This window comes from Dasypus novemcinctus, chromosome 20 (genome assembly GCF_030445035.2).
Source record: "Dasypus novemcinctus isolate mDasNov1 chromosome 20, mDasNov1.1.hap2, whole genome shotgun sequence".
Taxonomy (NCBI): Eukaryota; Metazoa; Chordata; class Mammalia; order Cingulata; family Dasypodidae; genus Dasypus; species Dasypus novemcinctus.
In genome coordinates, this window is record NC_080692.1 from 32,831,767 (window position 1) to 32,903,855 (window position 72,089).

The 72,089-nt window shown below is 40.1% G+C and overlaps 1 protein-coding gene, 1 long non-coding RNA gene and 1 pseudogene across 4 annotated transcripts in view; 1 reads left to right on the plus strand and 2 right to left on the minus strand.

The window, feature by feature from the left end:
• Window positions 1-1,265: 1,265 nt before the first annotated feature.
• Window positions 1,266-23,992, minus strand: YBX3 (Y-box binding protein 3). Of its 3 annotated transcripts, none has more exons than XM_058282800.2 (10): window positions 23,542-23,992; window positions 19,958-20,021; window positions 18,937-18,970; window positions 15,920-16,009; window positions 13,705-13,827; window positions 10,619-10,825; window positions 5,320-5,417; window positions 3,649-3,820; window positions 3,070-3,169; window positions 1,266-1,839 (listed from the first exon to the last, which is right to left on the minus strand). In XM_058282800.2, exons 1-9 carry the CDS (start codon window positions 23,792-23,794, stop codon window positions 3,104-3,106), a joined length of 1,107 nt encoding a protein of 368 aa, XP_058138783.1. In that variant the 5' UTR covers window positions 23,795-23,992; the 3' UTR covers window positions 1,266-1,839; window positions 3,070-3,103. The 3 variants fall into 3 exon arrangements, with proteins under 3 accessions (XP_058138783.1, XP_071066270.1, XP_058138784.1); XM_071210169.1 differs by lacking the exon at window positions 23,542-23,992 and adding an exon at window positions 22,608-22,698; XM_058282801.2 differs by lacking the exon at window positions 10,619-10,825 and having other exon boundaries at window positions 23,542-23,987.
• Window positions 23,993-54,680: 30,688 nt separating this feature from the next.
• On the plus strand, window positions 54,681-55,593 carry LOC101442844 (purine nucleoside phosphorylase pseudogene; annotated as a pseudogene).
• Window positions 55,594-70,822: 15,229 nt separating this feature from the next.
• LOC139437108 (uncharacterized) overlaps window positions 70,823-72,089 on the minus strand; it is a 1,295-nt gene continuing 28 nt past the window's right edge. The window contains exons 1-2 of the long non-coding RNA XR_011646699.1: window positions 71,606-72,089; window positions 70,823-71,199 (exon numbers count right to left, since the gene is read on the minus strand). The exon at window positions 71,606-72,089 is cut by the window's right edge and continues 28 nt beyond it. This is a non-coding gene — a long non-coding RNA (uncharacterized lncRNA). The remainder of the gene's footprint in view (window positions 71,200-71,605) is intronic.

Consider the following 72,089-nt stretch of genomic DNA (forward strand, 5'->3'; position numbering starts at 1 on the left):
TGGTACTGTGGTGGTACCAAGGCAATAGATTCTAGTCCCTCTTTTCACATGCCTCCTCTTTATATCCTTTTTAATGAAATACTTTCTAAATTACTGAGGTATAGGGAGAGGTTTGCAAGCTAAGCTCCCCGTGTCATACAACCAGTGTGGCTCTACTCCCAACACAACTCCCCTTCCCCATTCTGAAAATCTATGTGATTCTAGAGGTGACAGATCAGAAAAATGAAATGCTTTCACCTGCGGGGTGGGGGGCTGGGTGGACGCAAAGCTGATGAAGTCCTACCACTGCCATAGGCAAGTTCACCAGCTTTTCAGAGATTTACAGTATCAGCACCTGTTTCCTTTCTAGACGGTTTCCTATGAAATAAGACATATACGTGACTCACTCCTCTGATGTCAAGGGATTTTGTTTTCCTCTTTCCAACTAGTTTTACACCTAAAGCCAAGTGTTAGCTCCCAGGAACTTCAACTGGTGCCAGCTCTAAGATTTAAAATCTGTATTACTTCAAAATGTCAAATGAAATATGAATCTTTAAAAATACATTTATTCTCTCTGCTTAGAGAAAAAGCATAAAAACTGCATCCTTACAATAAACTCAAGTTCCCCTATTACACTGTTAAAAAAAACCTCCTGGGTTTGTTCCATCCTAGCCGCTAGAATAGTGCCTGGCACAAAGCAGCGTGTAAGACATATTTAAGGAGTGAATAAACTTGAAGGTGCAGTAGATGTGAAAAGCAAATATATAATGCTGACAAATACTGCAATGTTTTTCAATGTGGGGGCACCCTGTGGGAAGAAAGATATCTGTAGTAGAGTTGGAAAAAGTCTCTCTACCTCTTTTCTGCGAGACCCACATATATACACATACATACAAACAACACGGTAGTTGGTGTTGAAGTACTTGGGTTAGAAGTTCAAGGATATTCAAACCACTAACTCCTTCATTAATCTAAAGAAAATTAACATTAAGTCTGAAGTGGTTAACCTAATTGCCATCAAGTCACTTCAATTAAAATTATTCCAGAGATACAAAACCTGCCTACTACCCAACTCAAATAAATGAACTTGTTACTTCCCAGCTGTACATTCCAAAAGGGATCCCATTTTCTAGGATCTCCAGTTTATATCCCTACATTTATTCAATGGCACTAATCCACCTTTATATGTGAACTTGAATTTACTCTTCATTAACTCAAATGAATGAAGTGGGGGAAAAAAGATAAAACACATCCTAAGATAGGAAAGTATACTCGAGTTACACATCTTTTCCCTTGAAGGGTAAAAATTTTATTTTTGAGGAACGTCATTCATACTGCACATTTTCAAATAGTCACATAAGAAAGCAAAAATGTTATACTCCCCTCATTCTAGAAATAAATAGGAAGGGCATAAAATTTCTCTTTAAATCACGACACTTGAAAGTTTAGCACCAGCATCCAAAAAGAACAAAAAAGGAAAAAAAGCATTTGCTATATATATTTCAGATTTCTTTGGCTGGGGTTCCTCCCCACATGGTATTAATATTTCTTCTTTCAATTTCTTATTACCAAAACATAAAAACCAGGAGAAAAATATAAACCTAGTGGTTGCTGCAACTGGGGAGGTTGCTCTCTTGTCTTTTGTGCAGGCATTCCCGGGAACTCAGCTTGCTGGAAAAGTCACTGACATTTTCCTTTTGTAGTTGCTTGTTTCTTAAGGAATAATAATAAACATTCTAAATGTCCAAATGTTGGATCTTCTTCCACTTTATTGCTTGGATGTTTCTTTGGTGTTGGTAAAGTCGTGGTCTGCTGTTTGCTTTGCTTTAGTTTTGAATGGTCATTACTTCTTTAGGTCACCTAGAAAAAAGTAAAATCATAAAGTAAAGGTATGAAGAGTACCAAACAACAAAGAGGTACAGAATGAAAGGGCAAAAATGGCCTGTTTCACAAGTAATCCAAAAAACATTTCAAAAGTATTTACTTTAAGCTCTAAACAAAATCTACACATCTTACAGATTAGCAAACTAACATTAATTTAATGGAAACTCTTACTTTTTAATAATATACTTTTATAAATCAGGGAAGACCATACATAATAAGAGTAATAGACATAGATGGATAGACACACAGATGGACAGATACATAGAATGATATGGCAAATGTGGCAAAATGTTTAAAACTGGTAGATCTGAGTATCTGAAGGGGTAGGGTATTTGGAGTTCTCTCTGTGGGATTTGTATTATTTTTGTAACTGTCCTGTAAATTTGAATGTATTTCAAAAGAAAAAGAAAAAAACCCCATTAAATTCTCAGATAAGAGGGTCCCAATAAGTGGTAAGCCCAGAATGAAACCAACTATGGTTCATAAACTCTTTTAAGACCACCTTCATAACTGGTTCAGTCTCTCTAGCTATATTTCTACCTACATAAATAAAATTTCCAAGATCTTTAATAAAACAGAAAAAAATAGGAAACAATAACAAACTAACTTTTTTTCCAAGAGGTTATTTTTCCAAGTCCTGTTCTAAGCACTTTGCATGTATTATCTTATTTAACCCTTGCAACAACCCTACTAGGGAAGTATAGTTAGTATCCCCATTTAGCAGCAGCAGAGACTACTGAGGCCAAGGATATAATAAACTGCAAAAGCCACCCAGCAAGTAGGTGGTAGAGTCTGTACCAGAAACCAGGCAGTCTGATTATCAACACTTTATAACCCTGTCACTGCCTCAAAATAAATAATATCAGTCAAAGGGAAAACAGAAGGGAAAAACTAGTTTACACTGCAGAGTTTGTCTCCTGCTACCAAGATGATGCTTTCGTCAGGACCTTTAAAATGATCATATTGGCCACTGGGTGTCACTAAAGCAAAAACATCAGTTTTCTTAACAGTTGAAAACTGTCTAGAAAAGAGAATTTGAGGGTCAGCAACATGTCTGAATATTTATGCCCCCAGAGCCCAATGCAGACAAGAGGTTTTGCAAAGATGAATGGCAGAGCAGGTTTAGACTGATGAACATGACCGTTGAAAAATCAATGACATCTACAAGAAAATACCAAAGCAAGACTAGGCTGCCCAAGCTCTTGCCTGCGGATGGTGTAGGTGCCTAGCGAGCTGGGTGTTACTCAGCACCGCTCTGCTCGGTAGCTGGTGCAGGGTTCTCAGTTGGTGCTTCACCTGCCTTGGCCTAAAACAAAACAAAACCACAAATAAGGTGACCCGTGGAAAGATGACAGTGGCAAGTTCAAGACTAAAAGGTATCAAAAGCTTGAATTTTCCTGCCTATGAAGGTAAATCACAGTGCAAAACTTTAACTATACTTATGAGTTGGAAATTAATATCAGAGAAGAACAGCTTCCAAATGGCCATACACTATCCATTATCAGTCATGAAAAAGGCCATCAGAAATTGGTTTCAAGTCTCCCTCTGACTTTTATTCAGAGAGCCCTAAAACTATGGATAGTTCTTTCAGAGAATGTTTATTAACTGAATTCTAACATTTGCATTTGTGTTACATGCAGGGTATAGTCTACGTAGAGAATATGATACTCTACGTAAATTTCATTAAGTGTCAGGTTGTCGGATAATAAATCAACTTTTAGAATGCTTAAGTTTCACATGATTAAGGTTGACTTGGCAATAATGCCTCCAACTGGTTGGCTTTACCTCTTTGCCATCTTGGGAAGGAGCATTAGGAGGACGGGGCCGACGCCGATAGTTGTACGGACGTCGGTATCCACGGCGTGCAGGTGGCTGGTTTGGACCATTGGCTGCTTGTTGGTTCTCTTTATCTTCAGCCTCTCCAACCGCTGGGGCAGGTCGTGGGCGAGGAAGTCCCCTACGGCAGAGAACACACAACAAAAGAGAACGAGTGCCAAGAGACAGGGATCCTCAAGAACATAATGCTTTATTTATTGCTAGACAAGTGTCAGTACTCATTGCCACAAATTACAAGCTAGGGCATCAAACGAAACAAAGGTTTGGTAAAGTATCCTATTTCCCATCATTTCCTCCCCTCACTTGCATAAACATGTTTAGTGAACATACTCAACATATATTATGTTCTTGCCAGGCACTTTGATAGGAAGTAGGATCGGGAGAGAAAAATAAAAGGAAAGTGGTCTGGTATCTGCCCTCCATAAACATAGTGGCAACCACCAGAGTAAGGAAATTCACATGACTCACCACTGCCAGGCCTGTGCAAGGTTGGTTTTCACATTAAAAAGTTAATTTCAATGGTAACTCTCTGAGCTAGTTTTATAGGGAGGGTAAGAACTTGGTGGAACCATATGGAACTCTTGCTTTTATAGGTCAAATTGGTCAGCTATGGCTTTCCCAAGATCACATGCTAGGGACTGTCAAGAACGGGGATTCACATACAATACTGTCTTTTCTGTTTCCATGAGACATTTCTATGAAGGCGCTCTCATTTTGAAAGTTCTTAGTAACATCACTAGGAAGACAATGCTTAAAACTGCAATGAATGTTATGTGGGAAAGGACATAGGTAATACTGGTACAAAATTTTCCCAAAATATTACACTTACTTACAATAAGCAGATATCAGCAAATTTAAAGGCAGTATAAATGTCATTAAGGAAGGAAATTTTACTTCCCCCACTTACCTCAGGGATAAGGTAAAAGGACAGACAGGCTTATAATAATATACTTCTTCACTAATATTAACATCACTGATAGCAATATTATCTAATATTTATTGAAGGCTTACTATACCAAGTACCAAACCAATTATTTTAGATACATTAGTACATTTAATTCTATCAGCAACTGTAAGATCCACTTTACAGATCTGGTGATTAAGACTAGCATAGTCTAGAGATTTGCCCGAGGACAATCAGCTACTAAATTGCAGAGTGGGAATTTAAACACAGGCAATTTGATAAGAGTCTGATTTAACCGCTCAAGCTGTCTCAGTTATTAGAATATTTAATAACCCAAATATTCTCTGGCACTTAATTATTCCTCCATTTACACCACTACCATTGAATCCCCCAATTGATTTGTTTATTTCATTCAATTTAATAAAAATCAAGTATTAACTTCTACCATGTGAAAGTTATAGAATACAAATAATGCTTTCTTACATGGGTAACTAAAAATTCTAGTTGCTAAGCATGTGTGGGTGGGGGGAGGAGTTGCCACTCTGCCAACTAAAAACATACACTCAAAGGTATCCAAAAACTCTCGCATGCAGCAAAAGCATTCACATCTTCTAATTATACCGTAAATTCACAAAACAGACCCACAATACCCTGACCCATCTTATTGTCATTCAAGTTCTTCACCTGGCCGTTAGTTGGTAGAAAATGTTACATACCTACGGTACCTGGGGCGATAACCTGAATTTCGATGAACCGGACCCTGAAGTTGTGCTCCCTCTGGGGCTCCATCTTTCATCTCTCCAATCTCACCAGCCTAGAAAAAGGCAGTGAGAGCTGAATATGAGTATCATGCTACAGATTACAAAAGATAGAAGAAAAACTCAGTCCTACTAGAAGAGTCTTATGCCCTATCCCAGAGCATCTAAATTTATTTCACATTCCTAATTTAACATTTTGAAATTTGAAGGATTCCGTTCATCTCTTGAAAGAAAGCCTATTTTATAAAAGGAAATGGAGTGATATACTATACTTGAACCACAAGACCTTTTCAATCTTGGACCTTAGCCAGCACTCATGGTTTCTACATTCAAAGGCTCTCCCATATCTTTTCCTCACCTCTGATTTCTTCCTTTCACAATCTTTCCTTTTTGTCTGCCTGTGTCATTAAGTTTAACTTCTTAAAAATAAAATATTCCTCCTTGATAATAAATCTATTTTAAGCTGGAGGAATAAAATTAACTTATTGTTGAACTTCTGGAGGAAGAACAGCTAAAATCAAACTAAAAATACCCATCAGTAAACTCTGAAATTCTTTACAATACAGCCACATCCCATCTTTCTCTTTTATCAAAACTAACTACTACTCTTCCTCCTCCTAACAGGTGAATACCGCCCTTCCTACTTCACTAAGAAAACAGAAACACTGAGAAGAGATTCTACATGTTTTTCCTCTGTCAAACCTACCAACCTACCTGCATTTGCATCAATTTTCTTTTCTCTCCCAGTACAATGGACAAGCAGTCCGTGCTCATTGTCCAAGCCCAACCCCGCTTCTCCTTACCTACTAGAGAAATTTAATCATTTTTTCTTCTCTTCTTCTTCACTATAGTTTTTCCCCTTCTCTACTCAATCATTTCCCTGAAGAATACAAATGAGGAAATAGCATCTACCTTTTAAATTTTATTTTGAATTTTATTTTGAAGTAATCAAACTTACATAAAAATTGGAAGTATTGAATCTAATTCTCAGATCACATTAAAGTATTATTAGTTGCCCCAATCAAGTCCTTTACAGCAAAAAGAATCCAGTTTAAATCATGCATTACATTTAACTGGCTAATTCCCTTTTGTCTGGAATAGGTCTTCAAATCCACTTGGCTTTCATGACCTCAACCCTTTCATAAAGAAAGATTACAGGCCAGTTATTCTGTAGAACACCCCTTGAGTTGGGTTTGATGTTTCCTCAAGATGAGGCTCAGTTTATCTCTGGCAGGCAAGTCACAGAAGGGCACTGCATTCTTCTCATGGCATGCTGTCAGGTGGCACATGGTTTCAATTTGTACCACTACTAACAAAATGTTCACTTTGACAGGTGGTCAAGGTGGGGTCTGTTAGACCACTCTAAGTTTACGCTTTTCCCTGCTGTAACTAATGAGTATTTTGTGAGGAAGAACTTTCAGAAGTATGTAAATATCCCATTACTCATCAAAATTTCAATATATTCATTTATTTATTTATATCTACACAGACACATGGGTTTCTATTTTATTCAATGGGTTATAAGCTGTTACTATCATTAGTAGCCAATGGCAGCTCCTTCAAGCTGGCTCATATTCTTTTGATACGTCTCCAACATTCTTTGAGTACTTCCTTGCTTTCTGGCGCAACAACATGTTCCAGGCTTATATTGTACTTTCTCAGCCTCAGCTCTGGAATCAGCCATTTCTCCAAAGGACTTCGTTTTTACTGGAGAATGGTAGTTAGAAACCAAAAAATTGGGGTTAGATATGCTCAATGCTATTTTGGTACCACTGCTTTCAGACCCTTTAAGTAGACCGAACTAAGGCATACACACGGATACATATGCAAATAATTATATAACACACACATAATATACACATGTGTGCTTATCTACATGCAAAAGTACATATGTAGGGGTATATATACACATATAGAGATGGTATATATATATATATAAAATGAAACGTTCTCATCAATAACTTCAATTCTAATCCAGCAAGAGTCAGAGTTTTCCTTCTAAGTTTCCCCCCCTTCCATATTTGTATTCCTTCTCTGACAGTGAGAAACATGGTTCTCATTATCTTTAAGATAGTTACCTGTTTCTATGCAACCAATCGCCCATGTCCCTCCACATCCTTCCCCTATGCAGATACCTACCTTGAGTTGTCCTACTTAATGGCTTTAGGAGTAAGTTGCTGCTTAGGGAGAAGGGAGGGGGAAGTCACCCACTGTACAAACCAAACAAAAACCCTGCCTCCAACTCCTGCCCCATTTCTTTGATCTGCTTTAAGACATGCACACTAAAGAAAAACAACCATCACCACCTCCACCACAGCAACCCCCTCAAAGGGTTATATACCATCTCCTCTTCCTCACCTTTTGTTCTCTCTTGAAAATTCATCCTTAGCCTTCTGTCCGCAGCATGCCATGACCTCTACAACACCATAATCAATCCTCAGCCTGGCTTGTTCCACTTAACAGCATTTAACAACATTTTCTTTGTGATATATATTCTCCCTGACACCCCCTTCCCATTCTCCTTTGCCAGTCTTCCCAATCTTTAACGGTTCGTTTGCCCCAGAGCTCAGTTCTAGGATCATTTTTCCACCTCCACTCATTTTCTATGATTAATCTTGTTCTTCCTATGCCTTTAAATACCATGTTTTAGGACTCCAAAATGGTATCTATCCCTCACTTCTCCCCTTCAGTCTCCCTGTGGCCTTTGCACTTGTCATCCCCTTTACCATGCATGGCCTTTTCCAGACTCTTTAATGCTCCGTTCACTTCATTCGGGTCCCTTAAATATATCACTTAATGAGCCCTCAAGACTTTTTGCCAACCACTCTGTCTAAAAGTACACATTCCACCCTCCGGCTGCTTCCTATCTCTTTACTCCACTTTATTTTTCTGCCTAATTCACAACTCCACTTAGACATGAAATCAACTGTGGCAAAAAGCCCCCCAAATGATTTCCACCTCTCCCCAGACCCGATACTTCCTAGGTTTCCCTCATTTTGTTTAAACCCCAAACCACAGAAGTATCCTTTACGCTTCTCACACCACTCATCACACTGTCATCCAGTGCTGTCAGCTCTATGTTTAAAACATGTCCTGAGTCTTACCACTTTACACATCTACCACTGCAGCACTCCAACCCAAGCCACGAGCAGCTATCCTCTCTGGGAAACTGCAATAAATGCTCCCTTCTTTAATGCTCCCTGTGGTCCAGTCAGCATAAAATGGTCAGGATGATCTTTTATATATACATAAAATGTTCAGTTCCCTCGACTAGCTTCTCATCACATTTAGAATAGGTCAGACGTCCTTACTGTGGTCTACCAGGCTTTCCTATCTGCCCTAAGAGAGCACCCTAACTTCACCTCCTACCACTCTCCTTACTCACTCCAGCCCAACCACATGAGCCTCTCTTTAGCTCTGAACAAGTCAAGCCACTCCCTCCTCAGGAACTTTATTCATACACAAAAGACAAGGCTGACAGAAACAGCAATTAAATCAACATGTATGAAGCATAAGAATCTACTATCAAGTGTAGAATGGGAAGCACAGGGCCCTACAGACTGGGTTTAAATCAAGCCCTACTTCTGGTCCACATAACCTTAGGTAAGTTTCTTTTATGTTAAATACTCAAATCTCCTCAAGAACAAAAATATATAAAGCACCACCAACTTCACAAGGCTGTTGGGAGGACTGAATAAGAATTGATTTCAAACACTCCCATATGGTTGTTGCCAAACAATGTTGTGCTTGTACCTCCATCAATTCTTTTCCCAAAGGCTACAAGGAGTTGATATTAGCACATGGCCAATCCTACTTAATAAAGAATCACAACTTGCTACATAAAGGTAAATACTATCTTTTCTCCTGTAGTGCCGAGTAGATCCCAGTGTTGTATAAGATGGTCTATAATAAAAAGATTCTAAGGAAATACTGTTGAAGGGATCTAAGATGGCCAATGAGTAAAAACTAAATGCACTTAAGTTATAAAGAAGAGCACACATTTTCAAAATTAGTTTTCAACTGGTTTCTGCAAACGATTTTCTACATGACACTAAGGAATCACTGCTCTGAACCTTCAATTTCCTCAAGGGGAATATACCTCTATTTCAAAAGCTACGGAAAAGAACATGCCATCGTAAGCTCAGCAAAACGTGTATATGTATTTGTCATACATGTCTACGTATAGATGTAGATATGAAATACTAAAAATGATTAGTTCAGGAAGGCACTACTAACGCACTAAAAATAAAAGTGTATTACACTCTGACTCTTCCTGCCCTCATTTCCTAGAAGCCCAGCACACTGCCGTAAAGAAACCTACCATGTCACATGTACTCAATCCCTCCATATATGTAAGTCTACTCGTTATTTTTAGCACATTTGTCAGGGGCAGCTGCTGAAGAGTGAGAGGGGAAAACAAGCAGCAATGTAAAAAGAACACAGTCATGCATGACGGGATAGACGGGGAGCAAAGGACAGAACTGGACAAAATGTTCAGCCACAACACTTAGTGGAAAAAGAAAAAGAAAACGATCCAAGCACACTGAGGAAGAAAAACTCTGTAGCAAGTGGTAACGAAAATGACCTATCTATCCCTGGTTTTCCAAGATTCCTGGAACTGCAAAAGGTTGGTGTAACCTTTAAGAATCACAGATGAACAGCTGCACTAATGTTCTGCAGTAAAAGAAGATAATCGTAACAATAATCAACAGCCCCCATTCTATGATAAGATTTCTTAAACGCACTTCATAAATGTTATCAACGTTACAGGCATTTTGCTAAACCCTCTATATTTTAATTTAATCTTCCAACCCTATGGTTTAGAAACTATTATTCCCACTTAGCGGATGGACAAGTTAATGTTCCTGTAACTAAGTTTTCTAGAGACTCGACAGATAATAAGCAGCAGGGGCAGGATGCAAATCCTGCCTGTATGATTTCAAGCTCAAACCAACCATCTGCCTCTCTACCTGATTTCTTTTTTCCTTTTGCAAAGGAGAAAGCTTAATCCTTTCCCCACGGGCCCCCTCTTACGGGCACGGCTCATGTGGTTGTGTTTTTAGAGATACGTTCCTGGAAGGACTGCTCCGAAAAAGGTAGGCTACAGGCCTTGCCTCGGCTTTTGTAGCATCAGGAAGCCACAAGCAAGTTTATTTCCGGCAGCTGATGGTGGAGGAGGAGGAGGAGGAGGAAGAGGAGGCAGAGGAAGGACGGAGGGGTGAGGACTGCCGAAGAGAAGTCCCAGGTGCAATTTTACCTGCATTCTGTTGGGATGGGAAAAGACCCGTGAGCGACGGTCAAAGGTCTGTCCCACGTGGTAAGGCGGGAACCGCCGCTGCCGGTACTGAGGGCGGAACTGGGGGCGGCGCAGCTGAGTCCGGGCCCCAGAGAATTGCCCGTCAGCGGTAGGGGGATCAAATCCTTCACTGCTGCCGCTCCCTTCCTCCTCCTCCTCCCCAGCGTACTAGCGAAGCAAAGAAACAGAGATTCAGAAGAAGGTTCAGCAAGGAAAGAACCAAAGAATACCATTTAGGACCAATACCACCAAAAGGAAAAATCTCCCAAAAGGAATAATCCCCTCGGTTACATAGACAAAATGCATTTAGCCCAGAGTAATCGTGCAATCACCTGGGATAAACTACGCTAGGATGCAAGCAGGTCTGTGCAGATAAAATACCAAGAAGCGGAAAAGCAAGAGCAATCAATCCATCGTTAATTTAACAGCCATTTCATTAGAACCGAGATTAGGTGCAGGGCGTGTGGTATTCACCTCTGCCGAGGGCGCGTCTCCCAACATTTACCATCCACCGGGGCAAAGTCGGGGCAAAATATGTTTTGTGGTGTTACGAGCAGGTTTGTCCTGAGGTGCACTTACTGTAACGGTTCTCCAAGCGTGGAGGGGGCTCCTGCCAGAACCCTTTGAAGGGCATCAGCAGATCAAACTATTCTCACCACAAAGATAGGCTTTCCCTTTCCCCCTCCCGGGGTGTTGGCTGGGATCTTGCAGAGACTACAATGACATGTGCTTTCTCAACACACTGAATGCAGAAGCAGATACCAGAATCCAGTGTCTTCTATTAAAGCCGGCACTCAGATATGCAAAAATGTAAAGCAATATGGCTCTTCCTATTCAATTTTTAACATTCAGTTTTCTATAAAAAATGTCTTATATTAATATGTAATGTGTTTTATTTTTAAACCAATTAGAAATCTTAAATTTTTTTTTGTTTTAATCCCCAATACAATAAATATTAATAGACATGAATGCATATAAACAAAAGCTCTAAGAGGCTCAATAATTTTTTTTTAATTTTTATTTATTTATTTATTTTTGAGCCTCGATAATTTTTAAGCATATAAATGAGTTCTGACCAGTAAGGTTAGAACTTTGCATGTTTAGGGAAAAAAAATTTTTAATTGCTTTTTAGTAATAGGTACTAATACCTGAAGTTTCTAAACATAGACCTTATTAACAAAGGAAATTGACTCATTTAGAAATTTTTCCTATATTTAAACTACTATATCACATACAAATATTTTATATGTAAAAAAAAAGACTTACAGCCAAACATCCCTCAGTGTGATTTCAATCTTTCTTTAAAGATTAAAAAGGTAATCTTCGAAAGTAGCTATGTTTTTTTTAAAAAATGAATAAATGAAAACTTTACTCATTTTTAATTTATGAAAAAGGACCCATTTCTTTGGGGAAGGGATTATTTAAGCTTTAGACTTCCTGGAATAGACCCACAAAGGCAACTAAATTCCCAAAGAGGAAAAGCATTAACTATAGCAGTAACTAATCTAATTCCAGAAAAGTCAAGCCACTCCACTCTGCATATAGGCCATAGGAGATATGAACCCCAATTATGTGTAAGGATATATTTGCATTGAACATGTTCACCAAAATATTAAGTGGGAGATTATATAAACTGTTCTACCATTTTAGGCTTTTCTAATCTTCTGAGTTTTATACACTCAAAAAATTTAAAAAAACAACAATGGCAATACCATAACCAAACACGCTCCTGAGAGGTACCCAATATGCTGTCAGGACTTAAATACATTACACAGAAAACCTACATTTATTATGCTTTTGGAAGTTTGGTCATTTTACTTCTAAATATCTCTTATATGTAAGACTTCAGAATTTCCAGACATCTGAGAGAAAAAGTTTCACTCAAGATTTTTCTACCACTTTACTTCTGAATTAACCTAGGAATCAAAATATTCACTGCTAGAGTTCTCTGAATCAGACAAACTTGAAAGATTTAACATGATGCAGTAAATACTATCCTTATCAATCCAACCTACCACTTTTCTTTAAAATAAATAAGGCAAACAAGGGTAAGAAAAAGGTAAAAACAGAACCATGAGATATCCCAAGGAATCTGATATGTTTTTGGTAGAGCGCAAAGATGGCAAAATGTAGGGGAAAAGCAATTAGGAAAGCAGAAATATATAAATCTGTCAAAACAGCTATAAATCATTCTCAATTTGTAGATATTCTATTCAGGTGAGATCTTTCAAGTTTTTCTAAAGCATCCTGAGTTTTAGTCAATGGTGCCAACATCAGGTACTAATTCTAGAAACACCAAAACACCTGATTCAAATCTAATAGGGTCCTCATGACCACAGATGACCTGGGCTCATTTCTGGATGAGATCCTAAGAAAGCTCCAGCCAGATCTGCTTGTAAACCTCTCTCACCTAGATCAGGACCAATTTAAGGAACTAACATTCTAGAGACTTACTTACTGCTTCTTTCTTTGAGTGAGAAAATGCTGTGCTAAATAAAAGAACTACTCAATCAAGGAAGTTAATTTAATATTTTTGTGGCCAGTACTATTTATTGCCTACTTAAGATCTATTCCCCATTCTTCTGTGCTACTCAAATACTGATTTGCTTAGGTCAACGGTGCCAGCCTGGAGGAATGAATGAAAGTTTAAGCCGATCATGGAAATCTCATTCCCTTTGCCAGTGACAGCCACATGACAAGGCTGGGGCCAGGTAAGAGTCAAATGAAGAGAAAATGCCTTTTTTTTTTTTTTTACAACCTTGGCACCGCCTGCCTTAATTAGGCTCTTTGTACCAAGATAATTAAATTCCTGTTACTTACAGCCAAATACATCTTAACTGGTACAACTTCTGAATGGCCAGTTTCTGATGAGACCAGTGGCTATGGATGAATAATTCTGGGCACTGAAAATTTCCTCTTAAAAAACAAAACCAACAAAAAAGATCACTTATTGTGGCTCACTGAGAAGATCTTATCTCCTCCAAGTATATACTCAGTTTTCAATATGAAAATTTGCCAATCACTGATTCGTAACAGGGACAACATACATTACGGGGTAGTCCACGGCGCCTGCCATAGTAGCCACGTCTGTAACGGCGGCGATCAGCAGCGTACCGGCTCCCTTCTACAGGGACTCCATCAGGACCAGTCACATTGGCTGCTTCTGCACCCTGGGAAGGAAAGAAAATAAACAGGATTGATTTAAATGTATACAGCTTCTGGTTTGCTCACCCAGCCTTCCCATACAGCTGGGCTATAAGTTCAGGAGCACAATGCAGCTCTAAGAACATCAGCTGGTAAATACATATTTTTTAAAAAATTTATTCTCTGCCCCCCTTGCAGCTTGCTTGCTGTCTGCTCTCTGTATGATAGAGTAATTTTAAAAGCACAGTTAACACTAGACCGGAAAGAATATTCCTCAATGGAAAAGAACTGAAATATTGTTAGCTTCCAAGAAAACGCTGAAAGCTACGTTACTCTAAGAAGTATAGAAAACCCATGCATGGGGCTCACATAACAGCTCTACCCCACTGAATTATTGCAACCGTGACTTCTCCCATCTTGACAGTACTAAGTCCTTGGTTTCGTAACATAGAGCGTTTTCCACCCATCGAGTCACTCTTCAGCCCTTCCAAAAAGCCTTGTAACATGCATAATCCTTATTTTCATAGAGACAAATGGATAAAATACTACTACCAAAAATACAAAAATTTGAGACAAGGGAGATTCAAAGAATACACTTCCCACCATACATGAATGTGTAAAACCTCAAGTTCTGAAAATATACATACAGAGGGTAAAATTAACCCTCACACAAAATATTAAGATTTAGATGTGGTTTCAGAGATCAGAATGTGCCAGCCAATTCCTGGCAGGCGATTTAAAACTCCCAAGAGATTTGCAAGATACCCTGAGGATCCCATTGGTAAAGCCACCCTTTTAAATTTATCAAATTAAATTAATCAATCAACTCTTTTTCTTTTGAAAGAACAGACTGAGACCCTAAAATATGAAATATGGGGTGGCATAAATGTATATGTGCAAGGAGCACACTCATGGTGGTTAACTAGTTACTCAGTTCATCATTTAGCTGCTTGACTAGCTGCCATGGCCATTGTCCCATCTACAGTTTTAAAAGGTTTTCATTCTTGGCCTTTATTATTTTAGGTATATCTATAATAGGCTCTCAACAACAGAAAAAAAAAGGTCACTACTAATACTGAAATTAAATATATAATGGCATAAAAATAATTCTGTATATGCACTTTCAGATGATCAACCAGATCCTTGGGCTGAATTCATCTGATGAAAATTGTTATATTCATGAACTATTGTGGTTAATAATTGAGAAAATGTGGCATTGGTGTGGAAAAAGTGGCCATGGTGGCTTCTGGGTGTGGGGAATGGGAGGAAGAGATGAGATGTGGAGGCATTTTCAGGACTTGGAGTTGTCCTGGGTGGTGCTCCAGGGACAATTGCCGGACATTGTATGTCCTCCCATGGCCCACTGGATGGAACATGGGAGTGTGGGCTATGAAGTGGACCACAGGCCATGGGGTGCAGCGATGCCCAGAGATGTACTCACCAGGTGCAATGGATGTGTCATGATGATGGGGGAGAGTGTTACTGTGGGGGGAGTGGTGGGGTGGGGGCAGTGGGGGTGATTAGGGACCTCATATTTTTTTAATGTAATATTTTTTTAAAAATGAATAAATTGAGTAGAATTTGGAAGAAAAAAAAAAAGAAAGAAAATTATTATACAGTCTATTCAAAGATGGCTTCAGCTTTCCAAAATCTAAAAGGGAAAAAATACAGTGCTTATAGAAAATTTGAATCTTCTTTTACTGAGATTACTACATTCTTTCCTGTGTTGTTATTTGTGTAGGAAAAAAAAACTCTTTTGCCCCAAAGCTTTTAGCTACTTTAAATGCTAGAAAACATTTAAATTTTAATCTATACATTTGGTACCAAAATAAAATCCGTTATTTTAAAATTTGAGAAATTATGATTTTTCTTCCACAATTAAGTAGGATTCATTTATTGAGAAATTAAAATGTCTTTTATAATATAGTGAATCATGTTATATATGATTATATAATCTAAAATATTTTTGTTTAAAAATCACTTCCTATCATTAAAAAATCCAAAATAATGTGAATTCATAAGAGGCTGAGAGAGTATTTATTGTGCAAAAACCCTGTGCTAGCACACTTAGATACAAAACGGATGAAAAAAAAACACCCAACCACAATTTGCTCTCACCTTCTCTCCCTCGACCACATCAAACTCTACAGTTTCTCCATCTCCTACACTGCGCAGATATTTCCGTGGATTATTCTTTTTGATGGCAGTCTGTCAAGAGAAAATTCTAAATGACATATTTCAATATTTACTACATATTTCATCACTTTCAAGTTATGGAAACTGCTGATGATTGCTTTTTAAAATTCTCATTCTCCCACTAACCTGAATCCCCAAACAACAAAACAAAAACATTGTAAAACTATATTACACATTACTTTCTTGATTCATACTATTCTTAGAAACTCATCTAGGTAAACAGATTATACACAATGTGTATCCTGTGCAGTTTCATTATAATCTAGTCAAGATACTGCAGATACTAGTTACCTCAAACTATTAAGCTTCTGAGAGTCAGACTAGCTCTATCAGCAGGGGGAAAATGCCTTCACGAGATGTTACACACACACACACACACACACACACACAGAGTAGGTACAGGTTTCTGTAAGGCAAGAGAACTGCTAACCTCAAAAGGATCAAACCGAGTGTGAGGAATGAGGAATAGAGACAAGAATTTTTTTAAATGCCAAAAGGATAAATACTTCTGAAAGAATATACAAAGTTACCCTAAGAACCAAAACTTATTAGCGATTATCTAGCCTCCAAGCCACCTGCTCCTACTCTTCAATCTCATACATATAAACAATTAAGTGATTTATCTTAGGTCACAAATATAACAGCTATGAGAGAAAAAAAATTTTTATCGCTGTGCTGTACCTATACGACATTTAGTCAATCTTTTTTCTGCCACACTATTCTGTTAACTCATCCCTACGCATTCTCCGATAATACATTAAAAAGTTAACAAGTGAACAAGCCAGACATAAAAGGATAAATATTTTAATGATCTCACGTAAATGAAATATTTAAGCAAATGCAGAGTCAGAAACTAGAATATAGGTTACAGGGGCTAGGGTGAGGGCAGATAATAGGAGGTCAATGCTTAATTGGTACAGAATTTGCGCTGAAAGAAAAGTTTTGGTAATGGATGATGGTGATGATAGCTCACATTGTGAATGTAATTAACACCACTGAACTATGTACTTGGATGTGGCTAAAACTGGAAATTGTGATTTTATATGTTACCAGAATAAAAATAGAGTTGTACAATACAAAGAGTGAAACCAAATGTAAACTAATGACTAATAACGTAACCCTAATGTAACTAAGTTAATAGTGTTTAATTATAATATTGGTTCATCAATTAACAAAGGGTATCACACTAATGCAAAATGCATGGAAAACAGCTTTTTTTGGGGGGGTGGTATATGGGAACTGTACTTTCTGAATATTTTCCTGTGAATCTACAACTACTCTAACAAAAGGATAATGCAGTAAAATTAAAAACATAAAAATATTTTTCCATGTTAAAAATAACCCTCTAAACATCTGCTTATGAATATGCCTCTTGTTTTCAGTCAGAGGAAGTAAGAGTAAAGTTCTTGCAATGAATTTCCATTTCTTTGGTACCTCTAAACAGTTAAAGGGACTGTGAGTTTCAATGGAACTAGGTCAACCTTATTTTATAAGGCAATTAGGCATATGTAATCCCGCCTTTCCCCTACTCTGAGTAGGAGGGGGAGGAAGGAGAAAAAAAAAAGAGAGAGAGAGAGAGAGTGCCGATAGGCCAGAGACCTCGTCCACAAAGGAAAAAAGGCAGTTCAGGACAGGATATACGTGCAGGCAGCCTGAACATTCAGCCATTCCAGAAAGAGCCCCTCCCGGCCGGCTAGGCTAGTTCCCTTTTTCCTGTTAAACTGGGCAGGCCTCAACACTTGGAGGTGACTCACCACAGACTCAGGGGGCGGGAACCAGGTCAGACGCTGACAGGCTAATACAGCTGGCCACCACAATAGCAGCTGGGAGGTGCCTCACTCCAGCAGTCACCAGCCACAGCGCTCTCCCCCCAAAAGGGCTATCAACCACCAGGGATGCAAGCCGACCTTCCGCTCGGTCTGTCCTGACTTCAGAAGGCACCATGTCTGAACAAACTAGCAATGGCAAAAAGCGGCTCCAACTATTTAGGTACAACTGAAATATCCAGGCAAGCAGAAACAGAAACCACAAGAAACCACAACCAGAGAATTTATTATTCTTCGACATCACTGTCTCCAATCTCCCCACTGTAGTACACACACAAGCATAAACAGATGAAAACAAAAACAGAGGAAACCAGATGCTTGCGGAGCCACACAGGTAAATGTGCGGGCATTAGCATCGCTATTTACTTTCCTTGTTACAGGCCAGGGACTACACACCTACTTCAGACAGTTCATTGAAAACAAAGCATACAAAAGAAGAGTAATAATGGGTATTTTTTTTCTTTTTTGCCTGTTTTGTAAAACAAATCCAGGATAAATACTAGAATAAATAGCATCCTAGGCTAATTAAATAATGTAAAGAAAAACTGAGCTATCTATTGCAGACAAGTCCATGTTTTCCTTATCATACCCATTCACCTTTTTTCTAAATATTTCCTTCAAATCTGAAGGAATGTGGGCCTTTTGACCTGGACATGTGCTAACCATGCATCATTACAACAGGAATTGGAGTTTTCTCATGTCTCGGGGACACACACCCTAATCATCTGCTGCTCTGTGCTACTTACTTCAAGTTTCAGCTCTACCCCCTCCAAAAGCCAGATATGTTCAAGCCAAACAGTAAGAAGGCTTCAAAGTAAAGAGAATAGGATGCAAAGGTGGAAACGGACGGCTTTTTTACTGACTCAGAGGCCTTAAGAAATTAGAGAGCGGTCTATTACTTCATTCCACTGCAAACCTAAAACAGTTAATATGATGGGACAGAAGAGCTAATCTGCCCATCTTAAAACTGTAGAATTGAGCTCTCTTTCCAAAATAAAATCACAAAAAATTCAGAGTAATTATTTCTAGGACTTCACTTTGGGGAAGAGACAACAGCAGACTATAGACATGCCTCTCCACAAAGGAAAGGTTAACATTCATCATTCCTCTTACCTGATGTACAAATACATCTTCTTTGGTGTCATTTCTGTTAGAAGACAAAAAGCTCATGATTAAAGGTACTAGGTATGTGGGAAAACTGAAGAACAGATGTTGCATACATTTAGGTCACATGACCCCAAACACAACACAGACTTTTGTTTATTCTTCCCGCTGTTTTCAAAAACCTGGTATGAATCCTCATTAGAAACTTTGACCCCCCACATCCTGTACCATCACCAGAGTGCTTAGAGCCAACCTACTAGGTTCTGTATGCAGGTCTCTTTCTAAATCATGTGGTAGGTAATCAGAGCCCTCGATTTTCCTCCCAGCAAAAGCAAAGCAAGACAGTTAAAAGGACAGGGCACAGCTGCGAACTAGGTTCCCCTTACACTGAAACTTAAAACAGGCCCCACCACTGCCACCACCCCGCCCAGCCCCAGCACAGCCAAAATAGACAAGGAAGAAACTGGAGGGATTTTTTTTTTCAAAAGGTGGAAAAAAGCATAAAGAAAATGACAGTATCATCTAAAACTATTGTTAATACTCTCAAAAGTTTGCAGTTGTTCTCCTGATTCCTATAGGGTTAGAAGTTACCATGTTTAAAGAAAACACTACCGTTTCTACATAGGACTTGGATGAAACCTGGGTTACAGATCCAGCTCAATTACTCACTAGTTGTGTGACCTTAGGAAAGTTGTTTAACTAGTCTAAGATTCCATTTCTCCATCTGAGAAATAATGGACATGGATTCCATTATTTTAAGGACCTTCCCAATTCTGATTTTATTTCATACCCCCCCCCTTCTTCCCTTTTAATGACTAGATTTTATGAAATAAGTTGCCTATTAGTGTTCTGGAAATGTACTTTATTTATGAATACTTAATGATCAGTAGCTTAAAAACAGGAATATTTACAGTGCTTTTAAAAATCTTGAAAATTTACATAAGTCATGAGTAAAATACAGTAAGAGATTTATAACTGTTGGTGCCACAACATAAGTACACATTTAAAACATAGAGACACACACACCTACCGATTTATAAATCCATATCCATTTCTGACGTTGAACCATTTGACAGTGCCAAGGACTTTGGTGGCTAAAACAGGATTAAGCAGATAAATTAGTACCTGACCTACAAGGAGATAAAGCTCATATCACCTACGATCTTGATGGCATTACACAAAAGCCTATACATACTTGAAGAACCATTAAAAGCTTAATTCCAAAATATATTAGGAAAAGAAAAGACATCAAGGCAAGACATAAGAAAATACTTTTCAGGATTAAATCTTTCTTCCTTATCAAACTTTTCAGTAAAGTCTTAAGTATAGTCTTAAGTCTATGCAAGTCTGCAATAATTAAAAAGAAAGGTCCAAAATAGACCTCTTACAGAAGACAATGAAAAAGAATGTAGGTAGATGAACCAGGTAAGTGCCAAAGACCTTAACACATCACTTTCCCACTTCAAAATATGAGCCAAAGTACAATAAGCAACACAGCAGCTTCTTGTTAATAACCAATCTATAAAGACATAAAAGGAACTTGCCTAGTTGCCAAACGGGGGCCTAGCAGGAGTCAAGAATAATAATGGAGCTGAGGTTGTCTCACTCCAGTTCTGTACTTACAAGAAACGTGATGAAACAGGCCTGTTCAAATCAGTGATGAATTTGGGCTTCTGTTTCATTGTTTACCCTACTCTGCATTTGGAGGGAACCAATGGTTTATTTTCCAAAAACCCCCTCTTTAACTTGGTTATTGTTCTTGCCTTTGTCAGGAGCAAGGCCAATTCTCCATACCGCCAGATTTTAAAAGGATTCTTTAAGAGAAGGAATTACCCCCCTTCCCCCCAGAAAAACATACTCGTACTTTGTACGTTCATATTTATTTCAGCCATCTAAATACAGTCCTTGGAATCAACTGTGAATGCCAAATTCAGTACCTCTAGGAAATGTTATGCCTTAATTCAAGAAATGTATAAAGCAATTACCAAGACTCAATGAAACAGGAAATAGGACAATAGAGCACCTTAAAAAAAAAAAAAAAAGCTTAATAGAAACTGAAAAGTAACATTAATCCATGCTGCCTCTCTGAATTACATAGTTGATCATTTCCAAGTATAAACTGTAAGGCTTTGGTTTTTGAAATTCAGAACTAACATAGTAGTTAGGAATTACCCTGTGTGATCTAAGTTTTACTAGAATGATAAGCTTGGGAAGTATTTTGGCTTTTCATGTAAAAAAAAAAAACTCTTTATGCCTCTAAACAAATTCATTCAGCCCAAATTGACTAGGCATTTTCCATCTCTAATTACAGATAAGGAAGGTCTCTCCAATAAAGAGATCAAATCATTGGAATCATCAGTTTGAGCCATTCTAATTAGAGCAGCAAGGCAATAGAGAAAAAAAGTTTGTTTAGATCCAAATATGCACAGATGAGACCTCTATCTGATAAGTTATACAATTTTTAAGTCACGTGCTGTTCCAAATGATTGCTATTTTTCCCTATTTCATTTGCCCAAAATTAATGACCTAGGAAAATATAAATACTAGCTGTCTTGACTAATTTTTATATGGTTAATGTCTAGCACGGTCAAAAGAATCATCTTCATTAGAAAAGCAACACTAAATAATGGCAGTGGGGGGGGTGAGAAATGATTTTCAAGTCTAACTTCAAGGCAGGCTGACAATTACTTTTATTCCTTAATGCAGTTATTTTTCCCCCTAATTCCACAAATACTTCCAAGGACTTCATATGGCCAAACACATTTATCCACATTTTTTGGCTCCTGAAGACGATAAAGCCACCTCACATACACAAAGGCAGGAGGGAGAGGGGTGGCTTCTGCGATGTTCACCAGGAGGGAAGTTTTGTAAAAGTAAACAATTTTCCCTGACCCAGGTGCTGCTCTCCACTAAGTCTAAGGCCTGCATATTCAAACCAGAAGCGGTGAAGCCCAGCTTTCCGTTCCCGCCAGCACTGCGCCTACCACTGCTTAGGCACGCAAGTGTGTGCTTGACAAAGGAAAGCAGATGGCAGAGCATACTGGACAGAGACGGTGTTGGAATGTCATGGAGAAGGTTGTGCTTCCTTTTGAGAGCTGGAGTTAAAAGTGCAAAAGACCAGCCACCACTGGGAATCCAGTAGAGGCTACAGCACTCAGTGATTGGGGAAATTAACTTAAATGGATCTCTTTTCTTCATCTTTAAACTGAAGACAACATCTGTTTGTCCTACTTCAGAAAAGTAAAGTTCACACAAAAACGCTGCAAAGTTCTCATATACAAAAGGGGGTATCATTAACAAATATAGCTTAATGTGGCTTCGGATAACTCAATAGTGTCCCTTTCCGATATTTTGCACGGAAGTGTTCCAAGAAACATTGGCTGGAAACAGTATCAAAGTACAATATTGGCTGGATTTAAGCAACTTTTAATCTAGTAAAAGGAGGGCTATTTTGTTTCTTAACCTACACAGGTTAGTTAGCAAGTTGTTTGGCAGAAACTGAGAACACCCATTGGAAAAAAGAAAACAGGCCTCTCGAGCCTGTTTCAATGACACGTATAATACTTTCTTCATAGCATTCTCTCCACTTTCTTCCTAATTGGCAGGCAAGGCTCAGAGAAATCTGACAAACACGCCCCACCCAAAATACTTAAAATGTATCTGAGGCATCGGACACCCACCTGTGGCCTCCCGGTTTAAGAGAGGAGAGAAGGATTTGGGCACACACCCTGCAGTGAGCTGATTCACCACCCACATGCTGCGCCAGCCTGCGGAAGGCCTCCCAGGGGCGGTACTTCACAGCGGAGAGAAGTAGGTGGCAAAAACCACCACCACCACCAAGAAACGCTTTGTCCCCCAAACCTGACCGTCTCATCTTCCTGTTTGCTTAAGTTATAGGTCCCAAGGTAACCAAGTTTTGAGCAAACGTCATACCCACGCTTCCCACCAAGTTTTCTCAGCTGCTGCAACACGTGCGTTCCCCCAGCGCAGCCAAAGGAAAAAGGGCGGCGACTGGTGCCCACGGAATGGCTCTTGACAGCAGGAGGGCACAGAGGGAGCGGGGAAGACCTGCGACCGAGACCCAAGTTTCCCGGAGAGGATTACCACCCCCCTCTGTCGGCATGTGGCCGACGAGAGCATGGCGTCTTGCCCGTGCCCATGTGGGAAGGGCGTCGGGGACAGACACCTGAGCTGCCCCGGCAAGCAGCCTTACCACCTTGGCCCCCGCCCCCTGCCTCCTCCCCCTAGGAGATCCTTCCCTCCCCACCTCCCCAGCCGGGACTCCGCCGTCGCCGGCCCACGTTGTCCGGTCCTCCCCTCCATCCCTCTTCATCCCGACCCCGGAGTCCCTCTCCCAGCCCGCCGCGCCTCTCCTCCGGCCCTGAGGCATCCTCCCCTTCGGGCATCTGGGGCAGTGCCCGCCCGGGAGCCTCAAGTTCAGCCCCCCACTTCCTGGCCCTGGCCCAGGAGGAGCGCAGGGCGCGGCGCGCTCACCTGGGCAGGCGGACAGCGGCCACCGGCGCCCGGGACTGTCAGCCGCTCCCGCCCCAGCCGCCCACGTGGGCCGCGCCGGCTCGGCCCCCCGCAGCCCCTGCCCTCCCGCGCCGGACTCACCGAGAACTTTTTTCTCGGCGTCTTCGCCGCCGGCGGGGGCCGCAGAGGCCGGGGCCGCGGTGCTGGCGGCTGCGGGGGCCGCGTCCCCGCCGGGGTTGCCCGCGGCCAGGGCGGCGGGCGCGGGGGCCGTGGCCTGGGGCGCGCCGCCGCCCGCGGGGCTCTTGGGCGCGGGCTCCTGGGGGGCCGCGGCGGCCGCGTCGGCCGGCGCCTGCGGGAGGGCGCTGGTGCTGGTGGCCTCGCCCGCCTCGCTCATGCCGCCTCTCCGCTCGCCCTCGGGCACCTCGGTGGCGGTTGGTGGCGGTTAGCGCGGCTGGCGGGCGCGGCGGCCGGGGCTCGTTCTCGGGGGGCCGGGGTGGGTCTCGCGGCCGCGGCGGCTCGAGCTCTGGCGCTGCGCGCTCGCTCCGGGGCTCCTCGCTCGATCTTACTGCCCCAAAAATGGCCCCGCACAAGTTTTTCTCGGCGGCGCGCGGGCCCGGGAGGAAAGGGCGGGCGCGGGAAGAGGGTGGGGAGCTTGGCTCCAGAATTGGGCAGCCAGGCTCATTAGCATTTAAAGGCGCCCGGCGCCCTGCGCACCTCGCCAGCCGCCGGGCTGGACGCGCGGGGGCCCAGCTGGAGACTGGAGGAGGGCAAGCGGGCGCGGCGGGGCTGGGTTCTAATCTGCGGTTTCCCAAGGACCGCAAGCCTACGGTCCCTTTGTTGGAGCGGGACGGAGGGCTCTCCTCTCTCCCCACGTCTTGACACCTGAAAGTGACTCCTAGCAGAGGTGAAAGAGGGCACGAGGTGCGCCGCGCTCCCCTCTTTGGAATACTCACCTTAAAGCCTTGACGTTCATTCATTCAACATCGGTCAAGCACCGGGCACTCTTTCTGATGCAGCAGTGAAGACCTGAAATAAGGAAGTTTGCACTTGAGTTGGCAATTTACTCCTCAAAGGTAGTTTACGGATAATCTAATCTAGAACCCACAGGTGGGGTCACTGAAGTCCAGGCCTGAGAGGATGAAGGGAAATGTCAGAGTTTAAACCAATTGAGCAAACTAGCAAGGAGCTGTCAGTATGCGTTTACTAGTGTACATGAAAAAACTTAAGTCAACCCGCGCCCTGCCTGCTGCTCCAATTGCTTCTGGTGCCCACCAGCTGGGGAAAGCTTAAGCAACTGAGCCCTCTTACCTCGGGGACGAGAGGTGCAGATACAGAACAACAGGTTATTCCCAGTTTGAAGAACCCACGTGGCTGGTGGAGAATGGGTTGGATTATGCCAAGGGCGTGGCCAGAGGGACTGAGACCAGTACCCAGGACTATCTGGAATAGAGGAGTTTCGATGGTCTTTGCCCCCAGTGCCAGGGATTCAATGTCCCAGAGTCCTTTCCTCCTTGATGAGATGAGCGCTGTTCAACAGTGCTATGAAAAGTAGGTAAGATTATCATATGTAACCATACGTAACACTAGTGAGAACTTTCAATTATTAGTTCCTTTTTTTTTTTTTTTTTCATTCCCTTCCCCTTAAAGCATTTCCTTACGTATTTCTAGTATCTGCTATGGGACTGGCTGCCCCACTTCAGGGGGATGGCAATCAAGTCTAGTTCACCTTTGTAGCCTCACTGGTTGGCGCAGTAGCATAGGTTAGCATAACGCTACATACAACACATACATGTTTTCTAAATGGAAAAAAAGACCAACATCTTTCAAATTAAATTGCCAAATTGCTTATCTGCACATTCATTATCAATTTTTTATGAAACTATCCTGCCATTTTTACTTTGTTCTTACATTCACAAAAAATACAAATGAAAGAAAACTGATTCTTAGAAAAATTAGCAAGTTATGGAAGTTTTGGCTTTTCCATGTAGTTAATATATATTTTTAAAGTTACCAACTCCTAAAAGTTAGAACACATCTTTGTTTGATTTCATTATGGCACATACAGTAATGTTATACCTATGTGGATGCTTTAAAAGAGCTAGTCTAATATTCTAAGAACGATTATATTATACCCTAATTTTTAAACCTTATAGTCTTAGTTCAAATTATACAATAAGCATGATTTATTCTGGTAAAAACTGACCATTGATTTCCTTATCCAGTAATATGATTATCATTGCTATTTACCATGCAGAATTCGATTGCAAGAAAAAAAAATGAGAGGGTATGAACCCTTCAGTCTCTGATCCAATAGTCAGCCCCTCCCCTCTTTTTTTTATAGTCACCCTTGGAAAACAAATTATAAATAACAGGTGTGGTCTCCAACCTCTGGAAGACCCTAGAATAATTACAGATGCATGCTGGAATTTCCTAGAATTTGTGCTGGAATTATTCCCATAACTGCTCATCACTTTCATCCAAAAAAAAGCAGCAAGCAGCTGGGAGTTCTTGGTACTGTGCTAAATAAATCTAGAGAGAATTAATTAGAACAAACACGATCTATGTTGTTTTAATAATCATACCTACAGAGTGACCTGGACAGAGATGCACATAAATTCATCCATTCCTATCTTCACTTATTAATTCACACCCTCACACAGCAAAGTGTGAGATGATGAGTACCCAAGGTTGATCAATATAGAGGTTGCTCTAAGGTTTTTTTGATATTATATTAAAGAATCTTTCTTTTTCCCTACCATCAGTTCTATTGTAAAGAAAAATATCATGATTTCTTAAATCTGGGATTAAGTGGAACAAAAAGAATCATAATCTAATTGTTGACAGCAATCATTTTTAAGCAATGACTGGTTTGGTCAGGAAAACAAAAGCCTCTCTGTTCCTAGAATGAGAGGGGTTAGAGCTTGCACAATTGTTGGAAGGGCTGGGGGAGGGGAAATCAGAGGCTGCACTGAAGATCCCTAACTCCAGCCCCAAAGCAGGTGGTTCTCCAGTGCTCTTCTGAAGCCACTGGAATCACAGGATCTCTGGAAAGCACCCAGTCGTTTAAGGCTAGATCCCGGTTTTGTGAGGATCAGCACTTACACAATTTAGAGTGTCCTCTTTAAGAAAAGAATATACAATTATGAACATGAAATTGCCAGGGCCTGTCCCAGAGTCTTAGAAGCAGACTACAGAAGAGAGAAGCCCTGAAGCTTAAACTTCATTAGCCTCAAGGCAAACCCACTCCTGTACCAGCTATCTCATTTGGGAATGCAGATGCAGGTTCTTCTCAAGGAGTTTATCTGGAATCAGCTATGAACCTCTATCTGCTGGTGCATCTTCCTGTAACTGACTCTAGAAAATAATGATCTCCTCTTGTCTGCCTTCTAAATTTTGAGGGAGTGACTCTCTTTGACAGATTCCGATCTGGAACTGGATAGGGAAAGAAATTCTGAGGAATGTAGTTCCAGCCTTTTAAGAGGCCAATGATGATGCTAAGTGTTAGGAGACTATCTAGATTGTCACCCTAAGATAATGCAATTAACTGCTTTAGGAGATTGAGGGTACTTCAAGCCATTCAAAGGACTAAAACTTAAAGTAGTGAAGCTTTGATATATCAGCATATTTGAAATCTGTAAAACAGTGAAGTATTAACTAAACCTGACGCTGAAACAACACAGAAGGGAATAAAAAAATACAGTAATAATAAAACCAAGAATTTTTAGGGTGACTCCAGCAATGTTTAAGGGAGATGTGTTCTGTTTGGCATTCACCAATAATGCATTAAACACATTTATTGATCATGCACATTAGGTGTTAAGGATTTCATACATAACAAGAGAGGAATGGCCCCTGTACCTAAGGAGCCCCTTAGACCAGCACTGTACAATTGAAATATGATCAGAGCCCCAAATGTGAGCCACATAAGTCATTTTAAATGTTCTAGTAGCTACATTTTAAAAAGTAAAAAGCAATATTTGAAATTAATTTTAATACATTTTAGGTAACATGACATATCCAAAATATTGTTTTATGTTTTAACATTTAATCAATTAAAATTGTTGATAATGTGCTTTATATTCTTGTGGTTTTTTTTTTTTGTACAGTCCTCAAACTCCAATGTGTATTTTATAGTTATAGTACACCTTAATTTGGACTCATCCCATTTCAAGTGCTCAGTATGACTGTAGCTACCATTTTGAGTAGCACAATTCTTCTAGACAACTGGGAATTTAACCTGAATAATTCCTCAGGAGGCAGTTTACCTGTGGTTATTGTGAAAAAAATTCCTGAAACTATGACCTGGACCACACATCAATCTGTGAAAATCCATCAAGGTAGTGCTACCTGTGGCTTAAGCTTCCTTCATCACATATCCAAAGAATTTACATGAACTGTAATTCTATAATCCTGAATAATTGTATGACAATGTCACTGCTAAACTCAAGGGTATGTAAACAAAGCTAATTTACAAAATCCATTCCCCTCCAACCATATTTTATGCCACCTCTACCCTTGCAGGCATGCATTCTCCTTCTTTTACTTTAATATATATTGACATACCAAAGTGAAATACACTATGAACTCTTTTCCTTTTCACTAAGAGAGCTAAGAGTGGAGTGGGATTTAACCCTCCCCTATGGCAAGTTGCAGAAGAAAAAAAAGTTGCAGAAAAAGTCGCATCTCTAGACCTGTGATAATGTTAAAAGGCAAATTGAGTATTTCATATATGTTGATTTGATACAGAAGTTCTAGCTTCTGAAATACTTTGCTGCATTTGCTTAGCTTCTAAGTTTTCCATGAACTATTTTGACTAGTAAATTGGTAGGCTTTTGGTGGGAACCCTTTAAAAGAGTGTCCAAGAGAGAAATAAGAACTGGAAAGAATTCCTAGATGTTCGGTCTCAGCCCAACACATTCTAGAAGTGAGGAACTGAGGTTCAGACAAATTAGCAACTCTCTCAAACTGATGCATCTATTTGGTGGCAAAGGTAGAACCAGAATCTGAGTCTCCTTACACTCAGGCCAGTACTTTTTCACTGTGTAAATCTGACTGAAAGAATCCCAGGCTCTGCCGTCGAGTCTGATGGTATTTTGACGCTCCTCTCTTAAGTACACAATAATTACAATCTGGTAACATGTTAGAGCCACGCAGAGAAATCTGTAAACCCTCGGAACTCACCTCAGAAGTAGAACCAACTGAGCAAGGCTTGCTGGCCTCTGAAAGATGTCCATATCTTTCTCATTAGGATTTATGGAAAGGAAACCAAACATCTGTGCATGATTTTGTTTTAAAGCATTTGGAACCAACTCTCTTAAACAGGGAAAAAATATATTCTCTTCTCCCTGAAAAAGCTTTCTGCTCTTTCTGTACATATTGCTCCTCTTTTCTTTCTGTTATAATTCTGCTTCCTCTATTCCCCGCCATCTTTTTCATTACTTCCTTTTGTGTTCTCACTCATTTAGGAATTGAATCCCATGAGATATCTAATCTAGAGTCTTTTCCTCTACAAGATATTATGCAATGTTGCGTATGTTTTTGTTATATATGATAATTCTTGGAAATACCTCTTCAGTCAGCAAAAGAGAAAAGCTAAAGACTCCTGTTCAGTTCCTGCCCTTCAAAACTTTCCCCTCTCCTCTTTAGCTTGAATTCTTCCTCTTAGTCAGACTTCCATTCGAGCTCTATTCATGTCCCTAACTTCTCACTCCAATGATCTATTTAGTATTCATTTTCAAAGACACTTGTTTAATTGGATTTTCATGCTCTCCAACCTTGACACTTTTGGAGTAGAAATTGAGAATGAGAAAAACTGGGTGGTGTCTTAGTTTCCTAAGCCTGCCTTTTTAAAAATTCCACAGAGTTGTTGGCTTAAAACAACAGAAATGTGTTCTCTCAGCATGCTGGTGACCAGAAACCTGCAATCAAGGTGCCTGCTGGGCTCGCCCCACGGAAGGCTCCTGAGGAGAAGCTGGTCCCTTCCCGCTTCTGGTGGCTCCAGGTGTCCCTTGGGTTGTGGCTGCCTAAGCCCAATCTCTGCTACTCCCCTGTATTCAGACTTTCTCTATCTCTCTCTCTCTTTTTTAAAAAGTACATATGTATTTATATACACACAAGCAAATAAACACAAAATCTCCAGAATGGCCCTTGGGCATATATGGGTTAAACACTAGTTCTTATTTAGTAACAAGTAGAAAATTGTCCCCACATTTATAAAAGCTGTTCTCTAACGCAGAGGAAATAATATACCATGGTCTCAGATGTTCTTCTCTAATAAATGTAGCAATGACAGAAAGCTTTCATTTGTGCAAAGTAACCAGAGATATTGATGCAAAAAAAAGCCTCACATGGCCAACACCAAAGCACCCCCCCCCCAAAAAAAACCCTAACTCCCCCAATACTTCTACTTCAAAACAAACTTTGAAACTTGATTTCCATTAGAATGCAAGTATTCTTCACACTAATATATAAAAAAACCAAGACCTAGATTTTATATATGTATGTATAAAAAGCAACAAGGCAAACAATTATTGCGCTTCATCTTCTGGACTAGAATGCCAAGTTAAGTCTCTCTTCGTAAAAAGTGATTACAATCTGAGGACCCTTTGTGTTTGCCTCTTTTCCCAGCACCAAGTCTGCCTCTTCTGAATCTTCCCAGTTCTTAAAAACATTCGCTCCCCACCACTGTCAGTGGCACCAGTGATGCCTTCAGGATCAAGCCCTGTGGCAACGCCTCTTGGTTTCTACAGCATCTCTTTCCTTTTCTGATTTGCTGTCATCAGATTCACTGCCAGATAAAGATTTTCTTTTTGTACCATCTTTTTCTTTATCAGCTTTTCGAGAATTGAGAAAAGCTTCTGATAACTCTGGGCAATCTAAGTTTTCTTCAGGCTTCCAAATATTGTCAGCATCTGTAAATCCCCTCCACTTTAGGAAAATATTCTACCTTCCCATTCACTACCCGTCGATCCAGTACTTTTTCCACCACAGATTTTTCAGGCTCTGCCTCCTCAGCTTTTTTACTCTTTTCATTCTGCTTCTTTCACATTTATTTTTTTTTGCGTTCGTGGTGTCGCAGAGGGAAAGGAGAGGAGGGGCAGGTCGGTGGCCCGAGTCTCCCAGGTGGACACTTTACTGCTTCACAGCGGTGGCAGCCCTTTTTCCTATAAGGACACCTGTTATTCCACGTAGGGCCCACTCTAAATTCAGGATGATCCCATCTGAGAACCTCAACTTAGTTACTTCTGCAAGAACCCTTTTTTCCACGTAAGGTCACCTTATTCACTAGCTGCAGGGGTTCGGACTTAGACTAAGCTTTGGGGACGGGGAGACACTATTCAACCCTCTACAGATGGGCAAGGAAGAAACTGGCTCCTCATAAATTGTTAGAGAGAGATTAGCAGAGCACCACTAGACTTTGGCTTCTGTAGGATAAGGTCACAGTGTTGAAGGCCAAGTACCATGCTTACGAATTATCACAAAGTGGAAAACGCATGCTAGTGTGGGGCTAATACGTGTATTTATTTTGATATTGTGGACCAAATATAAAACAAGGAGAGTAATAACTACCTTTTTGCCTAATGTTTTGAACTCCACAATTTGTACAGCTTTCTGCCATGAGCAAGCTATTTCTGGTTCTTTCCCTTTTATTCTGACTTTGCCTGAATCCCTTGCATCACTCTTATTGGTCTTTTAGTAAGTATTGGATGTAGAGGATAGGAGTAGAGTGAGAAATATAAGTGTTATGATGGGATAATTGTGTCCTGATTAGTTTTTATTTTACTACAATCTATGATTACATTAGCTTATTGCTAAACACATCCACTTGCATATTTCCAGAAATACATCTACTTTGTGTTGTTTTTTTTTTTCATAAATAAACTTTTAAGAAAGTAAATCATTTTTAAATCATTTCAAGCTTAGAGGATAGTTGCAAAAATAATACAAAATTTCCAGAGAACCCCAACATTCCCCCCATCCAGACATCAAGATCCAAGACACCAAGATTTGCCACATTTGCCAAATCATTCTATCATCTGTCCATCCACCTGTCCTACTCTCTCTCTCTCCCTTCCCCCCTTCTGTCTCTCTATTCATCTATTTTCTAAATGTTTGAGAGTAGGTTGTATAGATCATGCTCCTTGAACACTTAGTTTTTCCATATGCTTTTCTTGGGAACATGGATATTCACTAATATAAACACCTAAAGTATAGTTATCAAGTTCAGAGAATTTAACATTGATATAAAATGTATAGTCTATATTCCTGTTTTTTCATATGTCCAAAAAATGTCCTTTTGAGCATTTTCTCCTCCATTTAATAGATCCAGTCCAGAATTATATATTGCATTCAGTTTTTCTCCCAGTGCTGTTTTTTTTTGAGCTATAAAAAATGTTTCCCAAAGATTTAGTAAAATAATTTTTCCTTTATTAGTATTTCTGATTGGGGCAGCTTAGAGTGACTAGCAAACCAGTTTTTTCCTTCTCTTTGGCTTCTTATACATTATAGGTGAAAAGGGATAATCAAGAAAAGACTTATTTCTTTGATAAAATGTAGTAATGTTTGAGTTTTTAAGGATGAAAGCAAAAGTTTTAGGGTTTGGGGACTACACCAATTTAGGAGCCCCAAGGGTAAGATTTACATGGAGTTGTGCAATGTCAAGGGGGAAAGATTAAATGCAGACTAATCTGTGAAAATGGGATTGCAAGAATCAAGTGGAACAGTTTTATTTGCTTCCTGAGGATTTTGTTTTGTTTTGGTGGTGGTGGGTAGGTGATGATTTTTTGTGTATGTATGATTTTTATTGTTGTTATCTTAAAAAAAATAGACTAAACTAAAAACCTCTATGTGATCATGGTGGGTAATATAAATATTATATATTAGAGGAAAGACATTTTTAAACTGTTTGGCTGTGGCTACCCCATTCTCCTGTATGTCAATCTTATGAATTTCTGCTCATAGTCAAGATTCATAACCTGTAACGACCATGAATTGAAATACTGTCCTAAAGCTAAAGCATGGAGCCATCTGACATTTAAAGAGACCCAGTTGTCTTACTGGGACCTAAAAAAAATAGAAAAATGCCATTTTATTTTAATAGTACCAATGTATATTAATGCTAACCAGCTATTTCCTTAAATCTCATGTGAGTAGAACAGAAAAAAAACAAGATTAGATTATCACAAGAAGCATCTCAGTTTAACTGTGAGATGATGAGATATACAAACATGTGACCAAATGACTTTGAGATGTCCCTATTTGAAAAGGTTCTAAAGATAGTCTTTGTAGTCAGGGGATCAGTGGTTGGGTGTAGCCTTGGATTACTGTGAAAAGTCCATAGGGATGTGCTTAGCTGGTATTTTACTACCCAGATTTCGAAGGAGCAGGAGTCTGCTGTGGAGGGTGAACCCCGTTCTTCTCTGCCATTCAATTTTCAGTTCCTTCTTTTTTTAAAAAAAAAAGATTTATTTATTTATTTAATTCCACCCCTCCCCCGGTTGTCTGTTCTCTGTGTCTATTTGCTGCGTCTTCTTTCTTTGTCCGCTTCTGTTGTCGTCAGCGGCATGGGAAGTGTGGGCGGGGCCATTCCTGGGCAGGCTGCACTTTCTTTCTCGCTGGGCGGCTCTCTTACGGGGCGCTCTCCTTGCGCGTGGGGCTCCCCTACGCAGGAGACACCCCTGTGTGGGGGGGCACTCCTTGCGCACATCAGCACTGCTCATAGGCCAGCTGCACACGGGTCAAGGAGGCCCGGGGTTTGAACCGCGGACCTCCCATGTGGTAGATGGACGCCCTAACCACTGGGCCAAGTCCGTTTCCCTCAGTTCCTTCTTTATAGCTTAGGAAATAAGATTCACTATGATGGTTCAACGGGCATAACTGGGCACAGCTTGGTCTTTGTTTCTGATCTCAATGTATTCTGGTCCCTCAAGATTAGTTGGCACTTTCCTGACCTCTATTATGGCTGAAACTCTTAAGCAAGCTGGAAATACCTACAGAAACAAGTCACAGTGTTGTTTGAGACAGAGGTCTATCAATAAAATGCTGGATAGGGATTACTAGTATCTATTCCTCTAGTCGGGGACCAAACTCATATTGAGAACAAGCTTTAGAGGCCGAACATCCCTCTCTCATCAACAACCCCACCTCAAAAAAAAAAAAAAAAAAAAAAAACTGGAGGGAAGAGACCAAACTATCTCCTTGGTCAAGACATATTACTCTCTTCCATTTGCCATTCTTGTCATTTCATTTGGCTTCAACTCTCAGGTCAGTTTATTTTTGGATCCATTAAATTCTCAGTTCCTTCCCTCCACTGGCAGTTTTTTGTGGTAGTGAGGGTGGCATAATTATTTGAATACTAAAAGGAGGCACCACTTACCTTGTACCTACCATGATAGAGGGATATATTACAGGGGTCTTGTATTTACAATTTCTAAACCTCATACCACCTCTGCAAGGTTATTATCATTATCCTTATAACTCAGAGTGGTTGTATGACTTGCTTAAGAGAGTGAGTGGATCCTAGGACAGGGATTTAAACTCAGTTGTGTCAAGCTCCAGAGCCAGGTCCATCTCATCTACTCTGTACTGACTCTTCCTTGGGCAGTTATCCATACAGATTGTGTGAGGCTCTCAGTTCCAGAAAGTAATCAAGCATTCATTTAAAGAGGTAAGTTCATTTGAAAATCGTAAATGAAACCACATCACTACGTGGTCACCTCATCTTTTCACCTCCCTCCAAGTTGGACACATGGAAGCACAAGAGAAGAGGGAGAAGAGTCACAACAGTGACTAGTTGTGATTATTTTCTTTCTTCTATCTTTTTATCTAGTGATTTTCTTTCTTTTTAAATATAATTTTTTTTGTTTCTAGCTTACAAACCAGGATTGACCACAATTTCCACTTCTGCTCTGCCACCCCAAACTCCATTTCAATTTCCAAATTGATTAATGTAAATTAAGTTGTGTGCTATTTATATTGCATTAGAAGACTCAGAAAGAATTCTGACTAAATGGGTTTGTTTTTGTGATTTTCTTTTTCCATGTTACAAGAAGAAAGCCAAGCTCTTGACATTTCTTCATGTGCAAGGCTGAAAGCAGAAGCTGTTTCAAGACAACCTCTCTTTATATGGTGAAAATCCAACCCACTGAAGAAATCATGCTGGAGTGTCCAGAGTGGAAGCGAGAAGAGTTCGTGTCTTTGAAAGGAGATATGTGGAAGGAGAAGGCAGGGCCAGAAGATCCTCAAGCCTGGGAACAGGACAGTGGATTTCTGGTTCTGTAGGTAATTAGGACACTGGCCTCTTCCCTCTAGTCCCCCCGGGGAAAGTAGCAGGACTTCACAGTGTGGGGCGATGCCTGCATGGTGGGCACAGTTGGGTGGCACCTCATTACTCAGGGTTCTCAGACTGGTAAAGATTCCCAAGGACTCTGAGAATTCCCAGAGCCACAGACCCACTGGAGTTGGAGCGTTCTTGCCAACTCGGACGATGGTCATCTAATAGTAGCCATGAGAGCCAGCAGACAAAAGGCTGAACAGCTTCTCTCTGGAAGGATCTTAGCTGGAAAAGACATGAATAAGGAATGGAGGCCAAAGTCCCATTGGTGACTATTTGAGTTTCTTACCACTTTTGTGTGTTCTTCCCCAAATCAGAGTAAGTGTGAGTTAAGGAAAATAATGTGGCTGAGTATTTTTGTGGCCCCTTCGATCCATTCTCCACCTTTTTCCATTCTGTTTTATACCCCAGGGGCTAACCTCAATGGACTGAGGTTCCAGGCTTCGGTGCCCTCCGGCTTCCTATCTGGGTCAGCCGAATGTAGGCACCAGAAGGAAGATTAGAGGGAGAGAGGAAAGTGAGTTGGTATGTTCATTTCCAAGGATCCCTCCCTATGGGTTGTCTTGCCTGGCAGCCTTCCCTTCGTACTTACTCTCTTCTTGCCCTCTCAGATCCATCATCTTTAGAAGCTTCCCTATTGCCTTTTTTTTTTTAAAGATTTATTTATTTATTTCTCTCCCTCACCGACCCCCCCCCCCGCCATTGTCTGTTCTCTGTGTCTATTCGCTGCATGTTCTTCTTTGTCTGCTTCTGTTGTTGTCAGATGGCACAGGAATCTGTTTCTTTCTGTTGCGTCATCTTATGTGTCAGCTCTCCGTGTGGGCGGCGCCATTCCGTGTGGGCGGCGCCATTCCTGGGCAGGCTGCACTTTCTTTCGTGCTAGGGGGCTCTTCTTACGGGGCACCCTCCTTGCGCGTGGGGCTCCCCTACGCGGGGACACCCCTGCGTGGCCGGGCACTCCTTGCGCGCATCAGCACTGCGCATGGGCCAGCTCCACACGGGTCAAGGAGGCCCGGGGTTTGAACCGCGGACCTCCCATGTGGTAGACGGACGCCCTAACCACTGGGCCAAGTCCACTTCCCCCTCCCCATTGCTTTTAGCCCTGGGAATACTACGGCATTCCTAGATGATTTCCCTTAATGCTGCCTACACTTTCAAAGTAGTTCTTTTGTTAAATTCTCTCAATTACTGTGTTTAGCATGCTTTTTCCAGCCAGCACCCTAACTGCTACATTATGTGACCTTTTTTTCATATCTGATTATGTGGACTATGATTCATATCCCTGATATGTGCCATCCCCCGCCACCCTTGGAATTACCAAGAATCCTTGTGCAGTCCATATCAGAGCCCTAGATGGATGATAACTCCTAACACTGAGGCTGATGACTTGGGAGAGCATAGCTGTGAGCAACTGTCATGGTTTGCCTGGGATTGTTCTAATTTTGGCCCTGAAGGTGCTCATCCTGGGAAATGCCTGAGTCCCAGGTAAACCTGCACTGCTCGTGGTCACCTGGCATGGAGCTGGGTGTGAGCTCTCAGCAGTCTCTAGTGATTTTGGCCTCATGGACAATGATGAGACAGAGTCTGGTCATCAGTACACAAATGCACATGTAAGATTGCCCAGCAGGAGACAGGAAGGGAAAAGAAGCAAATGCAACTTTGTTCTAATATTCAACAAGACTTTGGAGAACACAGAAAGGGGAGGGGCATGATTAGAAGACTAGCCTTGGAATATATTTTATAAAGTCAAAGCACTTCTTGAAGATGGAATGTCCTGGGTGCAAAGCCAAAATGACTTCCCCAGACCTGGATGTGTCACATGAAGTGTGGTTTAATGTTAGAAGAGATGAGAGAGCTAAGGCAGCACGCTTTGTTCTGGTGGGCACAGGCCTTCTGAGCCTGGGGAAGCGTGGACCTGGCCCATTTAGAAGTGGGAGAACCAGGGATGGATCCCCTTCTCCAGTTCTCCCTGAGAAACAGCTTCTGTGAGAGTGGTGCCAGGTGCACTACTAAATAGTTATAGCTTTTAACCTGTCGATCTTGCAGCGGCCTGAGGTGCCTGCAGAAACTGGATGCCATAGAGAGGCTAGCACTGAGGCCAATATCCTGGATTTCAGTCTTATGAATTACGCAACTTTGGGGATCTTCTTATCTCTTTGCTTCAGTATCCGAGTTTGTAAAATGGGCACCATAATCGTACCTCTTTTATAAGGTCATCGTGATGTTTAAATGAGATAATATATACAAAGTTCCTAGAACAATACTTGTCACATGGAAAACAATAAATGTAAGTTTATCATCCTCATAGTCATCAGACGGGAGACATTTACAAGAGAGTCTTTTAGGGTTTAGGAGTGTGCTAATCGCCCGTCTTTGGTTGTGCTTTTGAGGAAGATCAGTAGCCCATGATCGACACAATGAGGGCTTGTGAGGAAAGAGCTGAGCTGTGCTTTGGAGTTCTCCAGAAGTAGGGATGCTCCCAGCTCAACGGAGGCTGCAGTCAGTGAGCACCTCTTCTGCGTGACTCACAGCCCTCAACTCAGCCCTTTTATGATCTCTGTGCCTACGAATCAAACAGTTACGGCTAGTCCTACAGAGTCTGGTCAGGAACTGCTGAGAAAAGGTATTTTGCTGTTACGAGGTCATCCCTATCTGTTAGGGAGCTAACTGTGATGTGGGGAAGATTTTTAAGTAATAAACTGGGACCTGGAAAGGGAGGGGAGAAACAGTGTAACCCCCTAGCTGGTAATGGGTGAAGGGCAAGGAGGATCACCACCCAGAGGGTGCAGGGAAAAGGACAGAGGGTGTTGCTTCTGAGGATGAAGAGGCTTGACTAAAGATCTGGTGTGAGCGGGCAACTCACATTGCTTCCCACCAAGAAATCCTCAGGTCGCTGCCTTAAACCCCACGCAGCCGCTCTGTGCTAAGGTATCTGAGGCTAATACCGTTCAGAGCCTCCTCTGTCAATGGGTAGATCCTGGGTTCTTCTGGGAGAACAAAAACTTCCCAAGAGGACTCAGTTCCGAAAAGGGACAGGCAGGAAATATCCTCTGTGTCCAACTCAAATGTCCTGCTCTTGGAGAGCTTGGGGAAGATATTTCCCAATACAACCAGGCATTGATTTTTCTACGATAGTTCCTGTCTTTGCAACACCTGTCACTCAGGTTTAGAATTGTGTGGGGGTTTTTTTTGTTTTGTTTTGTTTTGTGCTAGGAGGACAACAGGATAGGATAATTTTTTTTTTCCTTTTGTTTCCCTGAGAGTTGGCTCTCTCATCTGTTTGCTTGTTTTTTTTTTTTGTGGGGTTTGTTTTGCTCGTTGTCTACTCATTTTGTTTCTGCTCATTGTTTTTGCTTACTGTCTGCTTGTTGTTTGTTTGTTTTCTTTAGGAAGCACTGGGAACCAAACCCAGGACTTCCCATGCAGGAGGTGGGCACTCAACTGCTTGAGGCACATCCACTCCCAGGTATTTTTCTTTCTCTGCAGAGATGCAAGGCTTGACAGTGAGAATGGGGCAGAACAATATATTGAAATATATTATGAAATTGTATACCTTGCTAATCTTGTTGTATGAAAGCTTGGCTTTGATTTAAAGAAAATAATGTGACAATTTAAAATATCTGATTTTGTAAGATTCATGTCTTCATTCTGTTATTTCCTCAGATCTTTCTTGAAACCACACTATAATAGGTAGAGATAACTGGTAGAAGCTAAATTAGCCCCACTTACACCAATTTTAGTTACCTTATACACTGAGCCAGTCTATTACAAGTGGATTTAGTTTAGAGACTGTAAGTCAAATCTTCTACTGGAATTATTACTCCACAAAGTTGACTTTCTATATCATATCTATATAAGAAGCAAAGCATTAGGAATGGCCACCATCTCAAGGCCCTGTTATTTCCTGCTGCCTCTAGAGTGCTCCAGGGAATTTTATTTTTCTCGTAACTTTTTATTTTTTATTTGATTTTTTAAAAAGCAGGAGCAGGAATACATATCCCTTATTGTAAAAAGTTTAAATAGTAAAGGATTATATGGAGTAAAAAGTTAAAATCTCCCCCTTTTAACCCTTTTCCCCCATGCCACTCACCAGAGATAACCATATTAAATGTTGGTTTTAAATAACTAAATATAGTAATGAACTGTAAACATTGAAAAATAGGAGTTCATAAGTCATACCAATAAAAAAAAAAAAGCACATGGGAAGAAGGAAGGGCTGTTGCCCAACAACAGAACGCCGAGTGCTGACGGGTGAATGAGGAAGGGAATGGAGTGGACATTAGCATTTTGCAGCCATCGCGTTAGAGATTGAATCAGACAAGGTTCATCAGTGAACACTCGTCAAAGGGGAGATTTTGATGAGGAGCTCACTATTTTCATGGATTTACAGTGTCTCCCCACAGATGGTTTATTAGGTGAAAGGAAGAATGTAGTATGTATACAGTGGAGAAATGGGACAATACCTGGACCAGGTGATCAAAATTATTAACACCCCCGCCGAGGGGCAGGTGGACAGCGTGAGTCTCTAGGCACGTTATTTTGAAAAGGACATGGCAGCGCTTTTGTAGTTTTCCAGGTACAAATGCATAACCTAAATCTAACAATGAGAAATGTGTATTAAAAAGAGGGAGACCGTAGCCTTCAAAAATATCCATGTTTTAAAGGACAAAGTAAAGCAATGGAAATGGTGCATAATAAAGGAAACTAAAGAAACAGGAAAATTAAATGCAGTACTTTGCTTAAGACCAGTTCCTTGTAGTGGAGGAGAAAAAAAAATGCTGTAAGGGAAATTATTGGGCCAATTGACAAAATTGGAATACAGACAGCAGATTAGATAAAAGTATTATATCAGTGTTAAATTTGCTGAAGTCAATAACTGTACTGTGCTAACATAAGAGAATATCGCTATTCTTAGGCAATACACACTGAAAAGTTTAGGGGTAAAGGCCATGATTTATGTAACTTCTTAAGTGGTTCAGGGAAAAAGAGACAATAATAAAGTAAATGGGGTAAAATGTTAATAAGTGAGTCTAGGTAAAAGGTATGTGGATATTTATTCACTATTTTTAACATTGCAACTTTTCTGGAAATTTGAAATTATTTACTAATAAAACATTAAAATAAATTTTAAAACATGCTTTTTATCCTTTCAGACTTTTTCTATGCATTTACAATATTTGACATATATATCAAATATATTTTCCTGTCTTTACAAAAATTAAATCTGCTTTTAAAATTTCTTAATCTATCACTTGCCATAATAAAACCAGAGAGACAGGCACTGAATAGGAGTTGGAGTGGTCCTCAGTGGTGCACCAAGGAGTATGAGATCTGGAAGCAGAAAGTATGGTATCTTTATAATTGATCATGATTATTGTTGTAGCCTGGCAGGATGAGGAAGACAACAAAATGAAGCTGATGAAGAGGAGAAGTAAGAGGATAATGTGAATTTCTTACTATGGCTAAGCACTGAAATAAAAAATGTAAAATACATAAAATATAATTAGGGTCATTAACACTTGACATAGTGTGTCATGTATGCATCTTGGTATGTGCCAGATTCGTAATCTGTGTAGCAACATATTGTGAAGATTTAATAAAATTCCAAGACAGTAAGAAAATAACACTATTTAATCCTGTTGAGCACGATCACAAGGCAAAAGAGATCCTAGTTAAAAGAAAGACTCTGCTATTGATTGGTTGCCAGCCCTTCAGAAAATAACCTGCTAAATTGAGGCCCCTTTTCCAATCTGTAAATGGCCATAACAATGCTGACCCACTTCTCATCAGTGCTCTGGGGAGCAGCTTGGAGAAAAGTGGTTAAAGACTTCAATAACTTGGGACTGCCTCATAAAAATAAGTTAAAATTGACAGGGTATCTCTGCCCCATATAACACTGTAGACCCAGATTGCAAAGTGGAAAATGGAGACTTTTCAAGACTGACCTGCCTGCCAGAGGCAGTAAAGAACTTGATGAACTCTTGTCTGTGAACATTGTGAAAGTAAAGATGTCAGCTGCTGTTATTATTTATTTGGGAATATAATTCCCTAAGCAATGCACAATGTGCCCCAGCAGAATCAAGTGAACAATGGAACAAGATTTCAAAACAGTTGCCAAAATGTAGGAAAGTGCTCACAAAGCTCAGCAAGTTTGTTTCAGGCACTTGCCTGCTGCTGCAGTTAGATGGCCTGTTTGCCATCACTTGCCCAACGGTGGGAGAAAGAGAAAAAGCTAAGGAGGGAAGCGGCTGTGGCTTAGTTGGGCTTCCATCTACCATGTGGGAGGCCCTGGGTTCGTGTCCCGAGGCCTCCTTTTGAAGGCAGGCTTGCCCACAAGCACCGCAGAGAGCTGACTCAGCAAGGTGACACACCAAAAAAAGGGAGCCAAGCAAAAACACAGAAGAGCGCAGAGTGAATGGACATAGAGAGCTGACAGCAAGCAAGCCACAAAGGGGGCGAGGGGAAATAAATAAAAACAAATACAGACACAGAAGAATGCACAGCAAATGGACACAGAGAGCAGACAGCATGCAAAAAGCCACAAGGGGGAGAGGGATAATTTAAAAAATAAAAAGCTAAGGAGACTCCCAGAGCTTGACTCAGCATGCCTCTTCCCTGTTCGTTTAATAGCCTATCCTGCCTCCCAGCCTCTGATCTACCCTTCTGCAACGTGGGCAACGCTTTCCTCTTACCTCACATATAGGCAGGGAAGGCTACCACCTAGGAGAACTGATCTTATGTACACTAAAAGCTTCCCTTACTAAAAATGTCTGTCGCCACTAGACTGAAATTCTGCCAAATAGAAATTAATGCGTTTTGATGAGGGTAGTTATTGGCGCATAGAGTTCATATTCCACATGAACTTCAACCAGCTGGTAACGGCCACCGGGGCTGTCTTGTTAGGACAGACTCCGAGGGGACATCTGAGCTCAGCGTGAAGGAGAACATTGATGCCATTAGTCATGTCAAAGATGGTTGCATAAGGAACAAGTTGCGAACATTTCCTGTGTCAGATCTGTCATCCACGGCTAAATGTATTGTCACCTCTAAAAATCCTCTTTTATTCATGTCTCAATGGAACTTTATAGACTGTCAAATCTATGTGGACTGCCCTTTCCCCTTCTGCACATCTGCAAGCTTTCATTATTCTCTCGAGACTGTTCAAACGTAACTCCTCTATGAAACCTTCCCTAACTTCTCAGAGCTGCTTCTGAGAACACTAGAGTGCTCTGGAGTCCCACTCAGGAAAGTCATAATCCAGTGGGGGGTTAAGAAAACAAGTGGTATTTAATATAGAAAGTTGAGCACAATGAGAACAACAAATAAAAGTGTTGTGAGGATTTGGAGGGTAAGAAAAATCTGGGGGTAAGTCACAGAATCATTAAGGAAATGACATTTGAGTGACACCTTGACTTATAGGTGATCTATTGACTGGGAGAGGTGGGATAATTGGGCAAGTAGTTCCTTATGATGGGAGAGTAAGGGAGTTACCTCAGCAGGCATTTACATCATTTTGTATCATTGACAATACAGTAGAAACTGATTTATGCTATAAAACAGACCCTGTTGGGGAAGTGGATTTGACTCAGCTGATAGAGCGTCTAACACATGGGAGGTCGAGGGTTCAAACCCCGGGCCTCCTGACCCGTGTGTGGAGCTGGCCCACACGCAGTGCTGATGTGCACAAGGAGTGCTGTGCCACGCAGGGGTGTCCCCCACGTAGGGGAGCCCCACACACTCCTTAAGGCAAGCCGCCCTGCGCAAAAAACAGCACAGCCTGCCCAGGAGTGGGGCTGCACACGTGGAGAGCTGACACAGCAAGATGACGCAACAAAAAGAGACGACATTTCCCTGTGCCACTGACAAGAGTACCAGCAGAACACACAGCAAATGGACACAGAGAGGAGAAGAGCAGACAAGAGGGGGGGTGGGGGAGGGAAGGGGAGAGAAATAAAATTAAATAAATAAATCTTAAAAAAAAAAAAACAGACCCTGTTGAATAAATAGGCAGAGAAGATGAGTATCTAGGTTATAGAAGTTCAGAGTAAGATTTTCCCAACCTTTGGGAGCAGCATCAGCTAGCAGAAAGACCAAAGCATTATTGGAACAATGTATAAAAAATGGAGACTAGGTCATCAAAATTAAAATTTCCCCACATCTTATATACCATAATGAAAACTATAGTTACTAGTACAATTATAATTTTTTCATTAATTTAACAAAGGTACCAGACTAATGCAAGTTATTGATAATGGGAGGGAGGGAGTATATGAGAACACTATTTTTTACATGATTTTCCTGTAAATCTACAACTTCTCTAATTAAAAAAATTAAGTTAAATGAGATGTATAAAAAACACTTTATAAATAGTTACATTGTAAATGAATATTTATGATTTGAGAGTGACAATTTATATAAACGCCTAAAACGATAAGGAAAAAAATAAATTTTTCCCCACATCTTATTTTTACCTAAGTATGTCTACCAACAAGGTCCTGACGGAATAAGATACAAAAGTAGTGAATGTTCCTTAGAAAGAGAAAGACTAGGAGCAAGGTGTGGAATACTGAGTGAATGTGGAAGGCAAACTCAGGTTGCATTATGTATTGTGAACCTCTGGTCCATCACGGTATCCGGGAACTCGAATGGGGAAGACAATGTGGATAAGGCAATTCATCTTTGTAGAGAGCCAAGTTCAACTTTGGTCTCAAACTATTTGGGGTTTGGCTTTAAATTTTTGCCTAAGTGATCTTGGCGTTCTTGTTTGGAAATGTGAATGATAATAAGAATAAGAATAATTCAAATGATTCTTGTAAGGATTAGCTGAGTTTATGCACCTACTTGAGTGTCTTTGCACATAATAGGACTCTAATATATGGTGGCTATTATTTTTGAATGCTCACTGTGCGCTGGGCACTGTAATGTATGGTATCTGATACAGTGTTCTCATCACCACTTTAAGTAGGTATTGTGTAAACCAATATACAGCTGTACAAATAGTCTCAGAGAGTTGGATAAGTCCTCAGAGTTCATAATTAGTAAGTGGCAGACCTGAGCCTTACACTCTGGACAGACTGTAATGATTTCCTTATACCATGTGTCTTCACAAGCTTGTGATAATCTGGACACACTTTTATTTTTGCCTTTTCATTTTGCCGAGTGCTGGCCTTGACCTCAGCTTTTGAGCTCCTACTCAACCTTGAGAGGAAACGGAGTGCCATTTATGGGTGTATCTATGTTTTTCAATTCTCCCAACCACCTCTGTTCCATTTCCAAGTTAGGTAAACCCGCACCCTGGGAAGTAGGCCAGTGGAACATTTTGCTGTTTGTTTGCTCTTGGTTTTGGGAGCATTTGGTTGTGTTTGGTTAAAGCTCTGTAGGAACCCAGAAACACATCACTTCCTCTGACTGGTGCTTGGAGTGCAAGTCTTCGATGTGCCAACCCAGGACCAGCAAATGAAAATTCTCACACCCTGCTCCAGATCTAATGAAACAGGAACTCAGGGCTGGGGGAGGCAGGCAGCAATCTGTGTTTCAGCAGGCCGTTCAGGAGATTCTGAAGTGAGCTACAGTTTGAGAACCACTGATAGAGTGTATAAGCATGCAATTGAGCTTTTTATAATAGCTTATATTTGTGATGCACTGATAACTTTTGCATTTCCCTTTTGTGAAATAGAATGATAAACATTGGTTGTAAACAACTTGAGGATGCCATCTCTTTTTAAAATTTCGCTGACCTTGTTCTAACCAGGATATTAGGTATCCTTGATATACCTGATTTATTATTTAAGAATGATTTTCCAGGAAGAGTTCATTGCAAGTGTCAACTTATTTCAATGATGCCAATTTTATCTAGAAGTTTTTCTGTAGATCAAATTTAAATTAACCTGTGATTTTTTTTTAAAGATTTATTTTATTTATTTCTCTCCCCTTCCCCCACCCCAGTTGTCTGTTCTCTGTCCATTTGCTGCGTGTTCTTCTATTTGTCCGCTTCTGCTGTTGTCAGCAGCATGGGAATCTGTGTCTCTTTTTGTTGCATCATCTTGTTGTGTCAGCTCTCCGTGTGTGTGGCACCATTCTTGGGCAGGCTGAACTTTCTTTTGTGCTGGGCGGCTCTCCTTGTGCGTGGGGCTCCCCTACGCGGGGGACACCCCTGCATGGCAGGGCACTCCTTGCACGCATCAGCACTGCGCATGGGCCAGCTCCACACCAGTCAGGGAGGCCCGGGGTTTGAACCACGGAACTCCCATGTGGTAGACGGACGCCCTAACCACTGGGCCAAGTCCGCTTCTCTTAACCTGTGATTTTGAGTCTAGTTCTACTTGTGCTTTAATCAGGGTACATTTTTTAAAACAATTTTATAAAGGGAAAATGGAGGCACTGATATTGCAAATATAATAAGTTCAGGATTTTCTAATTTTGGCCCGATTTTAAATATTTTGAATATTTGTTGAAATCTCTTTCCCAAATTATGTTTTTACAAGTGTTATCACCATGCCTAATAGTTGAGAATTTCATCCTGATGTTCTGGGAGATAAATAATTTCTAATTTTTCAGAAAGATATTTTGTAGGCTGTAGTGTATACATTTGGGGTATTTGCCTGGCTCAGAATATCATTCCCTGATAATTACCCCCCATGTTTATATTTACTTACTCTACGGACATAGCCAGACCATACTGAATTCTCCCTCCTATGGGTTTGGAATTGGAATTTGAAGATGTGGGTCAATCTCTGCTGATCACGCTGATCAGCTGAGGAGATGAATTCAGAAGCTGTGGGGTCTAGAGAAGAGAAAGCCAGTCATTAGAAAGAGACAATCGCCCAGACAGGCCAAGAAAAGCATAGATAAGAGAAGGTAGAGAGAAAGAGCCATTGACATAATCCCTGGTTCTTTATTCTAATCTTCTGCATCATCTAAAGAAATTTCTTCTCTTTGGATTCTTTATAATGTTCCATTATTCCTTTGAAAACTTCAGCGCCCCCCCCCCCCGCCTTTGTTTTGCTTGAGCTTTATTTGAATGAGCTTATGTTATTTCTAACTTAAAGTGCCTGATTAAGACTAGAGCCAGTGAAGAAATGTCCCTGTACCATTTAAGTGGGAGAGAAATGTGAGTGATTCTGAAATTCACCCTAAAATTGAAGTTGTTATCAAAATTGAAGGAGCTATCAAACCATTATGTATTAGTGGCTGGGAAAGTTATTAGGATTGTCCCATGCTAAAATTGAGTTAGATCTTTCATGTTTCCATTCAGTTATAGAAGAGCAAAAGTCCCATTTCTATGTCTGTGAGGAGGATGGTTAGGAAGGAGGGCCATTTTGTGTTAAATGGGTTTTCTTGAGCCTCTCTGCACAGTGTGGGGCCGTGCACTTGGACCAGACAGAATGAAATTTGAATTCTGGTCAGATCACTCACCATATAATTTACTTGATGTCACTGTTCTGTAGTTCCTTCTGTGAAATGAGGATAACGGTGGCAGTCTTCTTCGCCTAGCTGTGAGGATTGCCAAGGGTCTAGCTGATAGCTGGTTCTCCCGTGGGGGTCAGTGCCATCACGTGCATGCTTTGTGTACAGCCTCTGTGCCCCCAGTTTCTCTGGCCTCGGTGACATCATAGAAGCAGGAGAAGGGAAATCTGTAAACAGTGGCCATTGAAGAAGCCTGTTTCTTGAACTTTTAACACGGAATTTACTTTTTGTTCAGTGTTATTGCCACCGTGTGGATTTCTTGCGTAATGAAACTCAATCCGAAAATGTAAAAGGGAGATTACTGCTACTATGGTAAATCTCAATTGCCAGTGAGCGCGCCCTCCTCTGCCTGGAGAAATGAGCACCAGCCCTTCTTTCCCTTTGACTTTGTAACATTGAACGTGGTACTGCAAGCATGAATGAGATCATTAATTAATCCCCGCTCCCTCCGTGCATGCAGCTCCCTCACTCTCAGTTGTTAAATATAAAAATCGAATCCCCAAATAATTTGAATTTCAGGGCTGGCAAGTAGTAAATCATTGATAAGTTGAAGACTGACTTCCAATTGAACATACTTTCCACTTACCAGATTGGATAATAGATGCTTGTTTTCACAATTAGTTGATGGTTATTTTGTCGTTATTTACTTATTTCATTTGCCATAAAACACTGAATTACACGAGATTCTGCCTTCTTCTAGTCTATTTCCTGGGGGCTGGCAATTTTCTTCCTTTAGAAACATTTTCTCGTCATTCTTATTTGGTGGGACAGTTCAAGAGCCTGTCTCTATTCCCTTAAGACTCTGCGAATTTCCACCCTTGTGTATTCTTCCCACTTTATGAATAGCCCCCACTCCTCTAACACGGTGCAAATTCTATTTCTTCCAGGACCAATACATCTTACCTATTTTTTTCTGAGTCTTTCAGCAAAAGATTCTTACTTTTTTTTGCTTGTACGACTGGATTTTATAAGTTACTTTAATGTATACATTTCTTATTTCTCTAGCTAGACTATGATTTCGTTGAAAGAAAGAACTATGTCTTTATTCTATTACTAAGAGCACTTGCATTCCCCAAATATTCACGTTCTTGATCCACGGGGGCCGCTCTGCTTCTCCCCAACTCCCTCTGTATAACTTATTCATCTTTCCAAGCAAGCAAGCAAAGAACTACGGTCTACTTTAGGCAGTAGCAGATTGTTGCTTTTTCGTTTCTACTCGTTTTTACCCGAGCAACCCGGGCCCTAGTTTGTGCGCATGCGCGTGGGCGAGGCTCCTGCCGCTCCCCCCGCACTCCCACCCCCGGGGTTTTTGTGCTTTGGGTTCTTTGTTCAAGTTGCGTTTTTTATGGACGTTTTCTTTTTGCTTCTTAGAGACAACAAAGTGTCATTTTAAAACAAATCTCAGGCTGAGGGCTTTGGGGACTAAATGTTGCGGACATGTTTAAAGGCTGGTTTGTAGTTACATTCTTAACAGAGTCGGTTTTCCCTTGTTCTCCGCATGTCCAAGATTGAAACCTATAGTACATTTCTTTGTGTTCTTTTTTGAGTAAGAAAAGATTTTTTGGTACTTCACTCTAACTTTGAGAGTTGAGCCCTATGGTGTACATGGGTGTGCCCTGGGGTTTGTTTTTTTTTTAGTCTTCCCGATTTGCGTGTGTCTCGGCCTCACATCAGTCCCCTTTCTTCACCGGCTGTAAAAATGGAAGCTGGAGATTATCATGGATTGGGCAGGCCCCAATTTCAGACTTTACTTCCCTCCCTGGATTTTTGTGCTCACTTTATTTTTTAATTTCTGAACCTCTCTTGAATTTTGCCAGCTTGGCCATGAATTCAAAGATTTTTTCTCACGTTGTATCTAGAATCCCAACTTCTTTGAATTAGGAAGATTTTTCTCCATGTACACAATCATCATCCACTTAATCTTTTACATAAATTTTAGAATCAGTTTGGAAGATCTTGGAAAAATCCTTTCCTTAGTTTGGATGAAGATTTCATTGAATTTAAATAAGAATTCAGGGAGAACTAACATCTTGGCAATAGCTATTACATACAGCAATGACCCACAGAAAATGTAAGTTTAAAAAACAACTTTGCAAAACTTTAAGAACTTTAAAGGGAAAAAATATATAAATATTACTGAAGGACAGAAGTAAAAATGTAAATAAATGGAATGATAAATCATATTTAAGAATGAGAAGACTAAATATTACCAAGACGTTAGTTCTCCCTGAGCATGTCTTAGAACTTCTTTCTTATGACCAAATAATACTCCACTGTGTGTATGTATCACATCTTGTTTATCCATTCATTTGTTAGTGGACCGTTCTCCAACCTTTTGGCTATTGTGAATAATGCTGGTACAAACAATGGTGTACAAGTATCTGTTTGAGACTGTTTTCATGTTATAAGGGTATATACTTAGGAGGTTACACATGGAGGTTATATAATTCTGTATTTAAATTTTTGAGGAATTGCCATATTGGCATATTGCTTTCCACAGTGGCTGTACCATTTTGCATTTGCACCAACAATGCACTAGAATTTCAGTTTCTCTGCATCCTTTCCAACATTGTTGTTTTCTACTTTTTAAAATAATAGCCATCCTTGTAGATGTGAGGTGGTGTCTCATTGTGGTTTTTTATTTGTATTTCCCTAATGGCTAATGATGTTCTCAGCATCTTTTCGAATCCTTGTTGAGCATTTGTATATCTTTTTGGAAGAAATATCTATTCAAAAAGTCCTTTGTCATTTTTAAATTGGGTTGTTTGTCTTTTTGTTGTTGGATTTTAAAAGTTCTTTATATATTCTGGATAGTAAGCCCTTCTTTGATATATGGTTTGCAACTGTTTTCTCCCATTCTATAGATTGTCTTTTTCATTTTCTTCATAATGCCTTTAATGTAGGCATTAAATTTTGATGAAGTTAAATTTATCTACTGTTTCTTTTGCTGCTTATGCTTTTGGTATCTTGTCTAAGTATTCGTTACCTATCATGAAGATTTGCCCATGTGTTATCTTCTAAGATGGTCATTGGTCAATTATGAGTTAATTATTTTTATGATGTGAGATAGGGGGATTAACTTCAATCTTCAACATGTGGATGGCCATTATTCTCAACACCATTCATTGAAGAGATTATGCTTTTGCCACTGCATGTACTTAGAGCACCGTTGTTGAAAATCAATTGACCATAGATGTGTGGGTCAATTTCTGGACTTTCAATCATGTTCCTTTGATCTAATTATCTATCTTTATGCCAGGACCACACTGTTTCATTGCTGTCACTTTGTAGTACCATTTTAAATTGGGAAGTGTGAGTTCTCTAGCCCTGTTCCTTAGTTCTTCTTTTCAAGATTGTGTTTTGGCTATTCAGGGACCCTCATGGTTCTTTATGACTTTGAGGTTTTTCTATTTCTGCAGAAAAGGCTGCTAGAATTTGATAGGGATTGCATTTAATTTGTAGATCGCATTGGGTATTGTTGCTGTCTTGACAATATTAAGTTTTCCAGTCCATGAACATGGGCTGTCTTGCCACTTAATTAGCTCTTCTTTAACTTCTTTTAGCAGTGTTTTGTAGTTTTTGGTGTACACTTTTTTAATATCCTTGGTTAAATTTATTCCTAGGTATTTTATTCTTTTAGATGTTACTGTAAATGGAGTTGTTGTTTAAATTTCCTTTTTCGGCTCTTCACGTCTATTCTAGAAACACATTTGTTTTTTTGTGTTGAACTTGTACCCTTTCACTTTGCTGAGATGATTTTTTAGCTCTACTAGTATTCTTCATTTTTGTTCTTTAGTTTTGTTCTTATTACTTGTTTATTTGGTGCCTCTCTTTAATGAAATTGTTTTTTCCCTGTATGTGTTGTCAGTGTTGCTGCAAGTTTATATTTGCATTTAAGAATTCCTCTGTTCCTGACTGTTGATACTTCCTTTTAATATACTGTTGCCTCTCTACAATGTTGGAGTGGAAATGTCTGGAATCTGGTAGTAAAGAGTCTGCCAGTGCAGGAAAGATAATTTTTCCATTCCTTTTGATTGTTGCAAAGATTGTATTACCTCTAAGATCCAGTTTTTCATGCTAACTTCTTCAGTCTGGAAGCAGATGTAGAACTGTTTCTTGCTTGACTCTGTGTGTGTGTGTGTGTGTGTGTGTGTGTGTGTGTAGGGGGTATGAAGGTAGGGTCAACTTGCCTGACCACATTACATTCTTTCACTAAGCACTCATCCTAATGAATGTTCTTGGCTCCCTACTCTCCTTTATTTTCATTAATTATGAATTAGAGGAATCCCAAAAGCCAATCTCACCCATATTGATCATCTTATCCAGTGTCTATCTTCACATCAACAGTTTCTTCCTCAATTCAATCCTATCAGATTTCGATCTTTTAGGCATATGTAAATATTTCTGTTTTCTAATTACATTCTTTCTTTTTTTTCAGCATGGTTAAGGGTTTATTCTTGTTGTGAAGTGGAGGTCATTGCATTTGCCCATTCTGTTATATTGATCTAATCTTTACTAATAACCACTAGTTAATTACTAATACCCACTTTTTGTATTCCTATTTCTAGCTAGTTCATATTGGCTCAGCTGTTAGTAAAACATATATTAATAGCACCAGTAATGAAATATTTGTATTTAGCAATCTCTGATCAATACAAACATCAGAGAAGCATTATATTGAATAAAAATAAGTTTTATAACCCATTCTATATAAACCGATACTGTTTCGCATTTCTCTTATACATTCATACATTATGTCACTAATTCTCATGAGATGATTACCATAATTTCAAGTTGTGAAAAATAGATCCAAGGATTAACTGATACTCACCTTATTAGAATGTAACTGATAAAGATTCAATGCCCAGGGTAGCATAGATGTTAAAAGTCAAAATATACAGTCAGGCAGTTTTGGGAAGATGACATCAGAGTAGGCAGGCAGGGCTCAACTCTCTCACCAAAACAATGGAAAAACGGCCAAAGCTGTCTGAGGGATGTGTTTTGGGGGTCGGCAGAAAAGGACAGTGCTGTGCAACCCCCAGGAGGGCAAGGGACAGAGAGATGAAGAACCTGAAATGACAACTGTGAGTTACTAACATCTCCCAGTGGTCGGGAAGGGCACCCAGCTCCTCAAGGTGTGCAACCTGGATAAATGCTGTGGTCTGCTGCAGCTAACTTAGAGGGGGAACAGACATCTCCCTCCATGGGAAGAGGGAGAATGTGGTAGAGGGCAGAGAATAGTTTCTCTCCAGTGAATCTGACTAGGAGAGAATCTTAGCTCTGGCCACACCAGGAATAGGACAAGCAGAGGTGGAAAGAAACATTTCTGTGGAGTTCATTGTGGAGTGTCATCTGCTGGCCAGCTGGGAAACTGCAAGCTGAAAAACTGCTTTTGGGTCTCAGCCCAAAATTCTGGAAGGAAATCTGCGCTTCATTCCTGAATCTCTGGCCTGATTTTGATAACTCCACCTGGGCTATTTTAAATGTTCACAATAATTTTAACTGAAAGTCAAAAAGAGCTGTGAACAAAGAAAATCACTAGGCAAGAGGGAGAAATTGATAGTAAATTCACCAACATTATTCAGGTACCTAAACATCAGCAAAAAATTAAATGCAGTATTAGGAAACAGGAAGAGATGGCCCAGCCAAAGGAACAAATCAAATATCCTGACAAAATCTACAGTCAGACGGCATGGGGTGAAATTTCACTTCAATTACAACTTGTGTGACCACAGGAAAATTATTTAACTTTCCTGTCTGTCAGTTTCTCATCTGTAAAATATTATTGGTTAAAATACTTTCCTCAAGACATTGTAGTGAAGACTAAATATAAAGAGCTTAGAACTGTTATAATCACATAATTTGCATAATCACATATTTATGTCACTATATATATTACTGGTTATTATTATTATTGTTGCTATTATTTTTACCTCATATTCAGTGCTCTTTCACCACATTATATAGTTGTATGTAGGATCAATTTTAGAGATCCTTATGAATTTAGGGGTATGGTCAGAACAAAAAAAAGACTCTCCCAAAATACAAATATACACAAACACATACTTGCACACATGTATGAAAGGACTACTTAACCTTTTGCAGTTGCCTGCATGCTTTCTAGGTTCTAGTCACTGCAAAATATGTCAAAAAATAGTTTTGAGCAAGACAGATTCTCCTGGCTCTCCTGGAGCTTACATTCTTGAAGGTAGACAGTCATTAAATAACTGATTATACTAAACCAAAGTCATTACCATCACACTAAGAGTTTTAGAGCAAGAAATCACTTGGCTAGGTACTACTCAAAAGACTTAGACTAAAGCTCAATCATGATGACTGGACTTTTATTTTCCTGAAGACATGCCTGGAAAAATATTGTTTAAAATTGTTAGAAAATGATGACAGAATTTTCATGGCTTCTATTAGAAGAATTAAAAACTTAAAACTTGTTTATTTTCTTCTTTCACTATTCAAATGTAGGAAACAATCCAGCAGACAGAATAATTCAAGTCTTCGCAGATGTGTGCTGTTGTGAAGAGAAGAGCGTATCTTTTATGGATATGGAGGGAGATGGCTAAAACAGAGCAAATATACATCAGTGGGTTCTTGGATTTTAAATAATGTGTTACAAAAGCAAAAGTAAAAAATCCCTATATGTTGATCCGTGATTGCTGAATACAAGAATCCTTTAATCACTTGTGTCATTAATATGTTTTATTCACAGTTGAGCTAATAAGAAACAGCCTCCAGTTTCTAAAGATTAACATTAAATAAAATTATCAAGTATGTACTGATTGTCTACCATGTCCTGAGTATCTTCTGTGCATTTGTAGCATATTGGTGAACAAAACAGATGACGATCCTGGACCTTATGGTACTTTAATTATGTAATAGAAAATACCCACTGTTCTCCACTCACCCTCTCTTTGTGGAGACAGATGCAGGAGGAGCAGGCTCCTGCTTCTGATGCTAGAACTTAGGGCAAATTAAAGATAACTGAGCCCCAGTCAAGGAAAAGGACAGCTGTTATGCTCCTCTTGCTTGTCCCAGTGATACTTGCTCTTCTGAAGGATCTTCAGTTTACCCTTTAACAAGCAGCTACACTTGTGGGCTTATTTGCAGTCAGGTCCATTGCTCAGGCAGTCACCGATCATCCCATCATCACCAGCCATCTCCTTTTCCAGGCAAAATACTCAGGGCATGTGGGGAGGAAGGATGACCTGCCTGAATATAGTTAATGGACTGATGGGAGTTGAAGCCAGGTTACAATGAACTGAGAAGTGAAAGACTGTTGAGGAAGTATTGTTAGCAGACAAACTGAGATTTAGTATCTTTAGATGTCAGTAAAACAGTCATCCAGGATCCTGTCACTCAGAGATTTGCCTCAGGGCTCCTGACTGTGGAACATATATGAAAGGGACAGTGGACAAAAGACAAGTGCGCTGCAGTGCAGTTACATCTAACACAAAGTTGGGAACCAAAGTCAGAACACAAAATGGAAAATCATGTATTGACAGATTTACCCAGAATAATCCCTTCATCGCCCCCAGTTAGAGCACTTGGCACCTGTTTTTGTTTTTGCTCTATAGCTCTTTGTTAGTCAATGTTTTTGTGCCCTTAGTTAAAACTTCAGCTCCTCTCTCCAGAGTATTGACAAATCCATCAACACTCATGTGTCTGGTCACATAAATCATGCATTTCTTTCTCTCTTTCTCTCTCTTTTTTTTTTTTTTTTTTTTTTTGAGGTTCCAGGGCCTGGGATTGAACCTGGGACCTTGTATATAGAAGTTGGCACTTAACTACTGAGCCACATCGGCTCCCCAGAGTTGTTTTTTTTTCATTTGTTTTGCTTGTTGTTTGTTCTTGTCTTTTTCAGGAGGTATTGGGAACCAAACCTAGGACCTCCCATGTGGGAAGCAGGCACTCAACTGCTTGAGCCACATCCATTCCCCCATGCATTTCTTTTCCTCTTTCTTTTTCTTTCTGACTCTCAATTTCAATTACTTCCTTAGGTTTGCCAATATACAGTGACTGTTTTCAGTTTGATTGTATTTCATTTAAGTGATGATCAATGTATACATGACATTTCAGTAAGTGAAGTGTGTGTATGGTGAGATTCCATTAGATTATTTTTAAAATATCTGGGTCAGGGGAGTGGATGTGGCTCAAGCAGTTGAGCTCCTGCCTCTCACAGGGGAGGTTCTAGTTTGGTTCCAGTGCTTCCTAAAAAAGACAAAAACAAACAAGGAAAACAAAATGGGAAAAGAAAGAAAAAAAAAAAAAACCCAACTCAGGGAAGCCAATGTGTCTCAGTGGTTGAGTGCCGGCTTCCCACATATGTGGTGGTCCTGGGTTCAATCCCCGGACCCAGTACTAAAAAAAAAACATATCTGGGTCAGACTAAGTGTGCCAGGCATACCCAACGACCACAGCTCAGCAGAGCACAGTATGGCAGACTCCTTGAGAAGGTGCCAGCAGAACCATGGAGAAAGAATTCATATATGAAGCTTATCAGAAGACTGCAGAATGGCTTCTATCCACACTGAGCACTGACCTAAGGCGGCAGTGGCCTGTAGTGCTGGGCTAGGAGGTCTGGCTGGTTGATAAAGTAGCTCAGGCTCAGACCTTTGATTATAGTGAGATACCCAGCTTTCCTCAGAGTAGAGCACCAGGCCATACTTGATGATTGGCGTTTGGGTTCCTGAGTGACTGCGCCTGTGTGGTGATACAGGACAGATGCCACTTTTATGAAGACTGCCCACTCTGGAAAGTAACATTCCCAGGGATGGTTTTCCAGCTTATGGGTGTGGACACCCTAGTGGTCACAGTGCAGCTGGGGGCTCAACCCCAAGTTGGAGGTTGGAGAGATCATGCTGATCGGTGATCACATGCCTGGTTTCTCTGACCAGAGCCTGCTCAGAAGCCCCAATGATGAAAGGTTTGGTGATGGTTTTCATGCCATATATGATGTCTATGGCCACAGTCAGAGGCAGAAATCTCACTGTACCTGGAAACAAATGGAAGAGCAGCCAGAGCTACAGGAAGGCACCTATGGGATGCTCAGGGACCCCAACTTTGAGATCATTGCAAAGTTTCACCCGCTGCAGAAGCTGGGGGCTGGTGCTGTTGGCATGAGCACAGCACCAGAAGTTATAGTTGCTCAGCACTGTAGACTTTGAGTTTTTGACTTCTCCCTCATTGCTAACAAGGTTATCCTGAATTATGAAAGCTTAGATGAGGCTAATCAAGAGAAAGTATGGGGGGCTGGGAAACAAAAGGCATGGAAATTGGAACAACTTATCTCCATTCTTATGGCTAGCATTCCACCTCTGGCAATGCCATTTGACCAGCCTCTGAATGGTCTGTCCAGCCTCTCCACCATGGGGTCCATGTAGCTGCTACCTTGTTGGGGTCACCTGTCTCTGCCCTTAAATAATAGCCAAAAAGAGAGGAGGGTCTCTATCCTTCACCTTCCCCACCAGACCCTTTTGGTGGCAGGTCCTTTTTAGCCCAGTTATCTTGTCAAAGGAGTTTCCATCCTTGTTGATCCCACAGAGCTGGAGCTCATGACCTTCCTCTTGGTCATGGATTTGCCCATGATTTGACTTGGGCCTTCAAACTTGGCATTGTGACTGCGACTGACTTGAAAGTGATGTCCTTACATTCCTGGGGGCTCAGTTCTGGAGACCATCCAAGGACTGGGTCAATACTCTTGAACTTTACCACCATGCTTTAAAAATAAAGAAAAGGGTAATAATAAAACAAAAATAGCCAGGTCAGCACTGGGCATTGCAGGACTATTCGGTATAAAGTGAATTGGAATTCTGGAGGCCTAAAGGCCTCTGACTCCCCTTGTCCCTTCAGAGACAAGGTTGGGCATAGAGGGGACCCTTGCCTACTTACTGACCTCACTGAATGATGGGAAGAGAACAATGTGTCTGCCTCAAGGGAGCAAGCCCAGCTGGAATGCACTCCAGAAAATGGCTTGTCAAGAGAGTGTACTACACATAGATTCGGGAAGGGCAAACCCAGTTAATCTTTGAGCAATTATGTTAGTAACTCCTCTTCTCTTAAGAGGAAGCCAGAAAGGGAGGTGGGGATAGAGGAGAAAGGATGGGAGTAAGGGTTAGAGACATGGGAAAAAGGACAGCAGAAACAGAAGGGTAAACATGCCTTTCTTCCCACAATTCCCTCAATGCAAATTTGCTGTCCTTTAGGTACAAAATTTTCCCAAATTTTATAATGAAAAACACCACCAAAGGGAAAATGCCTCTTTTCCTTAAATCTTCAGAGAAAAGTTCCCTTATAATTCCATATCCTTGGTCTACAAATTTGAACTTAAACTAAACAGAAAGCAATATCTTCTTTAAGAGGTTCGTAGTGACTTTATCTTTTACCTATAAGTTCTTTATCAGGGGGTGGAATTTAAAACTTTATGAAATCTTTCAACTTTTTTCATTTTAAAAACAATTTATTGAAGTGTATCATTCATATATGAACATACATAAGCAATAAGTGTATAGTAAAAGTTGTGAACTTACAAAACAAACACATATAACATCATACAGTGTTCCCATACATCATCCCACCACAAATATATTGCATTTAAAAAAAAAAATTTATTGAAATATATCACCCACACACAAACATAAACAGTAAGTATATAGTAATAGTTGTGAACTTACAAAACAAACATAACATCCTACAGGACTCTCATAACTCATTCTACCACCAGCACCTTACATTATTATTAAACTTTTTAAACTAGTGATTAAAAAGCATTGTCAAAATATTACTACTAACCAAAGTATTTTCCCCCAACCCTCCCCTATTATTATTATCTTTATGTCATTTATATATGAATATACATAAACAATTAAGTGTATAGTAAAAGTTCTGAACTTACAAAGCAAATATGCATAACATCATACAGGGGTCCCATACATCAACCCTCCACCAACACCATGTATTGTCGTGAGATATTTGTTACAAATTATGAAAGAATATTGTCAAAATCTCACTACTAATTATAGTCCTTATCTTACATTTGGTGTGTTTTCCCCCAATCCACCCTATTATTATTATTTAAATATATTTTTTATGACGGAAGTTGTAAACTTATAAAACAATCGTGCACATATGTAGAATTCCCACACAACACCCCTTTATCAAATCACCACACTCTGGGGAATATTTATTACAGATAAGATAATATCATCTGATTGTTACCATGTCCATAGTATACATTTGGCTCACATTTTCCATACTGCCCCATTATCAACACAGTACATCTTTGGCATAGATGCAAGAATATTATATTATTACTGCTAACCACAGTCCATAGGTCATTCCAGTTGTATTTTTCCCATGCGTTCCCAACACCCTGCAGTAGTGATATACATTTGCTCTAGCTCACAAGGGACACTCTTGCATCTGAACCATCAACCGCAATTCTCACCCACCTCTTGGTTTACTGTGCTATTCAGTTCCAAGATTATTCTCTAGCATTCTGTCAATTGGCATTTACGTCCCTAGACTACCATTTTCAGCCACATATCTATTTATAAACTAGCTATTACTGTTTTTACCATTCATTCTGTACATTTCCACACTTTTACAGTAAAGCTAATTAAAACTTCTACAAACATTAAACATCAGTAGTCCATCTCATTCCTTCTCTCATCTCCATTAAGAATCCGCCACCTACCACCGGGTCTTGAAGATATTTTCCTTCATTTTCTTCTAGACGTTTTATGGTTCTTGCTTTTATTTTTAGGTTTTTGATCCATTTTGAATTAATTTTTGGATAAGGTGTGAGATAAAGGTCCTCTTTTCTTCTTTTGGCTATGGATATCCAGTTCTTTCAGCACCATTTTACTGAATAGGCTCTTCTGCCCGAGCTGTGTGAGTTTGACAGGCTAGTCAAAAATCACTTGACCATACATGTGAGGGTCTGTTTCTGATCCATCATTTTGGTTCCATTGGTCTATGTATCTGTCTTTATGCCAGTACCATGCTGTTTTTACCACTATAGCTTGGTAGTATGATTTAAAGTCCAGAGATGAGGGTTCACTTTTCCTTTTATGATATTTCTGGCTATTCAGGACCCCTTACCCTTCCAAATAAATTTGCTAATTGTGTTTCCAATTTTTTAAAAAATGCTGGTGGAATTTAACAATTTTTATCAGGGTTGCATTGAATCTATATATCAATTTGAGTAGAATTGACATCTTAATGATATTTAGTCTTCCAATCCATGAGCAAGGAATGTTCTTCCTGTTATTTAGGACTTTTTTGATTTCTTTTAACATTGGATTGCAGTTTCCTGAATACAAGGGCTTTAGATCATTGATTAAGTTTATTCCTAACTATTTGAGTTTTACCTGTCATATTTTATTTTCACCACTCTTTTGACAATTTTAGTTACTTTTATTGATATAATCTTCATTTCTAGACTCTCTTCCAGGCTGCTCTCTCCTGTCTTTTCTTTTCAGGCTCTAGCACACCCTTTTGTATTTCCTGAAAATCTGACCTCTTGCTTAGAAATTCTCTCAGTTTCTGTTTATCTGTGAATATTGTAACCTTGCCCTCGTTTTTGAAAGACAGTCTTGCTCGATATAAAATTCTTGGCTGGAAGTATCTCTCTAATATCTCTAATATCTAGATTCTCTCTAATATCTTAAATATATCAGACCACTGTCTTCTTGCCTCCATGGTTTCTGGTGAGAAATCAGCACTTAATCTTATTGGACAGCCCTTATATGTTATGCTTTGCATTTCTCTTGCTGTTCTCAAAATTCTCTCTTTGTTTTTAGCATTTGACATTCTGATTAGTATGTGTCTCAGAGTTTGTCTATTCAGATTTTTTCAGGTGGGAGTATGTTGTGCTTCTTGGACATGGATATCTATGTCCTTCAATAGGGTTGGTAAATTTTTTAACATTATTTCTTTAAATATTCCTTCTGCCCTTTTCCCTTCTATTCTCTTTCTAGGACACCCATGACACATATGTTTGCATATCTCTGGCTGTTGTTTAGTTCCCTGAGACCTTGTTCAATTTTTTCCATTCTTTTCTTCATCTGTTCTTTTGTATGTTCACTTTCAGAGGGCATTTTTTCAAGCTCATCAATCCTTTCTTCTGTCTCCTCAAATCTGCTATTATAGGATTCCCATGTTTTAAAATTTCATTTATTGCACCACTCATTCCCATAAGATCTGCTATTTTTCTATGCATGCTCTCAAATTCTTCTTTGTGCTCATCCAGTGTCTTCTTAATATCCTTAATCTCTTTAGCCATCTCATTGCATTTATTAAGGAGATTTGTTTGAACATCTATGATTAGTTGCCTCACCTCCTTTATGACATCTAGAGGCTTATCTTTTCCTTTAACTGGGCCATGGCTTCCTGTTTCTTGGTGTGGTTTTTAGTTTTCTGACTACAGATCCTTTACATTCCTGGTTAAATTAATTTTAGGTATTTGAGTCTTTTTGTTGCTATTGTAAATGGATTTTTTTTCTTGATTTCCTCCTCAGCTTGTCATTGCTCGTATATAGAAAAGCTACTGATTTTTGTATCTTGATCTTGTGTCCTGCCACTTTGCTGAACTCATTTATTAGCTTTGATGTAAATATTTTGGGATTCTCTAAATATAGGTTCATGTCATCTGTGAATAATGAGAGTTCTACTTTCTCTTTTCCAATTTGGAAGCCTTATATTTCTTTTTCTTGTCTAATTGCTCTAGCTAGAACTTCTAGCACAATGTTGAATAACAGTGGTTACAGTTACTCAACATCCTTGTCTTGTTCCTGATCTTAGAGGGAAAGCTTTCAATCTCTCCCCATTGAGTACAATGTTGACTATGAATTTTCATAGATGCCCTTTACTATGTTGAGGAACTTGCCGTTGATACACCTTTTTTGAAGTGTTTTTATCAAGAAAGGATATTGGAGTTTGTCAAATGCCTTTTCTGCATCATTCGAGATATTTGGTTTTTTTCCCTTTGATATGTTAATGTGGTGTATTATGTTAATCGGTTTTCTTATGTTGAAGCACCCTTGCATACCAGGAATAAAACTTACATGATTGTGATATATAATTGCTTTTATATGCTGTTGAATTTGATTTGCAAGTATTTTCTTGATAATTTTTCATCTATGTTCATTAGAGAGATTGATCTGTAATTTTCTTTTCAGGTAGTATCTTTATCTGGCTTTGGTATTAGGGTGATGTTGGCTCCATAGAATGTGTTGGGTAATTATCTTCCTCTTCGATTTTTTGGAAGAGTTTAAACAGGATTGGTATTCTTGAAATGCTTGCTAGAATTCACTTGTGAAGCCATCTGGTCCTGGACTTTTCTTTGTTGGAAGATTTTTATGACTGATTCAATCTCTTTACTTGTGATTGGTTTGCTGAGTTCCTGTATTTCTTGTAGAGTCAATGTAGGTTGTGCATTTCTAGCAATTTGTTCATTTTATCTAGGTTGTTTAATGTGTTGGCATACAGTTTTTCATAATATCCTCTTATGATCCTTTTTCTTTTGGTAGGGTCAGTGATAATGTCCCCCCCCTCATTTCTGATTTTATTTATTTGCATCTTCCCTCTTTTTCTTTGTTAATCTTGCAAAGGGTATGTTGATTTTACTGATTTTCTCAAGAAACCAATTTTGGTTTTGTTGATTTTCTCTAATGTGTTTTTATTCTCAATTTCATTGTTTTATGCTCTTATCTTTGTTATTTCTTTCTTTCTGATTGCTTTGGGATTGGTTTGCTGTTCTTTTTCTAGTTTATCCAGTTGTTCCATTAGATTTTTAATTTTACCTCTTTCTTCTTTTTTAATATAAGCTATTAGGGCTATAAATTTCCCTCTCAGCACTGCCTTCATTGTATCCCATAAGTTTTGACAATTTGTGTTCTTGTTTTCATTCATCTCCAGATAGTTACTAATTTCTCTTGCAATTTCTTCTTTGACCCACTGATTATTTAGAAGTATATTATTTAACCTTTGTATATTTGCAAATTTTCCTCTTTCCTGCCTCTATTATTGATTTCCAGCTTCATTCCATTATGATCTGACAAGATGCTTTGTATAATTTCAATCTTCTTAAATTTGTTTAGAGCTCCGTTGTGGCCCAATATGTGGTCTCCTGGAGAAAGATCCATGAGCACTTTAGAAGAAATGTATAACCTGCTGATTTGGGGTGCATTGTTCTGTATATGTCTGTCAGGTTCAACTCGTTTATCATATTGTTCAAGTTCTCTGTTTCCTTGTTGATCTCTGTAGAGTTGTTCTATCTGTTGAAGTGAGTGGCATGTTGAAGTCTCCAACTCTTATTGTAGAGACATCTATTTCTCCTTTCAGTTTTGTCAGAATTTGCCTCATGTATTTTGGGGCACCCTGGTTAAGTTCATATTTATGACTTTTACTTCTTCCTGGTGGATTGTCTGCTTTATTAATATATAATGGCCTTCTGCATCTCTTATCACTTTTTTTCATTTAAGGTCTGTTTTGTTTGACACTTTTATAGCTACCTCTGCTTTCTTTTGGTTACTCTTTGTGTGAAGTATCTTTTTCCAACCTTTCCCTTTCAGTCAGTTTGCATCCCTGGATCTAAGATACATCTCCTGCAGGTTGCATATGGATGGCTCATGTATTCCTATCCATTTTGTCAGCCTATGTCTTTTGATTGAGGAGTTTATTCCATGAACATATACTGTTATTACTGTAAATGCATTACTTACTTCAGCCATTTTATCCTTTGGTTTTCATATATCATACTTTATTTTTGTCCATCTTTTAACCTTTTTCATTACCCTTTCTGATAGTCTTCACTTTTACACTCTCCTCCAAGCCTCTTCCTCTTCTCTCTCTCTTTTTTCCCAGCTGCAGATCTACTTTTAGTGTTTCCTGCAGAGTTGGATTCTAATTTATTAACTCTTAATTTCTTTTTGTCCGTGGGTATTTTAAGATCACTGCCATATTTTTTTAAGATTTATTTTATTTATTTATCCCTCTCTTCATTGTTTGAGCTTGCTGTCTGCTCTATGTGTCTCTTCATGCTTGTCATATTTTTAGGAGGCATGGGAACCAAACCCAGGACCTCCCATGTGGGAAGGAGCTGCTCATTGTATTTTCTCATGACTCTTTGTTGCATCATCTCATTGCATCATCTTGTTGAGTCAGCTTGCCATGCCAGCTTGTTGCATTGGCTTGCTGTTTTGCTTGTCTTCTTTAGGAAGCACCAGGAGCTGAACCTGCAACCTCCCACATGGAGGCAGATGCCCAACTGCTCAAGCCACATCTGCTTCCCTCACCATCATATTTGAAGGACATTTTTGCCAGAAAAGAATTCTTGACTGGCATTTTTTCTCTTTCACTACCTTAATTAAATCATGCCAGTGCCTTCTTGCCTCCATGGCTTCTGAAGAGAAATCCACACTAAGTCTTATTGGCCATCCTTTGTATGTGATGTTTCATATTTTCTTACTACTTTCAGAATTTTCTCTTTATCTTGGCATTTGGCATTCTGCATAGTATGTGTCTTGGGTAGGTCTATTTGGATTTATTCTAATTGGCATACACTGTGCTTCCTGGACATGTATATTCATGTTTTTCATGAGAGTTGAGAAATTTTGGGCCATTATTTCCTCATACACTCTTTCTGCCCCTTCTTGTCTCCTGGAACTCCCCTAATACATACGTTGGTGTGCTTCATGTTATTATCATAACTCCCCCAGCCCTTGCTCATTTTTTCCCATTCTTTTCTTGCTCTGTTCTTCTTTCTTCAATTTCAGTTGTTCTTTCCTCTATGTCACTAATTCTTTCTTCCATGATTTTAAATCTGCTGTTGTATTTTTAATCTCAATTATTGTGTCTTTCATTCCTATAAGCTGTTATTCTTCTATCCAAGATTTCAAATTTTTCTTTGTGCTCCCTCAGGGTCTTTTTCATGTCTTTTATTCCTTTAACCATGTCATCCTTCAATTCCATGTTTTGATTTAGGAGATTTGTATGAACCTCCCTGATTAGCTGTTTCAGGTCTTGTGTCTCTTCTCAAGCTTTGATTTGTTCCTTTGTCTGAATAATATCTTCCTTTTTCTTTGTGTGGCTTGTAATTTTTTGCCATTATCTAGGCATCTGATTCTGATGCTGAACTTAATCTGGTGTTCAGTTCCTCTCCCTTGCCTAAGGATTTTCTGTTAAGTAGTTGTATGCTACTACTATTCTTTGACTCCTGGTTCAAATTGTTCCTGATATTTCAAATTGACACTAAATATCTAAGAACCCAGTAATGGGGTAAAGGCCAGTTTTCAAGGGCTTTGGAGAGGGTGTCAGTAAAGGCACCTTCTTGCCCTTTTATTTATTTATTATTTTTCCTTTTTCATTCTTTTTTATGGTCTGGCCAGCAGATGGTGTTTTTTGGCTGATCTCTGTCCTCAGGGCTGGCCAAGCCTCACAGCAAACTTTCTCAGGGGCTGTTCTCCACTCTTTGCAGGCCACACCCTCCCTCTTTTTTGCCTCCTCAGCAACCAGCCCAGGGCAGAAGGAAGGGTGTTTGAGAAGGCAAATTATTTTTAGCTCCCTGAAGGCTTTCAGTACTATGTTGTGGCCCCACCCAGTCTGGAAACCTACAACCTCTCCAATGCAGCAAAGTTCACTGGCCAAAATCTGAGTTAGCTGTAGGCTGTGTCTCTCCTTCTTCCCTTTCTTGGAGATGAGAACTCCTGTGATTCCCTCAGTCCACAGCCACTATAGTCCACAGTCTGCTATTTGCTCCTTAGGTAAGGGGATAGATGCTCACTGTTGCTTTTGCAACTATGCTCATGGGTTTTTATCAGCCAGCTGAGACTCCTTTTCTTTGCCCCTCTCTCTTCTGGGTGGTGTCTCACCTTCCCCTGGTGTCCTGAGACCTGCAGCAGCCATCCAGACAGTCTTCACCTGTACTCTAGCTGTTTTTTTCTGGGAGAGAAGTGATCGTTCTGCCTTTCTAATCCTCCATCTTCTTGGAAGTCTCATCTTCAAACATTTATATACTGTGTGTACTATTTACTTAAGAATTTATTCTTCCTATTAGTGACAATTTAGCATATTGGGAAACTGAATTTTCATTTCTTTTTTTTTTTTAATGGTCAAAAAACCTTAAATTTAGAATTAACTAACTGGGCTTAGTTTAGATGACCCCAATTTTGTTGGCAACTTCCAAAGCATCATAGTCAGGAGCCAGTGGAACATTCGCCTTCTCTCCACCAGCCTTGATCAGGGTGTCTTCCTTGGCCATATCAGTGTCATAGAGCTTCTTCACAGTAGGTTTGATCTGGTGCTTGTTGGCTTGACATCCACAATGGATGCAGGTGTGTTGTTGTCTTCAGTCTTCTTCTTGGCTGACTCAGTGGTCAGGGGATCTCAGTAATGGCTTAGTGGTAAACTTCTTTCTCCTGGGGGTGCTCTCCCAAGAATATTTGGGCTGTCTTCTGAGATGCAGTGTCTTGAGCTGCCAGAAGGTGGGTGACTTGTGGATATTCTTTTTTGGTGGCTGTGCACACCTTTCAGCATTGCTTTCTTGGTTTTCAAATCCTTTGCATTGGCTTCAGTTTTAGGAGGGGCAGGGGCTTCCTTCTTTGCTTTTGGCATCATCTGTGTGAAAATCTTCATTTCCTTTTTGAGCTTCTTTTTCCTAACATCACAATACTATTCAGACTGTGAGTACTTCCAGAGTATTTTTGAGCAGGGTACCCTTATTTATAAAGGGTAGGTCCAAATACACCTTACCTTTCATTCCAAGACTTCTGCTTTTATATGCTTTCAGCTCCAGCAGTTGCCCCCAATTTTTTATCTCCTCATTACAGTGGCCATCACTATTATCTTCTGTCATGAAATTCCCTATGCTTACGAACTCTGCTTTCTAAAGAAGGTTTCTTTCTCTCCTATGAAATGTATATGAATAGTTGTTACTAGGTCAGATAAGCTGATTCAGGTCTCACTAGGAAAAATAAAAGGAAACAAAAAAAACAAGCCCCCTGTGATAGAAAAGTGAAGGCAGTAAATAAAAATCATGCTGTATCCAAAATACAACATGAACTTTGCATATAAGTTTCTAAATAAAACCACATAATGGCATCACAAAGAATTGATATTATATAAAAGAAAGAATCCGAGATTTACTGTCATAATGAAGGTTGTTTGCACTAGAAGGAAATCTTTGTGTATTTAGATTTTTAAAATGAGAGAAATAAATCTAATTACCGTGTGGAAGCATAAACATTTTAAGGCAGCAGACTCACCACAAAATTCTATTGCCTTGTTCCTTCATATCTTTGATACCGTCATCCTTCGAGGAGGGACTATATCCACTGAGGAACAGAAATTTAGACCTTTAGATTAAGTAGTTAAAAACAACAGCTGAGAAGACATGCGGGAACCCAAATGGGTATTGAACTCAGTGGAGAGTGTTGTATTTACTCTCAAAACTCTAATCTTTTTAAGCAACACATTACGTTAATCAGCAAAAATAATCACAGTACCTGTACTTTCAAAGTTCTGGTTGGTGGATGGTGGATGATTCCGAAGAAACTCTCAGGAGCTCAGTGTGGTTTTACACATAGAAGGAAGAAAATGCACAATCAGCCTTGTACGTTGGCAGCTCAGCTCATCGACATAGACCCAGTAAGAGCTGAATGACACGTGCTCTGTCAGACCCTGTCTCTCTCAACGAGGACTATCAGAAGCCTTGGGAGGTTTTCGTAGTTCTCTTTCTGGTCCGCCCAGTGTTCTTGACTTTTGTGCTTTAGCCTTTCCTGCCAATCTCAACAACTCTGGGAAACTTTGAAAGAGGAAGCTTTCCTAAATCCTGTGATGGGAAGCTTTCCTATGAGGAGGCATTTTGGGTCACTGAGAGTAAGACTGTCGTTCACTAGTAATTCATGGCAAGAAAAGAATAAGGATGCTAACTTTTTTTTTTTAAGATTTATTTATTTCTCTCCCCTCCCCCCCCCCCCACACCAGTTGTCTGTTCTCTGAGTCTATTTGCTGCGTCGTCTTTGTCTGCTTCTGTTGTTGTCAGCAGCATGGGAATCTGTGTTTCTTTTTGTTGTGTCATCTTGTTGTGTCAGCTCTCCGCGTGGGCAGCACCATTCTTGGGCAGGCTGCACTTTCTTTCACGCTGGGTGGCTCTCCTTATGGGGCCCACTCCTTGCACGTGGGGCTCCCCTATGCGAGGACACCCCTGTGTGGCAGGGCACTCCTTGCGTGCATCAGCACTGCGCATGGGCCAGCACCACACAGGTCAAGGAGGCCCAGGGTTTGAACCGCAGACCTCCCATGTGGTAGACAGATGCCCTAACCACTGGGCCAAGTCCACTTCCCAAGGATGCTAACTTGGTGACTCTTCTCCCTGTTCTTGTGTTTTGGGGCTGCCGCAGGACTTAGTTTGTGGTCCAGGGATAGGCGTCAACCACTGATTATTTCTGTACAACCACCAATTCCTGCAGGGCTGTGATATAGATTTACCATTTTAAACAAAAGGCACAAAACAAAGGTTATAAGCCTTGAGCTCAAAGAAGCACCGAAGGCAAGAGGCCCTAAACTCATCGATGGTGAAAATTATTTCAAATTGGCATGAATATATATGGCACATAGAAAGAGAGCAATCTCAGGAGTTGAGACCCTAATTCTTCTATAATGAGTAACTTAGGAAAGTCATTAAAATATTCTAGGTTTAATTTCACTTTCCTCATTTTAAAATTAAGGATTTGAGGAAAAATATTCCCTGTTATTATTTTCAGCTTCATCATTTTAATTTTATTAATGAAGATTTTAAAGGAGAAAATAAAAGACTATGCAGTTTGGTGATAACTGGTTTTAAGTATATTTTTCATGCACATTAAAAACAATATTGTTTAATAAAGACAACACAAATGGTCCATTCACTAGATAGAGGCCTTGAAAGGGTAGCATTTCAGGAGATAGGACTTAGAGGATTCAGATTTGAAACAGAATATTCCATTTCAGATCAACTCCATGTGAAATCAAGTTCTTCTGTGGTAGTTAAATTAGTCTTACATGAACAGAGTGCCAAACTGAGCTGATCATTTGCACGACTTCCACCATTGTTTTTCTTATACCCTTTACGCTGCTTTGAAGTCAACTAGACAGCTTTTCAGACTTTCTAAACTGCAATTCTAATAGTCTTTTGTCCACATCAAACAATTCACGGCAAAAAATCACAGCCCACTTATTTAGTGTTTTCTTTCAGAAACTTGATAGCCTGAACTATCTCTCAGGAAAGTTGTGATGACTTCAGCAGAAAGAGGTGGAAGTTCAACTGCCCGCAGATAGCTTGAGTGGATCTCTTTCACTGTTGGTTAACAGTTAGTTTTGGACTCTTAACCTCTCTAAGCTTCAGTTTCCTTAATCATTAAATGGGGAAAATTTTACCCAGTTTTCACGTTTTCTGCAAGGATTAAATCAGCAATGCCCTACATATAGCAACTGCTGAATCAATGCCAGTTTTCTTTCCTTATCTCTTTTTCCAACTTATTTTGTATTCACTACTATTTCTAATTCATACGCCCATCAGAACCAAAATAGGAGATAAGATGCTGGGGCTTTGGAAATCAGACTGCCGAGGATGAATTCCACGGATCACTAACTGTGTCACCTTGGACAGGGTATTTAACTTTCTTGGCCCTTATCGTCTCATTTATTGCAAAATGGGAATAATAAGAGTACATATTTATGAGAGTTGTGTACGGACTGAATGAGATAAAGTGCTTATCAATGTACATACCACATGTAACGCTCAATAAATGTTATCATTTGAGACAGTAAAAAAAATGGAAAGAGTGAAGTATTTGGATTAGACGTTGATATCTACAGAAATTCACCTTAAGACCTCATCACTCTAAGAATGCAGGATTCAATAAAAGACTGATGTGGAACCTCAGTGTGAAGTTGGTCCATTATATTAACTCTGGCTCTGCAAGCTAATAAGAGCTCTTTTGTTACTCCAAACACCACCAAGTTCAACTGGTCACTGCTCCCCAAAGCTACCCTGCTCGCCTTGGTCTTGGGATGTATCCCAAACTTGCCATCTCACAGCTGATACTATATAGCTCTCAACTCTCTCCTTGACACTGAATATCCTACTTGTTTTCTCATTTCTGCCCTATGTAAAATATAGAAATAAAAAAGATAATTATGAATTAAACATATTGTATAAACTCGTGGAGTTAATAATTAGAATATAGGTCCCCAGAAAATAGAATGAGAGTAAGAACGGAAAGTTGAGAGTTAACCTGAGCAGAATTGATAAAAAAAGTAGTTTGTAAATCTTTGAAAATGAATAGAAATGGTTCAAGCACAGCATGGTGCTTGTAACTAGCAGAGCTGTTATATGGGTATGACTGTGGTTGAAAGGGAAAGTCTAATGTCATATATACTGCTGGAAGGAAAGCTAAAAACTGTAACACAGGACCATATAAGATAGTAAAATCTCATGTAAAATACAAATATGTGTGATATTTCATATATAAGACTTTTAAAATAAAATATATACAATATACTAGAAAGAAGGTAAAAGAATAACAGCTATGTATGGCAAGGGAAGCATAGAGAGATTGAGAGGTGATGAGTTTTATTTGCCTGTTTTTGTTTATTATTATTATTGGAATAATAAAAGTGCACTAAGAATGGTTGAAGTGATGAATGCACAAATATGTGATTGCAATGAATACCACTGATTGTACACTTTTATTGATTTATGCTTTATTAATATGTATCCATAAAGAGGAAAAAAAAGATACTTGGCTACAATATTGCCTTCTTTTGTGACAGCTGACTCTTCTTTGTCCCCTCCACCTCTGCTGACTCTTTTAACCTGCTCCTTGGCTTTCTTACCAACCCATTATATGTACTTTCAGTAGTGGGAAGTAGCCCTCTCTTCTCCAGCTGTAAACCCAAAAGAAGGAACCCATGTACTGTAAAGAGCTCAACTGATAGAGTGTCCGCCTACCACATGGGAGGTCCAGGGTTCAAACCCAGGGCCTTCTGACCCACGTGGTGAGCTGGCCCACACACAGTGCTGATGCATGCAAGGAGTGCCATGCCACGCAGGGGTGTCCCCCATGTAGGGGAGCCCCATGTGCAAGAAGTGTGCCCTGCAAGGAGAGCCGCCCTGTGAGAGCTGATGCAGCAAGATGACACAACAAAAAGAGACACAGATTCCTGGTGCTGCTGACAAGAATGCAAGTGGACACAGAAGAACACAGAAGTGAATAGCCACAGAGAGCAGACAACAGGGGCAGGGGGAAGGTAGGGGAGAGGGAAAAAAAGAACATCCCTGTCATTATCACCGTTTCTATCATCATCCACAGTTAGTATTTTCGATGTGCCAGGATAAACCCTTTATTACAATTAATCTCATTTAACTTTTTTTTTTTAAAAGGCTGTGAGCTGGGTGCTATTTCCCTTCTATAGCGAAAGACAAATGAAGCTTAGAGAGATTAATTAGTTGACCCAAATTATACAATTAATAAGTGATGACAACAGATTATAAATCAAGTCGGACTTCAGAACACACACTTAACCCCTATCTCATACTGTTTAGAGCCAATGTCTAAAAATAGTCTTCTTTCTTGTTTTGTTTGTAATTTTTCATAAAGTGACTAAAACAGCAGTTCTAGGAAGTGGACTTGGCCCAATGGATAGGGCATCTGCTTACCACGTGGGAGGTCTGCAAACCCCGGGCCTCCTTGACCCGTGTGGAGCTGGCCTATGCGTGCAAGGAGTGCCACCCAGCGTGAAAGAAAGTGCAGCCTGCCCAAGAATGGAGCTGACACAACAAGATGATGCAACAACAACAACAAAAAGGAAACACAGATTCCCAGTGCTGCTGATAAGGATAGAAGCGGTCACAGAAGAACACACAGCGAATGGACACAGAGAGCAGACAACTGGGGCAGGGCAGGGGGGGGGGGGGCGGGAAGGGGAGAGAAATAAATAAAAAATAAATCTTTTAAAAAATAAAAAAATAAATAAAACAGCAGTTCTACCCATAGAAATTCTGGTCAGACTCCTGGCATGTAAGATAAATGTCTTTAGAGACCAGTTAAACTCTCTCAGTTTAATGCTCAAGGACAAAGAGATAATAAGTGGAGTTTATTTCAAGTTCATGGAAATCATTGTATTTGACTTTTCATGTCTGTTCAAAAATGCTAACTTCTTTTTCTTTTTACTTCCGAATTCCCTTCCATGAGACCAGTTTATCTAAATTCTCCTTACAAGGTGTTGTGTAATTGTCTTCCCACCACCAGATAACACTTCCACTTCTCAATTTGCAAAGTTTTTGCTTAAAGGAAACTGATACCATAAATCTTATCTTCACTTGCTGTCAGTCTTTTTTAAGAACTAAATTAGATGCTAAATTAGAAACAGTATATCACTATGGAACTGCACATTATAGACTCCTGCTCTCACACTACTTAGCAATCCCTTTGCCTCTTACTGACAAACTGGAAAGTTCAGCCTAGATCCTCCCTCAGTGTAGTTTCTGTGTCATCAAGCAATTACATTTGTATCATTTCAATTTGTTTTTTTAGTCATTCTCATGACATTTAAGGAAGACAGCCAAAGTCAAAGTCATATTTTATTTGACAATTTTAATAACATAGAACACAATGAGGCCAGTGATAAATCACACAGAGGAATTATTCTGGTTGAAGCAGCCCCATCAAATCATGGACTCTGAATGCCCTTCCTGTGTAGCAGCAATGCTATTATTCTCTTTTAACTACATAAGTGAGGATCCCCAAATTCCTTCAGCACAGAGGAGATTACAACTCTGATTTAATGAGGCTTGCTTTCTTTTAGCTAGCCTTGGGGCTTTGAGCACAGCCAGCAGGAAGTGCAAAATCAAGAGAGTGGTAAGTCCATGAGTGTGAAGTTTTGATAAGTGGACAAGTTAGCAAATGGATGGTTTATCTTCAGTGAATTTTTTGCTTTCCTTTTACCTAGAGCAAACAGAGAACAAGAGGCGATTGAATTAGATTCGTATATCAACCCTAATTCCAAAATAACACCTTTTAGAGGCAATCCATTCAGCCGAAAATTTGTTAAGCCATGACTTCATGATATGTCATTCTTCAGGCCTATCGATGGCTGTCAGTTACCTGAGATGCCAATGATTCTAGTTACTAGTACAGATTAGCAATCAATACAGATGAACACTTCTAAATTTCTTTTATCCCCTCTCAAATTCTTCTATTATTATACTTCAGTTATATGGTATTGAAATTTTAGGTAGAGATTTGGCTTATTTTGAATTACATTTTTAATAGTTACATTAATCAATTCAAGGACAATCTGTGGTGGCTATACCTGTCACTTTGGTTAACAGAATAAGTTTGGGGCCCCTACCCGGCCACGCGCCAACCCGACCTCCGCCGGCTTCTGAGACGTCGGGCAACCGGCTCAGCTCAGGCTGCGGGTGGCGGTCCCTGCCCGGCCCGCCTTCTCCGAACAGGTGGCAGGTGGCGCGGGATTCCGGGGTCGAAGCGGGCCCGGAGGCAGGATGCAGACCTGCGGGGGCAGCGCGGCGGGGCGGCGGGCCTTCGACAGCATCTGCCCCAACAGGATGCTAGAGCTGCCGGGCCGGACCCTCGGCAAGCCCGGAAAGCTGGAGAGGAAGGTGGGGCCGGGGCGCGGGGCCGGGGCGCGGGGCCGGGGCGCGCACTCTGGCCCTGGGGGCTGACTCGCGCTCATCGTTTCTGCGCGCGGCTAGTTTGCTCCTCCGCAGAAATTCTTTTCTGGCTGCAGCGGCAGCAGTCCGGTGGCGGTCTACACGGATCCCCCGCACCCGGAGCCCGCCGCGCTGCCAGGTGAGCCCCACGTTCCCCGCGCG

Coding starts and splice junctions, on each gene's coding strand:
- YBX3 (XM_058282800.2), bottom strand. CDS start 23,794: ATGAGCGAGGCGGGCGAGGCCACCAGCACCAGCGCCCTCCCGCAGGCG. Junction 13,828..15,919: donor ATGTGGTCGAGGGAGAGAAG/GTGAGAGCAAAT, acceptor TTTCCTTCCCAG/GGTGCAGAAGCAGCCAATGT. Junction 3,170..3,648: donor CTTCCCAAGATGGCAAAGAG/GTAAAGCCAACC, acceptor GTTTTGTTTTAG/GCCAAGGCAGGTGAAGCACC.